The sequence below is a fragment of the Porites lutea genome, chromosome 5, assembly GCF_958299795.1.
Source record: "Porites lutea chromosome 5, jaPorLute2.1, whole genome shotgun sequence".
Classification (NCBI taxonomy): Eukaryota; Metazoa; Cnidaria; class Anthozoa; order Scleractinia; family Poritidae; genus Porites; species Porites lutea.
Window position 1 is genome coordinate 38,615,570 of NC_133205.1, and position 71,139 is coordinate 38,686,708.

Consider the following 71,139-nt stretch of genomic DNA (forward strand, 5'->3'; position numbering starts at 1 on the left):
ATCAACTTTTCCTTAACAAAACGAATCTGTATGTAAGGCGAGTTATCATCTAGAGCGGAGCACCAGGCCCTCGGTCCGTCCAATCTTGCGTTAGAAGGAGCGTGATTCGAGCTTAACTTGGATGATGACGTAATACTCTCATCCGGGATTCTCTTGTCTGATTCACTCATTCCGAGGGGGTGGTTGCAATCATCTGACATCAAATCAAACTTTCAAAATAAGAGGAATGACCATTGCAGTATGCAAAAAAACCTAATTTCTTATAAATGATAAACTTGCATTATCAAAAGGTTAACTTCAACTCACAAATTAAAAAGTTAGTAAAGACTGCAGTGAATGAGCTAAGCCTAATGTTAAATGACTTTGAAACTCTTTACATGGAAAGAGGAAGTCCTAGCATTAGAAAATATCATAAAAGGAAGCGGAAGAGATTTTCGTTTGGTTTACGTGGTTAGTTGGTGGGAGGCTGGTAAAATGTGCCAAGCCCAGTCATCTTGCTTCCGGCGGTTGTCTCTCGCCTCATAATGATGAATTGATTTTTCTAGAATCTACCAAAGGCCACCCTCAACATGGTGACACCTCGAACTTCTTAGCGCCTGAATCTTTCATCTCTCTCAGCTAGCATTTAACAGATTGAAAACCGCAAACATGTGACTCTTGAACGATTTGCCTTCCTAGATCGTTGTAGTTCTAAGATTTTGTCCCTATAAGTTAACAGCTCCTTTAACAAAGATTGGTCTCAGTTACTTTTCCTTTTCATCAATTAATCCCCTTCACCGGGTGCGAGGTTTAATGTTTATTTCTTCTCTTGTGGAAACCGAAACTCATTACATGAGGGTAGGGTAGCGCAGTTAATAGCCTCCCCGCAGATGTCCCTTTGGGTTCGTTCGTCACGCATTCATTCCCAATGAATGCGTGACGAATGAACCCCAAAGGACGTCTGCGGCCGGGGAAGCTACGCAGTTAAACATTTAATTTTATTTGATTTTATTCCGGATTTTATTCTGTTTCATTTTATTTGTTCCAAAGTTCCGGGCACGTGTCACCATCAACATTTGTCACAACAAATTGAGTCCCAATCTCTAAAGTAGACCTATCAAAGGCCCCTCGTAACTTCGTAATTCCTAGAGTATATTAAATCTTATGACGTACTTCAGCATGTGCGCGCCAGACAGCGTGACATTTTAGCACGTTCACCGCATGCAAGCTACTGCTCTGGAGGAAGTCCAAGACAAATTCATTTTCACAAAAAATTTTAATTAAACCATGATGGGAATCGTGTAACTCAAATCTTCAAGCTTCTTGAAAATATATTATGCGTTGATAATTGAACGACTCCGATAAATGTCGACGACGCAAACTACTGATAGGAAAATTCAACGAAGAGAAGCCCGCTTAACACTTATCCCTGACATCCCATGTTTCCCTACTTAAATCAGATCCCACGGCAATGCGCATTCTATCTTTGAAGCTTTAGTTAAATGTAGACTTCTCAATTCATTCCCGTTGAATGAATTAAAGAGGGATTAAAAACATGATAACAGGAGCTTTATTTTGAAATTATGAGCTACTAAGACATAAATGAACCACTTACCTTTTGACCACGTGTGATGAAATGATAGAATGGTGTAAAATACGATACGAAAAAAGCCGCCCATGTTATTCTCTGTAAGTCGAAGTAACGAAAGTACAATACACTCAATGATTTTAACGACACGCAATAGTCTGTTTTGATGTTTCAGCTTAGTAGTATTACGTTTCAACTTACCTGATGACAACAGCCATGACGTGTAAAGTCGGGTATGTTGTACTTTCTACAGTAACGCCGATCCCATAGCCTGCGTAGCATGCTGGCGCTAAGAATAAATGGGTATGCATGACATGCATGGCAGGCGACACAAGGAAAGGGAAAAGAAGGGGAAAAGGGAGAAAAAACCAAATCAAATCAGATCAAATCAATTTTATTTAAGCTCGATAGCGTGAGGAGTGGTTGCCCAATCTCCCGAGCCAGGGGCTCATGTATCGAAACGCTCGAGCATTCCGGATCGAATTGGAATTTAGAAATGTTGGTTTTTGCGGAGAGGGGAAAACCGGAGTACCCGAAGAAAAACCTCTCGGAGCAGAAAAGAGAACCAACAACAAACTCAACCCACATATGACGTCGAGTCCGGGCATCGAACCCGGGCCACATTGGTGGAAGGCGAGTGCTCTCACCACTGCGCCATCCCTGCTCCCCTCGAGCGGAGATCGAGAGTGGCTTTTCCTGCAGTCAAGTGTCCTGGTAAAAGAATTTCCCCGTGGGATATTCCCCCCCACCTGATATACTGTGTGGTACAATTTCAGGATTTTGTATTTTAGTTGGCGGATCACTGTTTTCTTGATAATAAATTATTTATTCAAGTTTAATCTTTGCGATGGTAAGAAACTGGTCGCGTTCAACTGAGAACTAGTAACCTTCGGTGGGTGTAAGAGACTTCATGGGCGCTTTTCGGTTCTGTCAAGTCTTAATATCGTGCAGTGACCCACGTGGAGATCTTCGGAGTTCGGCCGACACCAAAAATTCCCGCCGCACGCGAGGAAAAAACCGCCGGTGCTCAGGGTGATAACTGGGTTCAAGTGAAACACCACTCCTACCCAACCCCAGACCCAACCCATTTTTTTTCTCAGAAAATGGTGAGAGGGACAGCAATAGTCTGCGTAGCATGGCGGTTTTGGTCGGACGCGCAAACAAGCCAAGGTGGACGAGGGCAGTGAAACTGCGAGAAGATATGGGAGGGATGAGTTGACAGTACAAAGTATGTTTAATTTATGAATCTTTGGTAGTCAAGAACGTAGATTATCGTTAGCAAATTTTAAAATTGGAGCAGTAGGCTGATCGTTAGGGCACGAATAGTGACAGGACTGAAATAAAGAAAGAAAACAAAAATAAAATGGTGAATTATCTAATTCACCATCTTGGCCGTATTAACGGGATAGACGTGTAACGAGGGTAAGTACAAGAAAATGTATGGTGGTTTTTGCCAGGCGGCCAAAACAAAGTGGCCCTAATAACGAGCTGACCGTACTTACCGAGGTGGACGTAAGGTGGGGTTCCGCTGTATTTATAAATAGGGACCTTTAGCATCAGGTTTTTCGTGGGAAACGGCAAACCGCAAACCGCAAAATGTCACGTGACCACGGCCTTGCGGTCACGTTTGCAGTTTGCAGTTCACGTTTGAACCGCAGGGAGGGCTTCCAGCGGTAAGTGATTTACGGCAAGGTTTTTTGCCACAAAAAATTGTACAGCCTCGCGTTTAAAGGTATGAACTAGCTTTTTGTATCCGTTTGCGATGTGTTTGTTGGATTTTTATCTCGAATCAATGAATTATTGCTGAGTTTTGGGCGATTAAAGTGATGCACTTCGACTTGATGAAAACAACATGGCGGCCCTAAACAATGAACGCGTAGTTCAAATCAATTTTATATTCCTTTCTGCCGTACTAACAAAGGAAAGTATTCTGTTCCAATCCAGAGTTAATTTGTTTTTTTTCTATCTTGTTTCTGAATTCATAACTTAACTCAGTCTCTGTTTGGTTCCTATTTTTAACGTATCACTCCGCGAATATCATTTTATTTTGCTTATCTCTTTTAGACTGGGGAGTCCAGGCTTCATAAAGCCTTCTGGTTTCTTCTGGGCTCCCTTGCAACCTTACAATTCCTATGTGTATTCTTGTATTGTATTGTATTTTGGCTAAATAAAAATGAACTGAACTGAACTGAACTGAACGCCTTGCTAAAGTTTGAAATCTCGGCAACGCGAAACTGCAAACGCGTAACTGGGGTTTGCAGTCTGCGGTTTGCGGTTTACCTGGGGTGCTTACCATTTGACAGAAAATTTCGGAAATTCCGGATGGAAGGTAAATGGTAAGACCACGTTTCGGAAATTCCAACCGAAAATTGAGGAGTACGTTTTGAGGTAGTCCTTTCATTCCGGTTGGTACGAACCAAACGGAATGTTGCTTGCCATTAACTAATTTCTCGGTTCCTTCTCGGTTCCAGACTCACGCTACACAAATTCGCCCTTTTTTGGATTCAAACCGTAACGCATGTGACATTTCTACGGTAAACTGGTAAATCGCTTACCATTATGCTTTCGACCCCTCAACCGGATTTTTCTGTCAAATGGTAAGCACCCCTGATGCTAAAGGTCTCTAATAGAGTACTAAAGTGATGACGTCATAAAAATGAAATTTCTGAAATTATGGGATTTGTCAGGATATTCTGAAAGAACAATGTCCAAGAGGCCTACTTGCCAAAAATGAGCATTTTGGGGCAAATTGTCGCTGAGATCGTAGCCCAGTTATGCTTAGAAAACTCCATACAAACCCTTCTAAAATTTTTTTGGGTCGACCCCAAAAAAATTTAGAAGGGTTTGTATGGAGTTTTCTAAGCATAACTGGGCTACGATCTCAGCGACAATTTGCCCCCAAATGCTCATTTTTGGCAAGTAGGCCTCTTGGACATTGTTCTTTCAGAATATCCTGACAAATCCCATAATTTCAGAAATTTTACTTTTATGACGTCACACTTTAGTACTCTATACCACACAACTGACGTGACAGTATTACATTACTAAGCTCTTTGCGAAATAACAACAGAGTCACTGTTAAAAAGAATTGCAGTAACTGAATATTACATAAGTTTTAAAAACTTTTAAAATTCACATTTAATATGGATTTTTGGCACATAGAGCCGCAGATAGCCATAACCTGCCATTAGAGGCCTGCTTTTAGGACTGCCAGATCGCAGGTTATACAGATAGCCGGCCCTGGCACTGGATGCATGCGGTCAACTCTTTGAAAGGATCTGGTTGATGCAGCACGGTTAGCCTGCAGGCATTCAGTTCTGTAATGTCAAGGCTTCTTATTGAAGGAAGTTAATTTTTGCGGCGTTTTATTTTGAGGGTTTTTTTTTTCTGCGGGAACAAATTTTTGCGGATCGAGGTCAATCCGCAAAATTCGCAAAAATTAGAACCCGCAAAATTTTCATGCTACACGGTATTACGGCTCCTCTGGTGAAAAGATTATGGTTGAAAGTCAGTGGCACAACAATGCACTAATCCGCTAAGACAAGAGCCATAATGGCTCTTGACTAAGACCAAAAGACGTATTGTCGAAAGTAATCAGGTGCAGGCAAACAACAAATAACGATAAGCACGATAAATAAGCATTTATTTCTCATTTCATGGCAATTTCTTTAAACGCATAGTCAACATTCAACATCGAGAAGGATACTGGGAATGAACAGAATGAAATTATATGTTTGACAGTAAAACTGGTCAGCAGTCGTCACATACGCATTTACCAAAATGGCGGCTTTTGTGGATCTCAATGTTACAGGGGCACCCAACGACAATATAGTTCAAAACCACTTAAACATAGCATTGTTGAACGTATTTTAATATTTAAACGGTAGATATAGGCATATTTGTATCCCCTAAAAAGTTTCCATCTGTTCGGATTTCCTAGCTGAAAGTCCAGTGATCCGAAAATTATAGGGATCAAAACTTACCTTTTCGAATATTTCAGCCAGAAAAAAGGCTTCCGAAAAGTCTAGGTGACCTTTTTAAGGTGAAAATCCGTTAAAAACGGGCAATTATACAATTTTTTAGATGTTCAAAAATCCTAAGAGAGGCAGGCAAGGAAGAAGTTTTACAACAAATGTTCCGAAAATTCTAGAATTCAAATCGTCTTCCGAACAGATATTTTCCGAAAATCGACTTTGGGTGCCCCTGATGTTACTTGCTTGAACAACCCACGTGAAACAGAGAAACTTGTTTCTAAGGCTGTCAAACTTGGTTTAGAAACAATCGCTATTTGTCAAACCTTTCGCCTTGAAACTGAAAAAAGAAAGAAAGAGCGCCGCGAAACTGACCCCAGTCAACTTGGATAATTACCCAGCGATACAGGATATGAAGAAAATCAACCCACGATTGAAAGTTTATACACGGTTAACTGTACAGCTAGACGACCAAAGCCAGGTGCATCAACTGTCCAGTGATCCCGTACAATCCCATGATATCTTAGCAGTTCAACCGGCTACAGAGAGGCTTTTCCAGCAAGCTTGTAAAACGCTAGATGTTGATATAATTTCACTCGACATGACAGAACGCCTTCCATTCTACTTGAAATTCGCTACAGTAAATGCAGCAATTGAACGAGGAATACATTTTGAGATTGTTTATTCGCCTGCAATAAGAGACTCATCCCAGAGAAAAAATCTAATTTCTACTGCTTTGGACTTGGTTGTTTTTGCAAAAGGAAAGAACATTATTATTTCAAGTGGGGCAGTAAACGAGCTTGACTTTCGCGGGCCTTATGATATCATTAATCTCGGGTTATTGTTTAATTTGAAGGAGGAACAATCAAAAGCAACCATCTCAAAGAACTGTAGGGATGTTTTATTCCATGCTGATGCTAGAAAAGGCACAGAAAGATCAGTTATTTCAGGAAAACTACTGAAGGAACCAGCTGATAAAGAAGAGGGAGACATTAGTGAGGGTTGTACTGGCCACAGCAAGGAGCAAAATGTTGATGACAATGACGAGGGTGACAATTATGAACCAAAAGAAAAGAAATCAAAAGTTGAATGATGAGTTTACTTCATACATTGCTTAACACTTATGCTACATAATGACATGTTATTTGTGTATTGCAAAGCAATCTTAATAGTAGTGTTGGGAATAAGTTGAGATTTCATAATCGATCTTCAAAGATAATTGGATTCACCCACCTGATTGATCATCGATTATAATCAGAAAAACCTCTCTGGATTCCATTTTTTTTTTACCTTTGCAAAAGTCAAAGAACATAACATTTTGACTGTGGAGTAGTAGCTCGCAGTTTTTTCACTGCCTGCTTGAATTTGCCAACAAAAATCTTTTCCCTTGATAATTGATTGAACCTTCCCCACAATCATCACTTTGTGTGAAGATTTCGATCAATGATCATTATAGTGAATGATTGGCACACCACTACTTAATAAGCTTTTTTCTCAAAAATTATACTGTAACTCATTTTATTTTTATTAGTGGATTGACACTTGTATCATTTGTCCATATACTGAAGGACGTAGACAAAAAAAATCGCTGCTTTGATTCTGCTCGATTTTCAAAAGCTTTTGACAGCATTGTTCATGATAGATTGCTTTACAAGATCTCCGCTTTGGGCGCAGCATCTGCTACATTAAAGTGGTTCAAGAGCTATTTGTCAGGCTACTCTTAAGCAGTTCGTATTGGATCTACAGCTATTTTGAGAAAGGTTGTCGGAAAAAGTACACGCGACAATCCCGAAAGGTATTGTGGGTGGCTTTGAGGGCTCTGTTCTGCAAAGAAATTTGAAAGAATGGTACGCGAAGCCACTGACATATGTTTGTTAGTACTAAAGGAAAGCAACAAAAGTAGGTTCAACAGCTTCAGGCGTTACAAACAGTGTATTGGTCATATCCCATATTACCTTTCGGGATTGTCGTATGCGCATTTCTTCTGACAACCTTTCTTGAAACAGCTGTATACTGTGCATACAGTATACAAGTACAGTATACTGTACCGCATACAGCTGTATGCGCTACCAATCGCCCACGGGGTACCGTAGGGTGCCATTTGATCACCTTTACTCTTCTGCATTTACTTGAACGACCCAACTAATGCACCACAATAATGTTGTCTGGAGTCGTACGTTGATGACTCTAAGTTATTTCTATCATTTCCATTGGGAAGCACTAACATCGCATTAACCACTTGGTGTTGTGAAAACCACCTGATAATCCACCCAGACAAAACGAAGTTTATGCTTCTTGGAACTAAGCAACTCATGGGCAGACAGCTTACTAGCCCAATGGTGTTATTCCTTGGTATGACGTTGACTCCCTTAACCTAAGCTAAGGACCTGGGTGTGATATTAGACTCACATCTCACTTATGATAATCATATCTCTCAGTTTGTCTCATCTTGCTTAGCTAAGTTAGTTTAAATCAATTGAGTTAAAAACATTGTCAATAAGGAAACACTTTCAATAATGATCACAACAGTAGTGTTCGGTAAGATGTTTTATTGTTCCTCAGTCTCTAACTTACAGAAATTTCAGTCAATTCAGAACTTTGTTTCTAAGATAATCACTGGATCGAGAAAATTTGACCATGTAAACCCGCTTCAATGTCAGCTCCACTGGCTCCCTGTTAAACAGCAGTTATACCTTCGAGACGCTGTTATGCCTTTCAAATGTTCTGATAATCTTGCACCTGGTTACCTTTGCTCCAACTTATTACAGAGAACAAATATTCACGACAGGTTGACGTGGAACCGTAGCAACCCCGAAATCCCACTTTTCAAAACAGCTTCGGGACAATGATCTTTCGCCTATAAGGCAGTGAAGATTTGGATTTACTTGGATGACTCATTTAAATTGCAACCATCAATTTCTGCTTTGAAGAGTGCAATGATGGGCACCTCTTTAATGTGGACACATGGGTCTGTTCTGTTTATGGGGCATCAAATTGCACCTAATACTACCGTTCAATTCATCTAATTTTCCTACAGGAGCGGTGGAGTCCCAAAAGTTGGTTAGCAAACTGAGAACTAGAATTCCTCACTGTCATCATTATAACGTTACTGGAACATAGGGCAGTCATTAATAGGTGGGGGCAGGGCATTTCCTCCGGCTTCTGTGAATGTGGCCCCCGGCTAATTTCATAGGTCGAAAATAGAAGAAATATAGCGCCCAAAGAAATCCCCAGCTGTTTTCCCCCCACCTAATTGTTGTTTTTACCCAGCAACTAAAATGTTAGTGACATCCCTGGAAACACCTAATGAGTATTGAAAATGAATCGAGACAAATTTGTAGCAAAAGCAAGCATTCCAACATCCTTGTTTTTGTCACAAAAATGGCACAAATTATGTCTCTAGAAACCATCTTGGATTATGCTGTTATGTACATATCTTGTATGGTTCCTTCTAGTATGTACTTACAGGGATGGCGAAACATTTTTTCAAGTGGGGAGGGGTGAGGGCTGGGTGGTGATTGGAAGAGAGTAGGCTGAGTTGTTTAATCCTTTCAGTCCTATCAAGAGAAAAGGTTAAATTATTTTCGCGGATTGGATGTAAGTTACGCTTACAGAATTTGTAGTTTCTTTAATTCCTTTTGGCTCTTACACGGAGCAGTATTGTTTCAATCAATCTTTCTGTATTTCACACTATGTGAGGCATTTACACAAGTGTACGTAAGCAGGAGAACAAATTAGCTGATAAATAATCATTAAACTGAAAGACATTAAGTTTTTTTGTGTACAGTTTCTAAAGTAGTAGCAAGGGCTTTCTTGTTGGACACCGTCATGCTCCGATAATCGGCAGCAGTAGGTTTCCTTTCTTATAACCAAGAAATCACTTATTTTCCTCTTTGTTTTCACCACAAGTGCTATAAAGTAAATATTCGGACTGTCTCTTGGTATTCACTGAGGTTGACCTGGGGAACTGGGGCTCCAGTGTCTATTGTCCCGAATCCACTCGACTTTGAGAACAACGCGACAGCATTTACATCTAAACAGGTTTATGACATGTTCTCTAAACCGTGCACTGGTGAAGCTGTAAACCACTGGATTAACACTGGAGTTGAACATGGCCAGAAGTATGGTGACTTTGTGTTGGTAGCTAAGTAACATCAAGTGTGGTGACAATTGTATCAAGCAGTACATCACACAGACTGGCACCCAACAAATAGTGTAGATTATACTAACCGTTATCACCGCTATAGTAGCTTTCTTTTTGGCCAATGTGGCTTTTCTCTGCAAAAGAGGGATTTGGATCAGTGTCTAATGTCACGCATCCAGCCGACTTTATGAACAACCCGACAGCATTTACATCTGATTTATGACCAATGTTTGTGCTATATTCCCCCAGGGTGAGAAGGAGCTAATTCTTAAAGCATCACTGACATCGGTACAATCAGTTCATGATCTGACATTTGAAGAGGCTTTTTCACGGCTTTGTAGCTCAGATTATTTATATCATTACGTTTTCTTATTTGTTAAATAGAAATAACTGTTAAACGACGGAAAAATCCCAGCTTTTTGTCCAACGAATATGCTTCCCCAGCCGTACATCAAACGTTAAAAAGAACAAAGATGAACTTAAAAAACTTTTTAGGCTGACAGGTTTTCAAAACTCTTAGATGAACTAGAATCCTTTTTAATCTCCCTCAAGTTTGGTCATTCGTGCCGTCTTTTGTATTTGCCTTTTTGTTTATACCTTCTTTTCATGTTCTGAACGGCCTTTTTTATGTTCAAGTTAGATAGATAGAGATAGATAGTTTATTTGTAAAAAGCTTGCAGCTACTAAGCTGAATTGTGTATTAACAATATAATATATAATATAATATAACAGAATCTTACAATAGTGAGTCCTAAATAAATAATAACATCCTATAAATATAAAAAAGCTTAAAACTGTTAAAATATATACAACGTCATCGATCTCATTTACAAGACTCATCGAGCGCTAAAATTCGTTATCAATACATGATCTTACTAAAAAACTATTTCAACTCAACTCAATTTGGTGACAGATCCTACTGTTAGAATTATGATAAATTTGGCAGTTTCTTTAATGTTTGGTGCGCTGTTACCGTCTCGTGCTGGGGGAGCTTGCGTGCCGTAATGGCACTGCTGTAATACAGGCGAGGCCTAAGCTCCAGGCAGGTCCAACCAAGACGGGCTGGTTACAAAAGACTGAAAGGACAAACTAAAAGCAGCGCCTGGTCCTAACAGGTTAGGGGTGGTGTATGGGCCTAGATAACCCACCCAACAAAACAGCAACTTGTTACCAAAACTGCAACAACACTATCCACAGAAACGCTGGGTCCAGGAAACTAGCTAGCAAACTCTAACGAAAAAAGTGGCTCCATGACAATTCTGAATAAAAGCCCAACTCAGGAAGTCCGGAATTTGAATTAGAGCTTTTTGGGAACCCGAACTACCATCTGCATTGGAGCATGGAATGTGCGCACCATGTTCGCGATGGACTTGGTCTGGAGGTATAGAGTGACACGCAATGGCTCAACTATCCTTTTTCTCAGGGAAAGATAACGCACATTCAAGTGGTGTGGAGGAGCTAGCTAGTGAAGCAAGGAAGGCTGCAGCTAAGGGAGGCCTCAACACTGTGTACGGGATCGCTACTCAGTTTCGTGGACAAAGTAACACCTGCACCAAGCCAGTTAAAGATAAGGAAGGGAAAGTGATAACATCTGAAAGGGGAAAAGGCTGAAAGACTGATTCAGCATTTCAAAGAAGTGCGTAACCTGTCAGAGCCTGATGACCCTTAAAACGATCTCAACATTAACACTGACCAACCCTCTCTGGCCCAAGTGGAATTGCTTCAGAATTGATTCGCTTCAAGCAGAATAACTAAAGGAAGATACCATCACTGCATCCTTGGTGCTTACCGAGCTCTTTGCTAAGATCTGGAATCGTGAAGTGTTTTTTAAAGACTGGTTCATTGGGCTTATATTTAAGATCCCAAAGAGGGAGGATCTCAGTAATTGTGGCAACTGGCAGGGCATGACATCTCAGTCCATCCCCAGCAAGGTCTTCTGTAGAGTACTTCTCAAAATGATTGACAGTGCCATAGATCCTGAGTTGAGGCAGTAATAGACTAGATTTCGCAAAGGCCGAGGCTGCATAGATCGAGTTTTTGCTATCCGGAACATTGTTAAGCAATGCACTGAGTAGAATGTTTCCTTTTTTATCAACGTCATTGATTTTGAGAAAGATTTCGAAAGTACGTGTTCAATGTGAGAGTCTTTGAAGGATCCTGAGGGAATGCGGATGACCACCTAACATTGTTTCTATCATAGGGAAATTATGTACACTATGAATGTAGTGTCATCTTGAAGAATGCTCCGACAGAGTCATTCACCGTCAAGTCTGGAGAAAGACAGGTTTGTATTCTTTCTCAATCTTTTTTCAAGTAGCCATCAACTGGCTGATGCTTGAAGCAACCTCAGATCGTCTCCATGGACTCCAGGAAAGATGTGACGAACTAAGCAATTTTTCAAGGCAAACCGGTCTGTTTATCAACCTTAGAAAGACCTAGGTTGATGTACGCGCATGCCCCTACATCACTCCCAATCACCATCAGTGGGGAGGAACTGGAGTGCATTGAAAATTTTACCTATATTGGAAGCCTTTTAAGTAGGAAAAAGGGTGCCCATAAAGACGTGAAGTCCCGCCAAAAACCATAATCATGGCCTTATTATGGCTTTTGGTCTCGCCTAACAAATCCAGAGGTGCAACATCTGGGCGTCTAAGCAAAACAGCCCCAAAACTATAAGATCAGGCTTTACAACAGCAATGTTAAGGTTGTCTTTTAGTATCGCTCTGAGCGCTGGAGAGAAACGAAAGGAGATATGAAAAAGGTCGATTTCTCTCATGACCACTGCCTCTGTAATATCCAAAGGACCAACAAGATTACTAATGAGAAAATGCATAAGAAGACAGATCAAGAATCAAGAATCACAGTCGTTGGCTGCGGTGGCTTGGTCTTGTCATAAAGATGCCCAGTGACAGGGTACCCAAAGTTGCTTTGGGATGGACTCCAACTAGAAAAAGGAAAATAGGCCGGTGAAAAACAACTTGGCAGAGAACAGTGATGAAAGAGCCGGAGGAGTTCGATCTAACACTCGGAAAAACGCTGGCCAGCAAATGACAGGACAGGTTTCATTGGCGACGTTTTATTGCGGCTGCATGTCTTAGACGGGATGAAGAGGTCGAGTAAGTAAGAAAAGGATAGGGATTAACCAGCTAAGGAAACACACTTTTGGTAACACCAGCGTAAATCATTTTCAGCTTTTGTTTTGTTATGAAAGGTTTTCGTTTGTCTCGTTATGGTCTTATTTGTTAGTAAAGGCCATGGTTTGACCTTTTACCGCAGGTCTTCACTAAGCAACCATGACGTTTTCTAGTGGCTGAATTGGCTTATTAGTATTACCAATGCATTTAGAAATTGATTCAGTGAATTTCGGTCTTCCCTTATAGCTGGACTTAGATATAATTCACAAAGGAAATCGTTTCCTCACTCAGTGATCATCACTGAAGCCATAGCGTCGGCTACTTTAGTCTGTTCCCTTGTTTTTTTTTGTTAAGAAAATGTCTTGCGTTGAATGCCTTGTTTACGTAACGATAGTACCAGTGTGGGTCAAATCCACTTGCTGATCTCTTGCATACTCAAAAACAACCAAGGTCAAATTTCGAAAAAGTCGTTTTTCCCATTGATGATCATTTTTGATAAAACTTTCATGAATGAATCTTCTTTTCCGTACAGCTATAACTTGCCGCATTCAGTTACTATTATAAACAATTTGGTGTTGTATTTACAAGTAGTTCGATTTGTTATTTTTTGAGCAAAGACGAAGAATTTCAGAAAGCCTTAGCGAGACCCGTGTGGTTGCTGAAAGTTTCATTGTGCTCTAAGGAATTACCCACCAGCTATACTAAGGTTACGTCAGAACATTTTGTTGTTCAGTAGTGCATACCAGTGGTGTAGATGGTACAGCTGGCGTCACTTCACACCACAGCTTGTAAACCACTCTTGAGTACAGATAGCTCATTAAACTAATGGGTACGATTCCAGCCACTACACTCCACCCAAAAGTGTAAACTATTGGAAAGATCTGACCAGGCCACTGCTCACCGCAGGTCCCTAGATCCGCCCTATAAGTCTTGACAGCAAAATTAGGAATATTCCAAAAGAACCCAAATAACCAGCAACCGGTGATGATGAGCTTCAGCTTGGTTTTCGTGAGTGTTGAACGGCTAGCCAGCGGCTTTACTACTGCGTTATATCTTAAACAAAAGAATAAAAGAAAAAGAACGGAGAAGTATCATCAGTGTGGAAGTGGAACAAATTATGTCTTGTTAATTTGAAAAACAAATAAATAACTAGATAAATCCAGACACTGAGTGAAAATTAGACAATTGCACGGGCTATTTACATAACGACGCCATTTGACTAGTACGAACAGAATCCTACAGTTTTTTGCTTTCTTGTGCAAATTAGGGCTTTTGTTATTTTAACCTCTCTGGGATTACCAAATTTAAACATGAAAAGAAAATCGAAAAGGATTCTGGTCGTAGTAGTAAAGTGACGCCATAGTGCAAATGGCCTATATGCCTTATTCGCACGGCGGCCATATTGTCCCGAGAGACTGAAAAAGCTTTGTTTTACCACCCTCGACCTCGCAGTGAAAAACTTGGGTGCTTGGCTGGACAGGTAAAAGAAAGCTACTTTAGTCTCTCGGGACAAAATGGCCGCCGTGTGACAAAGGCCCATTGCACGATCGTAATTTGAGTATTTAAGTTTGTTGTTCTGCAAGTTATGGTTATTGACTTTTATAAGCCAGTTGAGTTAGTCATAAATTTAAATAGCATAATGATGCAATAATGAAGTGAAGTCATCGATATTTTTATCTAGGAGGAGAAGAATTGGACTGGTAGAATTAAAACAGTTTTATCAAGGAACGGAAGTTTAATCCTGAAGCGGCTTTGTTTTGCCTTAGTGACTCAAATACTCGCTCGCTGTAGATTTGAGTAACCTCACTGCTTATAAGCTTGTGTGACCCTTCCTGCAAATTAAATAATAGATTTTGATATCATTTCCAAAGAGGAACAGGCTTTTATGATGTAAACTTAAATCTGGAAATATGAAGTTTTTCAGTGGAGCAATTAAAACGTATGTGGTCTAATGTGGAAATGACCTGAATTAATCATTACTACAAGCCTACAATCTTAATTTAGCTGAATTATGTTTGTTCCTGTTTTAATACATGTTCAAGTCCTTTTTCTTGGTACGTTAGTAACCGTTGTCAAATATATAGTATAGAGGCATTACAGTTGGATTAAGATTGATAAGGGTGTAAATCTTTAGCGCGTCTAAAAGATTTCGCCGCGTTGGTGTAGCACTGTATCTATTTTGCCAACTCATATTTAGTTGGAAAACAAACAAAATTCACCTTTCGATGGAAATTACAACCAGGGTAAACACAGATACTGCAGCTGCTGACCAAGACATCGGTCCTCCTGTAATGAACTTGCAAAGCAACAAGCCTGTTGTTCCAGATGGGTGTTCGAATGTTGGCCCAATGACGAACCGTATTGTGACAAACACTGCTACCACCATATCAGCAACGGCCAAGTTAAGCAAAAGCGTATTCATAGGCGTTCTCATGGACTTGTTTAAACGAATCACTAGAACCACCAGGGTGTTTCCAACAAGGTCCATAATAGCCATAATCACGAATGCCACGATGAGACAAATATTCTCCACGGATTTCATTTTTATGAATCTTTCGACTAAAAGACAATACTGCTATCACTATACAAAACCGTCTATGTTCTTGGAAACGTTGAAGGTCATGTCCAATTTTCATGCTCTTTAAGGTGACTCGACCCAGTTTTTTTGAGGGGGTACCATCCTACTTTGAAGCTCTCTGGTATCCCCACCTTTACTTTTATCATAAGTCTAACACATAGAATGGATAACATATAGATCAATCTACAATATAACATAAAATTTTTGGCGATCGGAGTAAATGTCACGTGGTTATAATGCCACGCCCCTTTGAGGTCTGAGTCGAAAATCTTCTGTTGCCGGCATTTTTTCGTAAAAATCTCTCGGCTACACATAGTGCGCATTAGTGCCTTGCGCTGAACAGAGTTTCACCAAAATCGCAAAGACCCAATTCGAGCAATTCAGCGGTTTCCAAATTTAGGTCATAATTTATGCGAAAACGATAAGCAAACTTTACACGGATTATGTCTAATAAACTATGAGATTCATCTCTTTATTTTGGGCATCGTTATAACAGATGGGTCCTTGCAAGTCAGCAAAACGCTTTAGGGCCTTGTAAATGCGCGCGATTTCGAGCAAAGCAAACATATAGAAATTATAGTTTTCGCTATTTGTTGACGTTTGTCAGCGTTTAAGAGTCCTTCTCACGAAAAAAGCATTTTCTTAAAAATTCGTAGTTTTTTTTCCTTCAAATTTTTTCAGGGCCACAATTGATTAACTAACTACCCGGACTCTGAATTTCATGGTCATTGAAAAACTGTGACATTATCTTCTATAAGCCCAAACTTGAGTAAACATTGAATATTTTTAGCGTTTTGGCTGAGTTTGTGCTTTGGGAGTTGTCTATTGTTTCTAGTCTGTCATTATACAAAATTCTTGTTCAGCACGCGTTCAATGACCGCGCTTGGCTGACTTCCGAATGCTCGGCGAGATATGATTAATTTTGGTACAGTGAGACAGGCCATCGCGTGATACATAGAGGTTTAATTCACAATTTTCAATCAATTCTTGTGCTTCTTGTGCCTTTGCAAAAAAATCAAGAAGTGCTACACACTAAATCTACTTATTATTAAAAAAATGTCATTTTTTCGTAGGTTTAATGCAAGCCAATAATTAAACTAATTCGTGACGGGAATATCTCGGTGAGCATTCGGAAGTCAGCCAAGCGTGGTCATTGCACGCGTGCTGAACAAGAATGCTGTATAATGACAGACTAGAAACAATAGACAACTCCCAAAGCACAAACTCAGCCAAAACGCTAAAAATATTCAATGTTTACTCAAGTTTGGGCTCATAGAAGATAATGTCACAGTTTTTCAATGACCATGAAATTCAGAGTCCGGGTAGTTAGTTAATCAATTGTGGCCCTGAAAAAATTTGAAGGAAAAAAAACTACGAATTTTTAAGAAAATGCTTTTTTCGTGAGAAGGACTCTTAAACGCTGACAAACGTCAACAAATAGCGAAAACTATAATTTCTATATGTTTGCTTTGCTCGAAATCGCGCGCATTTACAAGGCCCTAAAGCGTTTTGCTGACTTGCAAGGACCCATCTGTTATAACGATGCCCAAACTAAAGAGATGAATCTCATAGTTTATTAGATATAATCAGTGTAAAGTTTGCTTATCATTTTCACATAAATTATGACCTAAATTTGGAAACCGCTGAATTTCTCGAATTGGGTCTTTGCGATTTTGGTGAAACTCTGTTCAGCGCAAGGCACTAATGCGCACTATGTGTAGCCGAGAGATTTTCACGAAAAAATGCCGGCAACAGAAGATTTTCGACTCAGACCTCAAAGGGGCGTGGCATTATAACCACGTGACATTTACCTCGATCGCCAAAAATTTTATGTTATATTGTAGATTGATCTATATGTTATCCATTTTATGTGTTAGACTTACGATAAAAGTAAAGGTGGGGATACCAGAGAGCTTCAAACTAGCCTGGTACCCCCCCCAAAAAAACTGGGTCGAGTCACCTTAAGGCAAATTAAACCCAATGCAACCCCATGCCTGCGTAGCAGGCGCTTGGAAGTATTGGGCGTAAGAAATAACGGGCGCGTCTCCCTCTTATGCGCCCGTTCTTTCTTGCGCCCACTACGCTCAAGCGCCTGTTACGCAGGCTAAAATAAACTTGAAGGTAGCAATTTTTGAGCCAGCTACCTGCGATTTTTTTTTATTCAGCTTTTGTGTGATTATTAGGGAAGTTTCTAGGGATAGCTACTTGGGGCTGCGGTCTTGGTATAAAATTAAAGTATAAATACGGTCCATGTTGTGTTATTTGTTATTTGGGGGTTGTAAGAATGGATGTAGTGGATCCTCTTACCTTTCAAAACACTGTTTCTGTTCTGAATGTCCCTCAGTTGAGAAGATGCTTAGACGGTCAGACTTACCGAGTTCGACTACTTGATTTTATTTTTTGAACTGACCGTGACTTAATTGAAAAAAACATTGGTGCAAGCGTTTTACCTGAGAAAAATCAATATTTATCGGCTTAATGAAATGGATAATGTTCTGACAGTCACGCTTACGGTCGCTTATTAGTTCTGTCCCTTGATCTCTTTAGGGGTAATTTCATATATTCTTTAATGCAGCTCTGATTTTCCTAGCCTGTATGCAATGCTCTATACGTTTTTCCACATTTTGTTTGTGATGGAAATAAAAAGACGCAGGCTATACCGAGCATGGGAGGAATGGCCTGAACTGCAAAGTCATAGTTTTCCAAGTATAATCAGCTTGAGGGACCGTCCCCTTTTTCTGACATATCTAATGCAATAATCCGTATCAATTAACGGCATTAGCGTCCTTGAAAGGACTAAAGTCATACCATAACGTGATGAACGTCATTATCTGTTGACCAGAATTTAAACAGAAGGCAGCTGTTGAAACGGAAAATTCGTCAGATGACATTTCGAAGCGAGCATAACAAAGGGTCTACTCCGTTGACAAGCCTTTTGAAATTAAAATGCTTCAGTATCATTTCACATCAGACAACCTTTTGTTTACAGATCATTTCTACTTTATACCATTTTTAGGTAGAAGCAAAAAATAACATGTCGCCAGTTTTTTTTCACCATCATCTCTTAGAGGCAAGGGTAATGAAGGAGACAAGGTGAAATTAAAGGCTTGCCGTCACCGCTTAATGTCTCGATCATCTGAATTGAAACAAGGCCTTAATCAGGATATAAACCTGATTGACATTTTTGGCCAAATGAATTAATTTCTGCTTCAACCTCTTGCTAAATATTCATATGTAAGATACATTCGCAAGTCTCACTCCGTTGTAGAAAAATAACAAAACTTAAAACAAAATGGGCAGTAAAACTTTCAAGCGATTAAAAACCATCACGTATAAGATTCGAGGTTCAGCTGTACAAAAATATACCGAGAATACACTAATAACGGTCTAGTGCTTCTTATGCAACAAAAGGAGATTTTTAAGTGATCAGATTTTCACCTCATTCGTATAATTACGCTTATAATTCTGTGGTCAAGATATGAAAATAACATCACTGAACTTAAATTAATGATGGAAATCTCTGAAAAGGAAGAAACAACCGACTGTTTAATAGAGGGTCACGTAAAACGAACGCTAGATGAGGTTGAGTTTTAAATTTCCTTAAATCATAACTAAAAAAAATGAACTATAAAGTTATAAAAGGTCAGGGTAAACAAAAAACACGATTCGTCGCTAATTGTGTTTGGTATAAGATACTGTAATTCCCTCAATTAAAACAAATATTGAATTTTTGAAACGCGACAATCAAATCTTAAGAAACATTTACAACGAAAAAGAAGATCCGCGCGCTCGGCTAGTCGATCGAGCGTGGATCGTAGCGGCTGACAAACCCGGCTGGCCCACAAATATCTCTATATATCTGTTACCGTCCGCAATGTTGTCATTAAAAATAAGACCGTAATGTTGGTCCGTTGTTTTAACTGGTTTTTGCGGCCGATTTGGCGGTCATGAATACTTTTGGCGATACATTTCGACTGCAGTAGTATTTACAGAGAGTACAGAAACAATTTCGACCAGAAGCTTCAAAATAAGAGCGAAAAATTAGTTAAAACATTTGTCAGTGCATCCCACCTCTCAGACGAGTTTGTTTGGGTCGCGAGTTATGTTTGTCGAAAGCTTTTCAGTTCGGGTTTTTACCGTGAAAACCTTGCTTTTTTTCCCCGCTGAAATCCACTTTTGAATTCCTGTTCCACTGAGGCAAAGTCAGAATGAACTTTTTTTCTCGGCCTTGGATCAAACTGGTTTCAGCTCCGCGCCAGCATCGATCGGCCTTTGAACCCGAGTTGAATTTGCAGGAAAACGTGCCTTTTTTTTCAGCTCGGTGACCGAAATCAGGGCCATAGTTACCAGTACGCACGTGCATATCTGAAAAAGTCGTGCACAAAAAAAAAGATATATAATGAATAATTAATAAAGAATAAAAAGTTCATTCTAAAAGGAAAGCAAAATATCTTAAGATAATTATTTTGAGAGCACAGTTTGCCTACATTCATCAACCCTGGTTGTTTCTTTGAAATCTACTTTTTTTCTAAACAACTCCCAAATGTCGGTTTCCAGAGAAACGAAGAAATTTATTAATGTACCGAATCTTGAATAACGTATACCTGTGCATCTAGTGAAAAGATATATGGCAGGCGTTTTTGCTACTGAACATCAATAAATCAATAAATCCTGGGAGTAACGACAAAGGCGACGGTGACGGCGACGGCAATGAGCCCAATAAGCAAATGAAAAACAACAAATTTTGCACTTCCAGTGCGCTTTTCTGTACAAACTGTGCGAACACAACCGTAAATTTCCTTTTGCGACGTTGTTTGGAGGGCGTAAACACAGGGGCAAATTAAATTTCTTCTCTGAGTCCGAACTTGGGTGCGATCCCCAAGACTCCATACGAAGTTGACCTATATTTGCCATTTTAAGAGAGTTGAAATGAAAGTTAAAAAAAACGCGCATTCATTTTGATAGCTAGGGACGTTTTCGTTGCCCTCGCCGTCATCGTTGCTAAGGCACCCTATATTCATAAAAGTGACAGTTCCATTTTGGTTTTACTGCAAACTCGTATGATCAAATGCGGAAAAGTGTCCGCGGATAAGTTGGACAAATTGTTTACAATACAAAACAGTGCGAATTTACAAGGCATCGGATTTACTTTGGATTTCGGATTCAAAATCTATAGAGACTTGACCAAATCGGTACCTTTTCAGCTCGGATTCACGCGCAACATCTGCTTAAAAACGACAAAACGAACCCAGTAACAAAAGAAAGTAGAGATCAGTGAGATCAGATCAGTGTTTTTTTTGGAGAGGGGGGCGGGGGGGGGGGGGGGGGGGTGGGTGGGGTGGGGATAAGTGCAAAGCGATTTGGAGAATTGTGCGTACCTCTGAAAAATCCTGACTACGCCCCTGGAAATCATACTAAATACGCTAAGGACAATGAAACTAGAAAGATCTATAGACATGTATTTATATTCTGTATTTAAATTTGTTTTTAGTTATTTCTTAATTTCTTCCACAGTGTTACTCATGAGTCCGCGGCAGATGTCCTCCTTCGATGACGTCACAACAACATTCGTACCCAGCTCCCACGAACCTCGGTAATGGGACACAAGAGACCTAACTTTAAACAGCCATGGAAACGCGAGGATTTTGTCAATCACGATAATTTTTTCGCAAAAGTAATCAGAAAAATAAGGAGATTTCATTTAGCGAAAAACATTTTGGGGGTTAGTTGCACTTTAATGTAATTTATATATAACTTATAACGGGGTTCAAGGGCATAAGTTTTTCAAAACACCAGAAAGCTTCGAAAATAATTCCGAGCTTCAGGTGAGACTTGAACTCATGACCCTCCGAGTTCCAGTTAGATCGGATGCTCTAACTACTTCTGGAGGCTCTATGATGAGAAGGGTCGAAATTTAATGATAATAGCATTTAATTTAGCAAAAGGGGACTGTATCGGGGACTAGCTCGAAATCGGCCGTCCACCAACCTACAAGACTAAGGCTGTAAAATATAATCCGGAAGAAAGAGGATATTTGATTCAAAAGTATTTTGACGCTGCTTGATATCTTGACAAGTTATGTATGGTAAGTATCCCATAATGTACACCCTTTCCCATCACAGGCGACTTCATAAGCCACATACAGTGATTAAGGGAGTTTCATGCAGGCGCCTGAAAATGTTATTTCTGACGAATGAGCCCGCGAAGAAGACAGAAATAAATATTTTGACGGCACGAGATGCAACAGGGCCTGGGTACTAGGCCGGGTGCACCATGGGTAGCCATATCGGGGGTATATAAGGCTGCGTATATCACGTGTACGTCATCTAGGCTTACGAACCACCCTCTCTTTGGTTTTTCTTAACGTTCTTATCGGCTCTTTCTTGCGTTATATCCGTCAGCAAAGACGAAGTGTCCGATCTCATTTAGGAGAATAACAAACAGTTAATGGACTCGTTTATAGATTTGTTAACAGACACCGTTTGCCAAATCAAGCGCGCTAACGAATATTTTGCCGAGCAGCAGATGAAAGAAATTAAGAAACTAAAGTATAACGAACCACGTAAGTTCAAGAAGAAGGCCAACGAAGACCAGTTTCAAAGGATCCACAGTGCAGAATTTTGCGGCCATGTAGCGTACTAGGCCGGTAAGAAGAAGAAGACCACTCTTTCAACTCTCAGCAACAGATCCTCGCCAGTGGGAACGCCGGCGTCCACCTCAAGTTCACAGATGCAACCCAAGCCTCTTATGTCAAACGTTCCTGTTTTTCGCCTTCTCGTCGACCCAGCGTCGGTACCTGTTTTGCCTGTGGAAAGCGCTCCTGTTACCCGACGATGGACAAGCCAAACATCCCAAACGGCTTCATGAAGGACAACAATCAGGTGCAGTCTATTCTAATTTAGTACTGAATTTTTTAAGCGGCAAGGCGTAATATGGATCAGGATTGTCTCGATGTTATACCAGTTTCTTCTGACTTTCACCCCGCTAGTTTTAGGCGCGGTTTAGAGCTCTGAGTGTACCGTTGATATTTCTATTCTACCTTCAGTTTGGGGAATATTTTTCATAGTGATCTATTTCTGGCATACTTTGCTAGTTTCTCTGTTCATTTTGAATGTTTTTAGTCTAGTTACAAAATTCCCTTCTTCCAGCTTTTTATGTTTTTTTTTACTATCCTACAATGCCTCTGCACGTGTTTACAGTTCTTTTTGTCCGTAGCTGTTAATGAGCTTCCCAGTCTCAACCTCCTTTCAGAAATTTTTTGCATTCCAATATCATTTACCCGTTTTCTGTTTGACCCGCCGCTCCGTTTAACAAAGGTTAATCCTGGATTTTAGGCACGTTTGCACCTTTTTCTACGAACAGAAATTCAAGTGCGAAGACTTGTCCATGGCCACTTAAATTTTTGAGATGGGGTTTTCTTTATTTATATTTTATCTCTAGTGCGGTTATCGTAATTTTCCCCGATCACCGTTATTTCCTTGCGTTCACCTGGGATCTCGGCACCTGGATTTTAGGTATTTTCTACTTTGCGCGCTTCCCTTTGGGTTCTTGTCAGCCTCCCTCAAACCGCTTCAGAAATCAAGAAGAAGCCAAGGTATCCCTATTGCCATTTTTCTTTACTATGGTCTAGCTATAGGAGGAGGAGCCTATCGCGTTCAGGCCAAAATTTACAGTTTGCGGGCTGTCCATGCCGATTTGCCTTAGTCTCGTTTTGTTCGAATTCCTAATGAGGAAAAGTCGCTGTGGGAGCCCGTTCAAATTTTCTCGTGGCTTCGTGTTCATAACACTCTCGTTGGAAGTATTAGTGCCACGGATGAACGCATTGCTAAATTGTCTCACGACCTGGTGGCTTTGTCTGCATATTAGTCTTCCTCCACAGTCCATGTTCTACGCGTCCCGTGTGTAGCTGGCCAAAGTATTTCCCTCTCGAGTTGCGTGGGATCCGTCGCGTGTATCATGGCCTGATTTCTTTTCTCAGTTGTTTACTCAGTTGTTTCCTGGGATAGGATTAAATTAACTGCAAAAACCGTGGACGAAGATCCTGCTAGTTGTAAACGTTGGATCTCTAGAAAAGAGATCAAATCAGCCACAATATAAAGAACAAGAACGAGAAGTCCGAAGACTACAGCAAAGCTGATTTAAAACAACGTGTATTGTTTTTTTTATAACAATATTTCGGCTGGCCATACCAGCCTTCTTCAGGTTTACAGATGTTACTGAACTTATGTAGCAATCACAATATTATATAGTTGGAGAATGTAGCAATAAAAGGGAGAGGCGGAAATGACGTACAACATAAAAACTGGAAAGGAAAAATACTAAGGATATGGATTACAATTATTCATCACGGCGGTTTAGGCCATGATATTCTGGGATAGCTAGGTTTTCCTGTCCGTTGATTCTTTGTATGAATTTGATTTTTGGTCGAACAATGTTAGCCTCTCAACGGCAAAATTTATTGAGGGGTTCCAGTTCGCTTCCAGTGAGAGTAAGCTCCGGCTTCTCCGATGCTTCCTATTCAGCCTGCGGCGCTTAAGAGGAGCCGGAACCTGAACTGATTTTTCATCAGGATTGGTCGGAAAGTGTGCGTAGATCGACTTGGAGAGAACTCAAAGCGGTTTGTCTTGCCTTACTAGCCTTCGGGAGCCCTTTACATAATCAGTCTTAGGTTTTTTGGTATTCTGACAACCATAACGTCTAATCCATTCTTCGCGACGGCAGCAGGAAACGCGACCTCCTGGATTTAGCCCCAGTTGTTTTTCAAATTTGCTCCCATCATTGTATTTCGTTCGAGGTCAAGTGGATCCCTAGGGACGTGAACGCCAGTGCGGACTGTATCTGCAAACTCGTTGACTTCGATGGTTACGGCCTCAACGATTCCGTTTTTTTTCAAGGGCTAAATCACCTCTTAGGTCCTTACACTATTTACAGGTTCGCCTGTAGCTTCAACGGCGAGTTGCCTAGGCTTAACTCTCGATTTTTTCAGCCAGGCTGTTAGGCTGTTTATGCCTTCGCTCTAAATTGGAGTTAGGACGACAACTGGCTTGGCCCACAGGTTTGCCTCATTGTCAGAGTCATCAGACACATTGGGCTCTGCCGCGCTTACGGGAACCCTTGTTCCTCCCCTATGGAAGTCAGCTATTTTCTGGAATGTTTCTACTAGAGATGGAGTGCATTGGAATAGTTTTGTTGTCGACTGGGTTTTATTGCCTAAGTTCCAGGGGTTATTTGTTCCAGGGAAGGCCCGTAATTCCCTTTTCAGATCCAGGCCTTTATTTTTTGGCGTCATAGCGCTTCGAGTTTATTTTCGGCGCCCCAGACCTCCCTCGTCCCTGGCGGGCTTCTGCTCTACGCCGCCTGACGGAAAGTGTTACCTGTGCCTCTACACGCGTGTTATGCGTACCTTTAGGTTTGGACCCATTGGGTTTTTGACCCCCCCCCCCCCCCCCCTTCCGCCCACTCTCCTCTCACTTCCCTTTTCCGGTGTTTTAAGCTCGTTTTTTTTAAAAAATTCTTTTTTATTTCGTGCTCCTCACATTTTCTTCTTGTATTTTCGATTATTTTTCAGATATGTTCCGCTCTGGTTTCTAGCGCGGGCCCAGAATTTCCCACCAGTGGGTTGAATACTGAGGCTGACAGACAGTCTACAATGCAATCGACGGTTGTGGTTGTGGTTGTGGTTGTGGTGTACCTTCGTGCTTCTCGCAAGTAAAAATGTTTTGCTGCCAGTAAGCTTCATTCCTGGGCCTGTCCTGCCAGTCCCTGCCATGTTGCCTTGTATTTGCAACACCTCATTGAAGAGTCGCACTCCCCGTGCGTCTTAGGCTCGGCTGTTTACGGTAGTAAATGGGCTCATACCATGGCGGGTATCCCCTCTCCCACGGATAAACCGATTATTGAAGGGGTTAGATGTGCTTCCAAAAGGTTTTTTGGTTTGATGAGGTCTCCATAATTAGGGGGAATTATATTTTCATGAGGGTTTCATGATCATTAAGGTTCTCAAAAGCAAGAACGACCAACTTTGTAAGGGCGATTAATCGGAGTGATTTTTTCGGAAATTTATGGCCCTGCTTGTACCTTGCCCATTTTTCCATCCCTCTAGCTCCAGGGATCTCATTTTTAGGCCCATGTCTCGCGGGAACAGCTCCTTTAAGTTAGTTTCCCAGGACGAGCCTATCAGCCATACCACAATTTGAGAGGCTTTTCGCAAGGACCTGAGAAGTTTCGGGGGTTGACCCTTCCACTTTTGGTTTTTTATTCCTTGCCTTCGAGAGGGGCCACTTCCGCTGCTTATAGTGGGGTTAGTGACAGTGTGTTTCAGTGGCTCGGCCGCTGGAAGTCCGTTCTAGCCAAGGACGTCTACCGATGATGACCTAGAAAAAAGGCTTTCAGTTTCTTGGGCTCTAGGAGCTTTCATTTGTCATTTCGCCCAATACTTTGTCACTCTACGTACTTTGTAGGGTTGGTTCTCGCCAAGCCGTCCCAAAATAAACTTATTTGCCATTACGTTTTGTCTGTTAATGTTGTGTAGTGGAGTCAAAATATGTTATTTCTGACGAATGAGCCCGCGAAGAAGACAGAAATAAATATTTTGACGGCACGAGATACAACAGGGCCTGGGTACTAGGCCGGGTGCACCATGGGTAGCCATATCGGGGGTATATAAGGCTGTGTATATCACGTGTACGTCATCTAGGCTTACGAACCACCCTCTCTTTGGTTTTTCTTTATTTTTGTTTTATTTATTTTTAGGAGCAACATATTCTCGATGACATTGTAAAGTCCCGTAGGAAGGGCTTTGAGCTTGAGCCTTGGTTCCTACCCAGATTTCCTGCCCGCATTTTTTCCCTTCGGGGTTTTTTTGGGCAGGTTTTTTCTGGCCTCCGTCTGACCGCATTTACTTCAGTTTGTAAGCGGTAGCTCAGCTCTGCTAGTTTTCAGTTTTTTCCCGTTTCTTATTTTATGTACTTGTACAGTTATCTCAGTTTTTGCACCTGCTCCTTTACTTGATATATTTAGTTTCTATGTATAGAAACTAGATCAGCTGTCCAGGAACCGCTCTTTAGGAGGTGACATAAGTCTCGTTTGATGCAGTTAGGTTGCAGGCAATGTTACAGACTTCTAGCCTGGGTCGTTATCCATTTGTTTACTTTCAATGTCCTGCCCTAGCCTTTTATGGCAGCCTTACGGGTTATTGGGCTACGTGCCTTGTTGGGTACATTAGTGGAGATAATTCCCAGTTTTCCTGGCACTCAGCCTCTGTGCTCCTGAAGTGTTCCCGGTCCCAGTTATCCGTTGATCAGAGTTTTATTAAATTTCCCCAGCCTAACTGGCAGCCTAACTGGCACTAAGCCTGCGTGCTTCTTTGGGGGACTCAGGTCGAGATCGACCAGTTGTAGCAAATCTCTCTTTTGCTTATAGCCTCTGTGCTCCTGCCGTGTTCCCTGTGCCAGTTATGCGTTGTCAGAGTTTTATTTATTAGTTTCCCCAGCCTAACTGGCACTAAGCCTGCGTGCTTAACTGGGTGATTCAGGTCAAGAGCGACCATTTGTAGCACGAGTTTTTTCTTTTTGTGAAAGCTAGTTTACGAGTGTTGTACATTAGGTATTCACCTGTAATCACCTATTATTGTATTTACATAAGTACTTTGTAGGGTTGGTTCTTGCCAAGCCGTCCCAAAATAAACTTATTTGCCATTACGTTTTGTCTGTTAATGTTGTGTAGTGGAGTCAAAATCTTGTTTTTCCACCCTGGTTGTTCACATGCCGTCAGATGCAGTCGGCTGTGACCTCTGCGCCAATGGTTTCAACTGCTTCTCCTAGTTTTTCGAACAGCATTTGCATCTCAGCAGTTTTACAAGGTGTTTTCTAAAGCACGCACTGGTAAAACTATAAACAACTGGATTAATGCTGGAGTTGAACATGGCCAGAAGTATGGTGACTTTATGTTGGTGGCTGAGTACCATCATGTTTGGTAATGATTGTGCCAAGCAGTACATCACAAGAACTGGCACCCAACAAATGGCATAGATTAAACTGACTGTTATCACCACTATAGTAGCTTTCTTTTTGCACAGTAAGGCCTTCTTCTGAAAAGAGAGATTTAGAGCAGTAAGTTGTTGTTTTTTGACCGATGCCATTTTACAATCGGCCACAAAATTGGTGAGGATAGGTGGCTCTAAAGGGCCTCTCCAACGTTTTGCTAACTTAAAAAGAGAAAATATAATAAGCTTTCCCTCCCCTACCCCTTCCATGCAATGTTGTGCCGCTGTTCGGTGTTCGAGCTACCTGTAGAAAAAAACAAACACCTGACAAGAGGGGAGGGGGAGGGGGCGTAAACCAGCCTCATTTTGGTCGGAAAACATGACAGTCGCCGTCATTCTACTATGAGTTTTAGCGAGAACGTCGTAGTGGCGAAAAAAAGTTATCAAATCTTAGAAGTTTTATCATTTTGTGATCGGGAGAGGGCTTAACTTCCTTCAATAAGGATAACAGTGTTAACCTTTCTGGTTAAAAAAGGTAAAATGAACCTTTCTAGGGTGTCTCACTACTTTTTTAGAATACGTGAGAAAACTTTAAGTCAAGTCTCTTCTACGATCGGTTGCCTAGTGTTTACTGATGGTGGCATACTTTGTTCCTTGTTTACATTGTCATTTTAAGAAAAGTATTGGATTGATGGCTCTTTCACTTTACGGGAGTAACAATATTGATCACATCGTTAAAGTGGAAGCGCCCGGGCCATAAGGGAGAGTACAGTTGGTCTGTAATTATGCACCCTATTGAAATTAAAGTGTTCATTCATTTATTCGTTCATTCATTCATTCACTCATTCATTCATTCATTCATTCATTCATTCATTCATTCATTCATTCATTCATTCATTCATTCATTCATTCATTCATTCATTCATTCATTCATTCATTCATTCATTCATTCATTCATTCATTCATTCATTCATTTATTCATTCATTCATTCATTCATTCGTTCGTTCGTCCGTCCGTCCGTCCGTCCGTCCGTCCGTCCGTCCGTTCGTTCGTTCGTTCGTTCGTTCGTTCATCCATCTTATTTGCGTGCTCAGAAAAGGCCGAGGTCTGGTTTCGAGAAAGTCATATTTCCTCTTTTAGAGCATAATTTTCCCGTTTTGTACATTTATGCCTTGCCGCATTCGCAAGGTATTTTATGAACTGCCCCACTGTCTTAATGTTGGCTAATAACTTACTGAGGTCGCACTAAGTGCTATAAAAAAATTGCTGTCGCATTTGAAAGCGGGTCGGTTGTCTTGTTGTACGCGAAGACATGACTTTCAGATATCTTTAGGCAGAGCAAAGTTAGTAGAGGGGACTGGTTAGGAAAGCCGGCAAACATCAAAGTTGAAAACAATGGTGCTGTAGTTTATGTTGGAAGCTCCCTAACCGTGCACAATCCTTTGTTTTTTGTTCACATAAATTAACTCACTTCTGACAGCCCTTGTGAAAATAGGAAAATGTGGCCCTATGATAATTGCGTTATTTCCGGTCGCCACCAAATTTGGCCCACAGGAAGTAGACAGTTGAAACCAATTACAGGGCTAGTTTCAGTCCCCAACCGTTGATATGCTTCACGCAACGATGTTTTGAAAATCACACAAAAATGTAGTGATTACTCACAGAAAAAGTCTGTTATCTTCCTGTTTTCATCCATAAATCAAGCTAAAGCACACAAAAATGAATTCGAACACTTTATTTATGAAAAAAAGCAAGGCTTTGACGATATAAACCCAAACTAAGAAGCATTTTATCGAATTTGATGAACATGTCGTGTTGCAGAATGAACTAACGGCGAAGAGCACGCTACGGTTATAAACCTTTTCTTACCTCGACTTTTGCATCTTTTTACCGGTTTATGATCCAAAAAGTTTTTAAATTCATTGTGAAGGACATATTTGGTTGAAATTCATCGCCAAAAGTATTTCTTGATGGTTAAAGCAGCCACAAATTCTTTACCGCGTTACCCTCAACACGTGGTGACGCTGAAGTATGCAAATTAGGCAAAAACCCTAATTTGCATAATGAGGTACCAACAGGAAAACATTAATAAAACATTCTGCATCCTTCAATATTTTTAGCTGATAGAGTACTAAAGTGATGACGTCATAAAAATGAAATTTCTGAAATTATGGGATTTGTCAGGATATTCTGAAAGAACAATGTCCAAGAGGCCTACTTGCCAAAAATGAGCATTTCGCGGTAAATTGTCTCTGAGATCGTAGCCCAGTTATACTCAGAAAACTCCATACAAACCCTTCTAATTTTTTTTGGGGTCGACCCAAAAAAAATTTAGAAGGGTTTGTATGGAGTTTTGTAAGCATAACTGGGCTACGATCTCAGAGACAATTTGCCCCCAAATGCTCATTTTCGGCAAGTAGGCCTCTTTGACATTGTTCTTTCAGAATATCCTGACAAATCCCATAATTTCAGAAATTTCATTTTTATGACGTCACACTTTAGTACTCTATTGGTGGTCTGTTTTGCTAGAACTTTAATCTCAATCCAAGTATTATTATTGCAAAATCACATTTTGTATTTGAATTATTGCATAAATAATGAGAAAATGTATCTTGTAAATTTTAGCAGTAAAGTATAATGGGCTTTCAGAGGGTAAAAAATTTTTTTGGAAAGTTTATTGTATGCCCTTTCAAGTGAGGTATAGCTTTTTAAGCTATGGTAAATAACAGCGGAGATATATTTTCTTTAAAATGTGTGGTCAAATTTGCTGTTTACGCGCCTGTCATAAATGAGTTAAGAGGGTCTGAATGGGGGGGGGGGGGGGGGGGGGTCCACTTGTCGGTTGTCGGTTAAAATTCAGTAATTTTGTCGGTAGTCGGTTAAAATTTTTGACCTTTGTCGGTAGTCGGTTAAACTTTTCGATTTTCGCCGGTTGTCCGAAAATTTCAGTTAATAAGTAAAAGCGCTTGTTAATTATTAATATTTTTTATGTATTTCACCCACTTTTCAAGACTTTGATCCCTAAGGAAAGAGTAAAACTTGCAAGAATGCATCATTTGATTGCGCCTAAACCGTTCATTAACTCTTGTTTTTTATGCAACATGAACGTTTATTTCATCATTGTTTGCCATTAAATGAATAATTAGTACTGATAAAATCACCCAAGCTTTTATTGTAAATGCGAACTTGGTTTCCCTGTCGACTTCAGGGCACAGTAAAAAGTAATTAATTAATTACTTACTGGGCTCTAGCCTTTTGGATACTTAAATTATCTTTATTGAAAAATTGCAAGGGATGACAGGCTGCACATCTATCCCTCTCATGTTTTGGTTCCAACAAGCATGTCCTTTGCCATGATTTTCCTTTCTCAAAGAAATAGCACTTTAGGTGGCTCTTTAAAATTTTGGCAAGATAGTGGTTGGTTTTGTATGTGATTCCACTTTTTCATTAATGCTTCTTTTTTATAGACACTAACGGCTGGTATTGTGTCACGAAAGGCGATATTTCAGTCTTTTTCTTCCTGGTTGTTTTTTTTTTCAGGAGCGCTGCCTTCCTTTCTGTGAGTTTTACTTCTAATAGCAATTTTTCTTTCAAAATTGTGTGGCTAGCCTCTGTCCATCAAGCGCTTTTGAAATCTGAAATACTTCCTCAGAGGAGTTTGTTCGTAGGATTCTCAAGGCTTCTCGTTTGTCAAACAGGCGCTTTAACAATTGGTGGGTGATAAGAGGTGAAAATGGATATACTTTAAGGTTTCCGTTTCAAATGCGTCTTTACGTCAAGGATAGCTTTTTCTCATTTTTTCGCTGAATGTTGTACCTTGGTGTACAACCGTTTCTAAAAAGATGTCTCATTTTCAGATCTTTCGGCGGTGAATTTCATAGTAGGGCATGTAAGTTTACTTGTTCCGCGAAGAAAGCTACGATGTCTGGTTTACTTATGTCCCATAGGGAAAAAATGTCATTTATGTAGCGTTTTCAAACAGTTGGTTTAAAGACGGGACGGTTTTGCTTAAACTTTGTGTTTCGATATGTGCCATGAAAATGTTGGAAAGGAAACTGCTGTCTTTGTGCTCATCGCGGTAACGTGGGTTTGTACTGATAGTTCTTTACATTAAACCGGAACGAATTCTCTTTGAGGATTAATCTAAGCAAAAAACGTTCGGTTTTTTCACCTTTGACTCTTCAATAACATTTATAAAGTCGGTAGCATCTTTAAGGTGTGACTTTGTGATTTTGATATTGGCTGTAGCAATGTACCTGTATCAACACCAAAAAAAGGAAATTCTTTCCCTTAGGCCATCTGATGAGTCATAAATTTAAAGAGGTTACATACTTCCTCGAGGTAACGGTTAGATTAAATACAAAATGCTCTTTTTTCTGGAAACAAATATTGATAATATCAGCCCATGTCGGTAGTCGGTTAATATTTTTCCTGTCGGTAGTCGGTAATTTTTTACTCATTTTGTCGGTAGTCAGTAATATTTTTCGCCCTTTGTCGCTAGTCGGTTAACCCCATTCACACCCTCAGTTAATGCGATGTTTCTATTGGTCAGTAAATTCAAAATGATAGGAATGCTATTGAACGTTGTGAACGGTCAGGTCCAAAAAAGCACACAAAATCATATAAAAAAGAGTCAAACGCGTTTCATAACCATTCCACTTTAATAACTATGTGCAGAGATAGCCTTTGTAGCTGGTGGTAGTCGAGCTCCAAAGAATTACGCGCCAGCTAAAATGAGGTCATGCCAGAGTGGGTTGTTATTAATAACACTTACCGCTGCTGTGGACGGTAGAGCTGGGGTTACCTCAAACCACAGCTTGTAAACCACTCTTGAGTACAGATAGCTCATTAAACTGATGGGTACGATTCCAGCCACTACACTCCACCCAATACTATAAACTATTGGAAAGATCTGACCAGGCCATTGCTCACCGCAGGTCTCTAGATCCGCCCTGTAAGTCAAGACAGCAAAAAGAGGAACATTCCAAAAGAAGCCGAATAACCAGCAACCCGTGATGATGAGCTTCAGCTTAGTTTTCGTGAGTGTTGAGCGAGTGGCCAGCGGCTGTACCACTGCTTGATATCTGTAACAAAAGAGCAAAAAGAAAAAGGAAATTAAGAGCATATAGTAAAACCCCGCGACTAAGAACCCGCATTTTCCAAAGTTAGCCTAAACAGGTTCTTATATGCATGGTAATTAGCACAAATTTAGGCTATTTAGGTTCTTAAATAGGTTCTTATTTTCTGAAGAAAATAACTACATTGAAGCTAAAAATATTCAGTGGTATTCAAATTTCTTATGGGAGCTCAAGAAAATGAATGTCAAATTTCACAAAGTTACATCTTACACATGTAATTTCAGAATTTTAGCTGTGTAATCACAATTCTTGTAAAATTTGACATTCACTTTCTCTGACTTCCATGAGAAATTTTCTTTGGTGTTACTACAGATGATTTATGACATCTTTAGCCCTTGAAAAATGTAAAAAAGAATGTAATATTATTTAAATTATTCTGGTACAAGGTTTTTGTCCACTGTAAATTAAAATTACTTAATTTCCTGGTGGATTCCGTCTTACCCCTTTTTTTTACCATGAGTTTTTGGGCTTCCTGGGACTGGGGAATATTCGGAAGCTGTCCTTTATAACTTGAAAACTGCTCATGAGAAGGCTGCGTTACCTGCGTGTTTTGCTAACTTATATTTAGATGGAAACATAAACAATTCACCTTTCAATGGAAATTGCAACCAGGTTACCCACGGATACTGCAGCCGCTGACCATGTCATTGTTCCTCCAGTTATAAACTTGCAAAGCCACATTCCTGTTGTCCCAGACGGGTGCTGGAATGTTGGCCCAATGACGAACTGTATTGCGACAAACACTGCTACTACCATATCAGCTACGGCCAAGTTAAGCAAAAGCATGTTCATAGGAGTTCTCATGGACTTGTTCAAACGGATCACTAGAACCACTAGGGTGTTGCCAGCAAGGTCCATTAAAACCATGATACAAAATGCTACGTTGAGACAACTGTATTCCATTTTATACCCTGATAAAAGAAAAAGCATATATTTTGAAGCAAGACAGAAAAAAATCCCGCAAAAAAAAAAAAAAAAAAAAAGGCGCGGGGAGTGGGGGGGTTATTAGCAGCTTCCTGCTGGTCCAATTGGGTGAGGATTCTTTCTTGTGAAGACACCTCTTATTATATCAATCAAGAGATCGTAGTTTTCTTAAAAAAAATTATTCAATAATTTTGTCTGGATCCCATAATTTATATATATTTTCGATTTGATTAGAAGAGGCAATTTATATTCACAAGAGCCATAATCGGTCTTGATATTCATCGTTGTATTTTCAAGATAAGAACCTATTTGAACTTCAAAGCTCAATTCTTACGTTTAAGCCTACACGTTCTTAATCGGGAGGTTATCAAAGGTGGGATTTTAATTTATTGCCAAGAATAAGTTAATCAAAAAGAGCAATAATACAAACACCACTTCTAGTCAACGCTCGTTTTGTGGCACAATTAAACAGCACGATAGGTTATCGTGTTTACAAAAATACACTAGGGGACATTTGTGTAAAGGTGCTTTGCAATGACTATTCAATAAAACAAACACAAAACAAACAAAAAGACCCAGTGGAACAGAAATAAAGATATTCTTGAACAATTGCTATCAAAAAGTTGACAAAATCAATTCCAGGGGGGTGAAAAAAAAAACGACAACAAACTAATAGACTAATAACAGGAATAAGGATAATATTGAAAGGGGAAAACAAAATGGCACTGAAGTGCCATTTGGGTGGTGTGCTGTTTATTCGTGGTCACAACAGGTGTTGTTGTTAGAGCGGACTCCATATGCGATTTTACGTCTCTGTTATTGAGTTTAAGATATATATTGAGAAACGTGGTTCCTCAATAGCTTTGTAGTTGTTAAAAGTTGATTTTAGTTTTCAAAATCATACAGTTGGCCCGGCAAAAAATAAATGCATTTCAGACGTACTTATTATTTGATATAAGTGTGATATGCTAGCATTAACGATCAGAATCAAGCTACTTTAGAGCTACAGCTATCTGTCTTTCTGATCCTTTTTTGTGAGTATCAGGGAGTTGTAGAAATAGATACCTGGAACGATTGTTGTTGGAATAGATATGGGTACTAATTACAGTTTCAATTTTTTTGGTTTACCGTTTCGTTGATCAAATTGCCTTCAATACTATGATTTCAATGACAGTCATGACGAGATTCATACGACTTTGAAATTCACTACAGGGAGGAAGTTTCGTTTTCCGGTGTCTCTGTAAAAAACATAATTACGATTCAATCATAGCCATCAGGCCTGAATTGCTGCTTTTCAGGGTCACGCCATTCAAAATAGATCAAATTAAAAATCAAAACCGTTCACGAGATAAAGTCCAGAATCTGGGAAATGAAAGGAGGTACATATACAAAGACCCTCGCCAAGATTCAGGTCAGAGGAATATTTCGTATACGACATATCCGAAGAAATGTTTTACCCAAACTTATAGAGATTTGTATGGAGACGCCATGCCGGTGCTCACCTGGATGAGCTCGAACATGGCGGACGGAAACCAACAGAAACATCTGTTACCGAGTTTTGCTACAAACGTGAATTTATTTTTCGAGAAACTCGTAAACATTAAAGTAATACTTTTTCTAATACATGAACTGTTTAGATAGCAAAATTTCCTGAAATAAGTCATTTTTTTTAACCCAGGTGACAGCTCTCTAGACTGCCATGTAAATGGCGCGTCAAACAAAAGCTTAAAAATTTAAGCGTACTCTATCACAAAACCAAGAACCTTTTTGAAGCGAAAATTTGTATAAAAATTAGTTTTCAGCTGCTCTAATGCATCGTGAAAGTAAAATCTCGGTAGGATCGATAGTTTTTTAGTTTGAATTTTGATGGCGTCATGTGAAAACCAACAATAACCATTAATCTGTCATGACTTGTGTGCTTTGCGTCACCGATGGAAGACGAGCTGAGACCAAAGACAGATGCTATTTGTATCACTAGTAATAATTGACACTACAGCTGCCCCCGCTGTGTATATTCTCGGTCAATAGTATTCTTGGTCGCTGTGTAGCTCTTTGAAATATACCGATTTTCACACATATTCCATATAATAGGTGAGATAAAAACAGGAAACGCAAGGTTCCATGCACATTTTCAGTTCGATTTACACAGCTTTTTTCAAACCATAAGAAAAAATTCAGCCAAATCAGGAATATGCTACAAATACGTAAATCGCAGAACCTCGCGAAGGATTTCGGGGGAACGGCAATTAACGGCAATAGAAAATTTATAAATCTAAAAATTTTAATCTAGATAAAGAAACAAAACAAACCTGCAATAACTAAAAAGGAAAGTAAACAAAAAGAAAAAAAAAATAAATGAAAAGAAGCGAAGAGAAAAAGCTTCTGCCCGGAATCGAACTAGGGACCTACGACGCGCCGGGCCATACCATGGCCACTAGGCCACGTGGAACACGATGAGGAAATCGTCGAAAATATATTATTAAAACCCTTTCCCCTAGAACTTTCGCCAGCACGACCTGTATAAAGTTGATCGAGCCCTATTAAACAAGAATCCAAGATATTTTTTTAGAAAAATGACTGCTAATTAGACAGTGAAAACCCAACGTAAACGCATTTCATCGCACTGTAAAGAACGGGGCGGGTTGTTCAAAGCTGGGTTAAGATAACCCAGGGTTAGTGCGAAATTTGAATTCAGATATGAAAGCTTAAAAAGCAAATTCAGTTTAATGTTTTTTGTCTGCAATTTGATGATTGACTACTCTAAAAAGATTAGAGAAAATTATCGAAGAAAATGCTTTTGAACAAGAGAAAAAGAAACTCGGGTTAAATCTAACCCTGGGTTAGCACTAATCGGCCCTCGAACAACTGGGCCCTGAAGCCCAACTAAGCCGATACGATATAAACTCGTCTCCGAGCAAAACGTGTTTTGTTACCGCGACTTACATATGAGCTTCTGGGACCGAAAACGCGAACTTACCCTTATATGGCTATGTGGAAGAGAAGCTCAGAACACTAGCCTAATCACCAATTAACCGACTGCTGCTTCTGCCACGAACACTGAGATACAGTTTAGAAAATAGAAGTAATTGATTATGTAACTGAAAAGGAAGCAGCGTACTTACCATGGAAACTGCGAGGTACTGTTCTCTTTGACGCAACCAGCAGTCAAATGAAAGTTATGCTGCTTGTTAGCTCTAATCAATGGTCAATTTTCTGTAAGAGTCATAGAACCGTGAAGTCTCGACATTTTGACACTTTTCCAATCGTGGGGTAATGAACCGTTTACCCACTACATCATTCTTTCTGTTGACATTTGCATGAAAAAACGATCTTTGATCCTAGCGCACTTGCAAAATGGATTTAAAATAAGAAGGCAGTCTTTGCCAAATCATTGTTATTTTATCAGAAGATTATAGTTTTTGTTCGATATTAGTCAAAAGTAAATCAACTGCGGTAAAGATACAGTCCAGTTCAGAACATCAGGCTAAATTTCAAAGATACTCCCGGCGTTGTTTAGCATTGGTCACTCAGTGACGACCCTTACATAATGGAGACCGCAAGAAAAGGATAGGGCGATTTTGAGTATTTTTAGAGTCGGGGGTATTCATTTTTAGTGCCTATTAAAAGCCATCTGTGCATGGTTTAAAAAAAAAGCCATCGTTTATGATTTTTTCAAAAAACTGTTATGAATCATTAAAATAGTTTGGAAATGAATTAACTGACGATGAATGGCGAGATTTAGAATTTTAGACCAGACGTCACATTTCCATGTTCAGTTTAGAAAAAGACGCGTTATTCATGTTCACTGAACTGGGAATGGACCCGAATGACGTAGGTGTTTTGTTGGAATAAACTTCCTTCGTGGAAACTGCGAGGTACTTGTTGTGGAGTATTTAGAAAGTTATTTTTAAGACAGATCTATCTTATCTTTTAAGTTTAGTTTCGATTTAGTTTTTGTTTCATTAAGTCTTGTTTTTATCTACGTACTGTTTTCCTGCTTTGATCTTTTGTTTTTACTTGTACTTGATTTTATGCTTAGCTCGCGAATTTACTTGTTGCGGGGGACATGGGGGTTTACGGTATAAGGGTTTTTTTCATGCGGTATTTCGGTAATATTAATTTTAACGTGCGGTATTGCGGTATCATCTAGCTCTGCGGTATGCGGTTTTTCATCATTTTGGCTGACGAGAAACTCGCGCCTGCCCGTTCTCTCTTTCGCCCACTCCTTCCAAGCGCCTGCTACGCAAGCTACTTAAAAGGGGGACGGTACTGCGGTACTGGGTACCCCCCAATATTCCCCTTTATTAGCTGGATAAGTGGGTTGTAAAACAAAGTTCTCAGCTTAGATCAGTCACAGAAATTATCTGTTCTTTTCAAAAGGCCAAGTCGCTTTCCTATATTCGATACGGTTGTTTAAAAATAGTAGTCTATCTTTATGCCACGTAGTTTAGTATCGGCTACAGAATCAAGTTAAACCTCAACTATTCTACATTAAGATTTCTCCCGTTCAGGCAGTTAGTCCCAAACTTATGCTGTAGACAATCGCTTGCATGCAGGGACGAGAATCATCAGCAAACGCAAACGCAACTTACATATGAGCTTCTGGGACCGAAAACCCGAACTTACCCCATGGCTATGTGGAAGAAAAGCTCAGAGCACTAGCCTAATCACCAATCAACCGACTGCTGCTTCTGCCACGAACACTGAGATACAGTTTAGAAAATAGAAGTAATTGATTATGTAACTGAAAAGGAAGCAGCGTACTTACCACGGAAACTGCGAGGTACTGTTCTCTTTGACGCAACCAGCAGTCAAATGAAAGTTATGCTGCTTGTTAGCTCTAATCAATGGTCAATTTTCTGTAAGAGTCATAGAACCGTGAAGTCTCGACATTTTGACACTTTTCCAATCGTGGGGTAATGAACCGTTTACCCACTACATCATTCTTTCTGTTGACATTTGCATGAAAAAACGATCTTTGATCCTAGCGCACTTGCAAAATGGATTAAAAATAAGAAGGCAGTCTTCGCCAAATCATTGATATCGTTTCAGAAGATTATAGTTTTTGTTCGATATTAGTCAAAAGTAAATCAACTGCGGTAAAGATACAGTCCAGTTCAGAACATCAGGATAAATTTGCAAAGATACTTCCGGCGTTGTTTAGCATTGGTCACCCAGTGAAGGCCCTTACATAATGGTGACCGCAAGAAAAGGATAGGGCGATTTTGAGTATTTTTAGAGTCGGGGGTATTCATTTTTAGTGCCTATTAAAAGCCATCTGTGCATGGTTTAAAAAAAAGCCATCGTTTATGATTTTTTCAAAAAACTGTTATGAATCATTAAAATATTTTGGAAATGAATTCACTGACGGTGAATGGCGAGATTTAGAACTTTAAACCAGACGTCACATTCCCATGTTCAGTTTAGAAAAAGACGCGTCATTCATGTTCACTGAACTGGGAATGGACCCGAATGACGCAGGTGTTTTGTAGGAATAAACTTCCTTCGTGGAAAAAATCATATCGTTAGGCCGAAAAGTCCCAAGTACATGTTTACAGAACGACTTTCCATTTCATTGGCTTATTCTAGTTTTGGCTTTAAACTAGAGGTTTTTCCTACTTATTATTCCGAATAGATTGGCATTTCTGCGGTAACAGACACCTGATTTTGACTTTTGGTTGCCAGTTGCATAAATCTCTTCTCCCACTACAGAATCAACATTCCTGAAAATTTTCAGGCGTTCACGATTTCCTCCGTCTTTGAGGTACTGATGATGGTATTTAGTTAGGAGATGATAACTGAAATCTTTAGGAGGATAAACCTCTAATAGATAAAGGTCCCCTTTCGCAAAATACCGAATGGCCACCATAAACACCAAATGACCCTCAAGTTTTATGATTAGGGTTAAGAACTGAGTGAATCAAGTTTCAGTTAGGGTTGTTATACAGAAAGAACTCAACTGGAATTTGATTCACTCAGTTTTCTAGTCCATGAAAGTGTAAGAGACTTTCTCAGATATCTATCACCCCCTCCAGTAAGCTGTCACTTCTCCTGGACAAAGTTTGTACTGTTTTTTACCCTGTTTGGGACAGCAAAATGGTTAATATTGATTTGTTTTGACATACCCTTTCGGTTGTCTTGACTCGAGTTGTACAGAAAAGTTCATGGGCAAAATTAAAACCCACCATTCGACACCTTGAAAGGAAATAAACATAGGAGAAAACACAACTAGGTAGAGTGAAACGAATATATATATTTTATTATCCTGTCCACTTTAATAATACAACACGAGAATTGCTTTGCTTGAAAGGCGTTTTGAAATAAGATAGCATTTGCAGGACATGGAACAAGACACCTTCTTAGACTGACTTTCGATCTCCGCGATCTTGCTTTCTCAGTGTTTGTTTTGGTCAAACGTGAACTCACGTATTAAACTCAGACGATAATCTGCCGATTAATTGTCTCAGTTCTGCCCACCCAACGGTGTGTTCAGCTGGTTTTTGTTAATGTCTTCTCCTTTTGACTCTAAATTATCAATGAATCCTTGTTGAGTGAAGTCTGTGTTTTCAAAACAGCCAAAGAAGCCACACTCTGGAGAGAGCTCAGGAAGTAAAATTTTGTCCCCAGTGGAGCGGTGAGGGACAAAAATCTGCTTTGAGCATGAGCAGTGATATTTGTAACTTCTGCACATGCGTGACCGGATGTCGAAATTTTCGGACATCCGGTAACGGCTGCCTCCGGAGCCCCTCGTTTCTCTCTTGTCTCGGAATGAAATAAGCTATTCTTTTGAAAAATTTTAACATTTGATGCTAGATTATTCTTTTTATAAAGTATTCCACTTCTAATATTATTTTACACATAGAAAAAAAATAGTTAATTTAAAAATAATCTTTGTGAAAAAGCAAAAGCAGACACTCGAACGCCCAACTCAAGGCCGGGGCGCGACATTCATTATAACAGAAATGGCCGTAATCAGACTCGAATAAGTGTCGCCCTCAAATAAGCGCCTCATTTAGGGGGGGGGGGAGAGTTAATTAGTATTCGTGTAAATACGGTACTAAGCAATTTTACTATGGTATTAAGCACCGCTCTCAAATAAGCGCCGCATTTTTGGAAAAAAGTTAATAAGCGCCGCGGCGCTAATTCGCGTAAATTCGGTTCATTTCCTTACGCACTGTGAAACTTAACGTTTACAAATAAATTGCTTGTAAACGACAAAGTAACAGCATTTTTCTAAAAAAAACAATATTTATTTCGAGACAGTTATGCAAACCCTTGACTTCGCCTCGGGTTTGCATAACTGTCAAGAATTCTCCCAACCCCTTGAGTGTTTATATCAGGCTATGCAAAAACACAGGAAAAGTTTTTCTATTGCTATTATAAAATAACTTTCCCGAGAAAAAGGAAAAACTCTTTGTTTAGGTTACTGATTAAAAGAGAAATTCTTACCAGTCGCGAAGTCTTGTACACGAAGCTCAACCCCGTCCCTAGGGTCTTCTCGCTTTCCAATATGGCGGCGGCAGGAGAGAAGACCCGTGACACAGCAGAAATCACGTGACGGAGAGTGGAAATTTATTCAAAATGGCGGCCAAGATAAAGAGTGAGAGGATCTGGGTACGAGGTCTTGAGACTGGTGAAAAACAAACAAAATGGCGGCAAAGGAATACGCAAGAGAAGCTAAAAATATGAAAGAATGCACTTACAAGCCACAAGAATACGGTAGAATGATATAGCGATCTTATTTTCTGTTCAATGACCTTCATTTGTTTTATGCCTGAACGTTCTAGCGTACACGGCACTTAACAACTGTCTACAACTTAATTTCTCGATACCGGCCTTTTTTCACTGTTTTCTTTTTTTGCCTACCCTGAGTGTCACAGGTTCAGTTTTCTTCTTTCGTGAAAGGGGGAGCTTTTTCTAACCGTGAGCGCAATTTATTTCATCTTAGGAATTTCGAGAATAGACCTCTGAAGCCAGGAAATTTTTGTTATGACGCTCTAAAACCTCTTCCGCTCTGAAATTCATTGAGTCGCAGACACTTTAAGCCGATAAGTTATCGTGAGTTTTGCTACAGATCTTCGTGAGGTTTTTGACTATTGTATTTCTATCTGCACACATTTTAACTGAACTCTGATATGTAAAAAAACAATTTTTTTTTCTGAAAAGAAGAACCAGAGAACACTATTTTGTTAACATTATTTGATGAAACTTTGGTTGAAAATTAAACAGTTCCTTGTTCAGTTTGGATATTTTGTCACTTGATCTGGTACAGGAAATAGAATTATTGTCAATCTTCATCTACTTCGCAGTTTTTAGACTTTCTTATTAGCTTTTGATATCTAACCCTGTTCACAATGCTTGCGGGCAATAGAGATAGGGGCCTTATTTAATCTAGAAAAGATGCTGGTATTAGTTCCCCACGAAAAAAAAAATGCCAAGTGAAAAAGCCCAAGTACAAGAAGGTTGGAGGTTAAGCAGCTGAGGATCAAAAACAAATCCGAACTTCCAGTTGGTGAATAAACCATCCTGGATCGGTCCACACAACGTTTTACAGTTGCCATCGATTGATACAGTCTTTCATTTAATAAGAAAAGGGGGGGGGGGGGGGGGAGGTGTGATGGGGGTTAAAAGAGAGGGAGGCTTCTTGTTAAAACTTTCATCCACTGAAAAGGAGGGCTTATTTGAGAGAGGGGGCCTTACTGCGCTTTTCACAAACATTCGAACTCTAAAGTTCAAAAACCGCCTTCACAATTGCGTTTTTCGCTGCCGTCAATCATAATTACGATCACAAGCAACGAACCTTGAAACACAGAAGCCACACGAAACGGATCGAAATCCACCAAGTACAAATCTAAAACCTTAACCTTTTGAACCCGTTAAAGTAGAGTTTTGTTTCCTAAGAGGTCCGTTAAGATGATTGACGGCAGCAAAAAACGCAATCGTCAGTTGGCTTTTGAACTTCAGAATTCGCATGTTTGTGAAAAGCGCAGTAATAGAGGATTTAAGATGTTGTTTTTATTCTTCTTTTTTGCCTCTCAGAGGAAAAAAAAAGCATTAATCCTGCTTTAATAACTAGTAAACTAATAAATAGCAAAAGGTGAAGTTAAGAGTGTTTCCATTGTTTGTAATATAGCCATCCAAAATGTGTTCTCCACTTTGAAGTAGATTTGATTTTTAGAGCAAAAACTTTCTTAATCCCTGACTTTGGTTTACTTTACATATTTCTAAATTGGGGCTGCACTTTGCCATTGCAATGCTGCTCAGCTCCAGCTGTTCAAAAATTTGATAGTCCTATCTGAGTCATGTGCACTGTAAAAGTTCTTATCTCATTAGGAGATAATAGATCCTTTAAGTCAAACACGCTTTGCTCGTCTGATGGACCCTTTCGTACTCTAACTGAGAGATGACTTGGTAGTGGTGTGCTGATTATCGGTCATAATCTATCATTGATCAGAAACCTAAAGCAGAGTGAGTATTGCTGTGACAAATGTTCAATTGATTGTTGTGGGAAATTCACAAAAACATTGTTAACAAACAATGCATCAGTCAATTCCACCTGAGCCCAGCCCCCCCCCCAGGCAACTGCGGGGCATTTGCCCGCCTTGTCTGTCCCGGGGGTGGGGCATTCGCAAATGTTGCACTGCCCGGGGGCCGTGCATTTGCCAACCCCCGGGCCAATCCCGAGCTTTTGACACGCACGCGGTTTCCTATCAGAATGTAACTACCAAAGAAGGTTTTACTGGAAGAAAAGCAGATTGGCTCATTTGTCAAGGACAGGAATAAATTGTAGAGGCTTGTAACGGCATGTTCTCGATTTTACATGTATGCATGCATTTCTTCATTGCTTACCAAGCCAGATTTACGAAGCGAAATTGGAGCTACCGTTGTGAATCAACGTTTTTTTGGTTATTGAATAAAATTTCTGTTGATATTATTTGAAGAACATCCTTTCATATTTATAAAACTATTCATAACATATAACTTTACAGCCCTCTATTAATTTTAATGTCAATAATTTTATACGAATACTAAAACCATAAAGTGGTGCATGTCGTCGCGACGTGAAGTCTTAATTAGAATCCTCGCGCTATTACAAAGAAGGACGTTAATTAAACCAAAAAATCACACATCAAAATGATTAATACGGCACCGTTTGACTGTGCGATCAATGAAAAATTTTGCAGTGTTGACGGAGAAAGGGGCATTTGGGCTGGGCGCAGGTTGAATTGACTGATGCACAAGGACATTAATACACCTATGTTGTCTTTTTGATGGGCTTTTAATGTAGTTTATATGATGTTTAGTTGGTTTAACTATGTGACAGATAAGCATGATCTGCTTGCAGGGTAGGTTTTTTGTTTTGTTCACTAAACAAAATTATTTTCAGTGTTGAAAGTGGCAAACAGGGGTCACAAAACTATAATCTACTATAATCTATTATCAGTTTAATAGTTGGGTTAATCTGATTATTTCTGATGATTTGATTATGATACAGACACTATGACTAAGACTAACCAACACCTTAAAGTTGACTTTGGAAGTATTTAAGCCAGCACATCTAACAGCTACAACCTCACACCTAAACAAGCTAAAAGCCTTGCCTTGTCCCTGTGTGGCATTTTCCAAGGCCTTCTTGGTCAATTCATTTCAGTGACGTATCTTAGGCAAGCTGGAGGGGAACTGTTTCACTGTTTCACTTGGGACCACGTCACCCGAAACTCATTGGCCATGACTAGGCAACTAAAAGCTCACTATATGCTAATGGCGACTCTGGCGCAAAACACTTCAAAAGCCTTGGCATCCCTACATGAAAAATCCCATGATCAAGACGCTGCGGGCCCCTTCCACTGTTGTTTATTCAGTGGATAGTGGTATATGCACCCTTTGAAGCAGTTTATTTTTTTAAATCCAAGTCTTAGAACTGAATTATAGCTGCTTCATAATCATACCCAGCTGGTTTTGGAATACTACAATGCCAGCCACTATTTCACCTGGTGCACAAACCCCCTTTTCAAGCATATAGTGACAAGAACAACATGTACACTTAGCCTAGAGTAATTAGAAGCTCAATTAACAGGTTTCGGTTTGACAGAAACCGTATTTATCTTAGGATCACTGTCACCCCATGTAAGGGAATCCGGAATCTGGGAAATTTTTCTCTTGGAATCTGGAATAAAGGTCAAGTACTCTAGATCCCACTCATAATTGGAATCCTGAATCCAAGTTCTAGCAAAGAATCCAGAATGCAGTATCCATGGTGCAGAATTGAGAATCCAAGACTGTCAGATTTCCTTGCATGGACTGATCACTGTTTTCAGCTTGACAAAATAAAAGACATCATGTGCTTTCATTATTTTTTTTTTCAACTAGAAAGAAACGCTACAAGCTTCAATACATTAATATGCAAGTTTTTCATTTCTGAGAAAAGGAAACTTTTTATTTTCCCGATGTCTCTGTATTTAGCGGTATTTTACTGCCAATGAAATGAGCAAATAATAATAAATTATCATTATGGTGACACTAAAAACTGAATAAATGAGATGATTAAAAATATCAAAGGATAGCGACACTATGTTTGGCTTCAATTTTAAGTTTTGTTTCGACATCTGCATCTCTCGCTCCTCATCCCCTTTCAAAATCACAGTGGAAAACATTAAAAGAACACCAGGTCACCAGGTCACGATCAAATAAAAAAAAAAATGTTCCACTAGACCAAAACTGCTGGGACAAAGCACAGATTATGCAAGATTTCCGTATAACCCCATACATTAATAATATTATGCATACAGCTATTATTCAAAGAAAACAAAAGGCAGAACAATACTAAACCTTTGCAAATGGACAGCTAAATTTATTGATAAGCTGAAGCCGAGTGTAGCTAAATGTCGTGGATCGTGGGTAGTGGGTAGGGGTCGTGGGTCGTGGGTGTGGGTCGTGGGTCGTGGGTGTGGGTGTGGGTAAATGTCGTGTGTAAAAAAATATCTTCCAAAAAAGAAAAAATTAAAAAGCAAAAAGTTGTAAAAATCTCCGGGTACATACCAGTCCTATTCCCCTTCCCCGCGGTCAGCAAAACAAATTATCGAATCCTCTAGTACAAACTGGCACTAAAAAGGCATTTAGGTGAAAAATAAAAGAAACTGTGTACACTATGTAGACCCGAAGCAGGGTAAAGAAAAACTGGAGACGGAACTGCTCTTTGTCAAAGATGTCAACATTCGTGACTGAAACGTCCTTTCAGTTTAAGGAATGATATTTCGAATCGTTACAGCCAAGATTTTGTAAACAAAACAAAACAAAAAGAATCGAGAAAATTGTATTTCCGCACGGCAATAAAATTTACATATTACAGTCTCGCCTTAACTTGAAATGTTGGGAATGAAGATGGTTCCTTCGTAACGTAAGAGACCTAAAACTTCTTTAAGAAAGACTTCTATCCAAAAATGTGAAATACCTCAAAATTGTCCTTTTCCCCTCCCCTTTCTCACGATGATCGCATTCCATCGTGTTAAAAAATCTCCGCTGATCACTGGAATTGTAGATCGAATAAAGATTAATAGTGAGCAGCCATTTCCATTCAGCGAGTCAGAGCTGTCCCATACTTTCTGCCAATTGCAGGTATAATTTACGTCTGTTTCGTTTATTTTGCGGCGATAGCTCTGGTATGGATAAATCTTCATCGGCAACATGTCTTTTATACAGTGATGTTGTGAAAGGGGAGCAAAGTCCCACGTAGCTTAGGAAATATCAGGAAGTGGACGAAGAAGAGGCCGTGACGAACAAGGCAAATGAGGAGTTGGAGATTTTCGTTTCATAAATATTTGACAATTTTTTCTATTATTTCCTTTTTTCTATTACTTTACTTTATCATTTTTTTTCAATATTTTTTTTTTACCCACGACATTTACCCACACCCACACCCACACCCACGACCCACGACCCACGACCCACGACCTCTACCCACTACCCACGACCCACGACATTGTAGCTAAATGTCGTGGGTCGTGGGTCGTGGGTCTTGAGTGTGGGTCGTGGGTGTGGGTCGTGGGTGTGGGTGTGGGTAAATGTCGTGGGTAAAAAAAGTGTAGAAAAAAATGATAAAGTAAAGTATTTGAAGGGAAAAAAAAAAGGAAAAACATTGTAAAATATTTATGAAACGATAATCTCAAACTCCTTAATTGCCTTTTTTGTCACGGCTTCTTCGTACTCTTCCTGATATTTCTTTAGCTACGTGGGACTTGGTTACCCTTTCACAACATCACTGTATAAAAGGCATGTTGCCGATGAAGATTTATCCATACCTGAGCTATCGCCGCGAAATAAACGAAACAGACGTAAATAACACCTGCAATTTGCAGAAAGTATGAGACAACTCTGAATCGCTGAATGGAAATAACTGCTCTTTATCAATCTTTATTCGCTCTACAATTCAGTGAACAGCTAAGATTTTTTAACACGATGGAATGCGATCAACGTGAGAAAGGGGAGGGAAAAAGGACAGATTTGAGGTATTTCATATCTTTGGATAGAAGTCTTTCTTAAAGAAGTTTTAGGTCTCTTACCTTACGAAGGAACCACCATCATTCCCAACCTTTCAGGTTAAGGCGAAACTGTATTTAAATTTCATTGCCGTACGGAAATACAATTTTCTCGTTTTGTTTTTTGTTTTGTTTTGCGTACAAAATCTTTGCTGTAACGATTCGACATATCATTCCTTAAACTGAAAGGACGTTTCAGTCAAGAATGTTGGCATCTTTGAGAAAAGCAGTTCAGTCTCCAGTTTTTCTATAGCCTGCTCCAGGTTTACATGGTGTAAAGGGTTTCTTTCGGTGATTTTTCACCTAAATGCCTTTTGGTGTTCGTTTGTACTAAAGGATTAGCTTATTAGCTTTACTGATCGCGGGGAAGGGGAATATGACTGGTATGTACGCGGAGATTTTCGTTTCATGAATTTTACAACTTTTTGCTATTTAATTTTTCAATTTTTTACTTTGTTTGAGAGACCTTCTTTTTACCCACGACATTTACCCACACCCACACCCACGACCCACTACCCACGACCCACGACCTCTACCCACTACCTACGACCCACGACATTTAGTTACACTCCACGATGATTGGATTGCAAACCGGAAAAGTGCTGCCTAGCCTGCGAACGGCAGAAGTTTCTCCTCGCTCATCGCCGCTGAGCGACGTTTCGCGAGGAGGAACGTCTGCGGCTCAGCGACAGAAATTCCATACTGATGACGTAAAATCTCTCCGGAATCCGGCCAGAAGCGCTAATTGGTCGACAGAGTAGTTTCATTGTTTTAGCTATTGTTTACGAATGACAGACAAAAGACAAAAGGCCGCAAAGGTCAAATGTAAACACGATGAATTTCTAACAAAACAGCCAATATTTGTGGAGTACAGTCTTCTCTAGAAGCATTTGAGTTTTGCTGGAGCTCATTCGCAGATGAACACAACACTTTTACCAAAATCGACCAGGAGAAACGGAAAATTAAACAAATTTGCATTTGGAGCCCCATGACTACCAGATTTACTATGTTAACATTGATTTACGTCATTAGTATAGAATGGGTTGTACCCTGAATTTTCAATCCATTTTAACACGTAGAAATAGCCATGTACTTGTTGTAAACATACACTTAAAAGGCTAGCAAGACATCTATGAAAAAAAAAAAAAAAAAAATATATATATATATATAATTTGCACGGGCTCTCTTGCCAAGAGAAGGTGTCTAGGTTCAGTGCTTCTCTCCGTTACGGAACCTCCCTTGCGGTTTCGCACTGGAAATTAAGGATGGTACTTATGGTTGAGTACCGATCCAGCCGTCTCGACCAAAACAAGCCATTTTCCGGACCGGTTTCGACTTTACTGTCTTCTTCAGCGGATTTTACAGTTTCAGCTTGTCCGGTCGCTTACGCGCCGTTGGACTTATTGCATTAACTATGTGTCACAACTCTTTATATACCATTAATTGACAATTACGTGTATGACGTGGGTATGGCATCAATAGATTGATTTATGGATTGTACTTATTTTCGTGCACAATTCTTTGGCGTTTTTTGTGTTAACGCGGAAAACTTTAAATCTAAATGTCTCTCTATCCTTACAATTTGAGGCTAGCTTGTGCTACTTTTGAAGTTTTAACTTAATTGCCACTAAAGAACCGTTTTTCTCTGATGATATAAGCGGTGATGTCTCTGCTTTTGCGCGCAATAAAATCAGAAACGAACAATTCTCTACTGAGTGACAGACAAGTTTGCAGAAGGACACGTGCAGCACAAGTAAACCTCAAAATGTGGGGTTAGAAAGACAATAAGAGTCATAGTTTTCCGCGTTATGCACAAAAACGCCAAACTATTGCTCACGAAAAACAACTAATCATTAATTAATTAATTGACGACATACCCACGTCATATACGTAATAAAATTCGCGCAAGAGCAGAGACATCAAATGGCTTGTTTTGGTCGAGCCGGCTGGATCGGTACTCAACCATAAGTGCCATCCTTAATTTCCAGTGCGAAACCGCAAGGGAGGTTCCGTAACGGAGAGAAGCATGCTGAACCTAGACACCTTCTCTTGGCAAGAGAGCCCGTGCAAATTATATATATATATATATATATATATATATATATATATATATATATATATATATATATATATATATATATATATATATATATATATATATATATATCTGTCTGATTTTGGAAAAAGGTACCCTACAACTTAAGAGGCTCTGTAAAAAATGGATGTCTTCTCTATGGTCTCCAAATTGACTTAACTTCTGAATTACCAAAAAGACCTTAGAGTGGCTAAGGTTCGTTCAAGTGTGGTAGAGGTTGGCCAGCGAATCACGCCCCTTTCCCCTGAAACCCCCCCCCCCCCCACCTGCTTCTGAGGCCCTTGTCCCAACAACTAATATGGGAGGAGTATAACAAACAAAAAGTATGCACTGACTTCAATGCTTGCGTGCGTCACCACTACTGTATGGCGGTAAGTTAGATAGCTACACTAGCCAACGGCTGGAATTCTTAGCTAGGTACCTTTTTTAGCATCTATCAACAGGCCCTAACTATCTGGGTGACCTGTGCTGCACCCATAATTCAGTTGTGTCTAAAATCAAATATGGCGATCTCCAGGATCTCAGTCGCAGAGGGATCGAGCAAGGAATATTCCAAGATTCAGGGTTTCTTTGTACATCGTTATAATCGGTAAGCAAACAGTTACAGTGTTACATTCATTGGACACTGCAGTACAAATTGTATTGCGAAATCCGTTCTCGTCTCTCATGGCAGCTGTGCTTACAAGCTTGTGTTGTTTATTCTTATAACACTAATGAAACTCAAGACAATATGAATAAAATACGGTAGTATCGAACCTGCGTGCTAAAACCGGACCACAACACCTGTCTGAATATAATTTGCAGAATGTAGTAAAAACAAACAACAACAACCAAAAAAAATATGTATTTTAAAATTGTTTTGAAGATCATCGAGGAACATAGCCAAAGCATACACACAGAATTCTCTTACGGTCGAACCTCGACTTAAATAGTAAATAGTCCGGATAATCGAACGTATGAATATCAACGAGGCAATAATGTAAAAACAGGGAGTAGAGAAAACAAAATTTCGTTACCAGTGAGGTCCTACTTGCATTTTTGTACAGTCTGTATGTTATGTATTTTCAAATAAAAAAAAGGTCCTGTTTCACATGTTCGTGCATTTACAGCACTCTAAAATGTTCAAGCATACTAGTTTGTTTTAACGAACAACGTGGTGGCATAGCAAACAGCTGAGCAAAGTCCATCATTTTTTCGAAGCTGCATTATTTGGATAGGGTCGATGTTGTCAATATTTCTCTAGCATTTCTTTTCAATTATCCTTCGCTTATCTCGATGCTGTCGGTGAATTTCAGGACCTTCGCATTGTTTTTGCGTATACCTGAGATCTGCTGCTTGCTGATTTTAAACGCGAGTGCTAAATTTGTTGTTCCTTTCTCGCCTTTCTCTAAAGGTGAAATAATGGTTTGCATGTCCTTTGTTAAGAGAACAGACCGCTTTCGTTTCGTAATGGTAATAAATTGCTTTATTTGCATGACCGCATCATTTTACAGTATGCAAAAAGCATGCATATGACAATCAAAATATAAAACAAACAGCACTAATAAAAATCTAGAAAAATTCAGTTACATTACTAACAGTGAATCACGTATTTTTATACTGGAGGAAACAAACGTCATAACTAGCATGATGTTCCTTCGAATTCATTATCAGTTTTATGCTTTCTGGAGATGATTTCTTGTCAAAGTCAGGTATTATTCGATTGATTTGATTAATAAATGCCTGTCTCTGTACTGAGTATTTGTCACATTGAAAGAGGCAATGAATCTCATCTTCTACCTGATTTGAGTTACATAAGGGACGTAATCTATTTTCTCTTGGCAAATGATCGATTTGATATCGACCATGTTCAATCATAAGTTTGTGATTACTTATTTTAAATTTAACAAAATTCTGTCGTTCGTCATAATGTCTTAGCTGGTAGAGATAATCAGATGTAGAATATTCATCTTTAAAAGTTTTATAAAATTCTAGTTTTTTTGAATTTTCAAGGCTGTGCCGCCAAAAAGATAGATATTTCTCTCTCATTTCTGTGGTATATCGTCTAATTTTATCATTACCTAGAGACTGAGCATCTAAACTGGTTAGATTGTATTGTTCAAACATGTTTATGAAATTGGAAAAATATCCTGAATGTAGATTTTTTGACATAAGGAAAGACTGTTTGACTATAGAGTCATTATCTTTGTTGTTGAGGTAAACAAAATATTTCATAATTTTCTGATTTATCGGGATAAGCAGCGGCAATCTATCAAGTTCAGCTCTGCAAGCTATGTTAGAGGCCTTATTGTTTACCTCTAAGTAACGTTTACAGAATTTGAGGTGGATTTTTTCTATTGGGGAGCTATCCCATTTTTTAAAATCTTGCTTGGTGTACACTCCCCATACCTCACTGTTGTAACTTAAGATTGGGAATACCATGGTGTCAAAAATATGGGATGCGGTATTAGGATTAAGTTTGTTAAGAATTGTCCGCTTCTGAATACTAGAAAATGCGTGAAGGGCCTTTTCTTTTAAGCGTTCGAGTGCAAGTGTAAAGTTTCCCGTTAGAGTTAAACGTGTACCTAAATAAGTGTATTCTTGGACAATTTCAATTGACTCACTGCCTATGTTGAATTTGATGTCAATAGATTTTTTTGCACCTTTCTGGAATATCATAATTTTTGTTTTCTTCGGATTAATTTTTAGCTTCCATTTGTCACAATACAAGGAAAGCGCATTTAAACTTAAACAGTTCTGTAATCCAGTTTTCGATCTTGATAGAATAACTAAATCATCTGCGTACAAAAGTGAATTTATTTTTTCCCCATTTGGAAGAACAAAATTCATTCTCCAGAAGTCTAATCGTGCCACGAGTCAAAACAAGCACGCCACACATACCTTATGACATAACTCGTTCTTAAAAGCATGAGTCGAAACAAGCACGCTACACTGGGTCAGGTAAGGTGTTTTCAAATAAAATGTGGTAGATTGTTTAAATAGAGGTTAAATAAAAGAGGGCTTAAAATACAGCCTTGGAGTACACCTCTGGAATATGAAAAAGGCTGTGTTTTGTTTTCACCGATTTTGATGGAACATGTCGAGTTGCAATAAAGGCTTTTCATGAGGTTGTACAAGTTTCCTCCTATATTCGTTTCGTAGACATGGCAATTGGTCTTGTGTTTACATAACCCACACGGAATCAAGCATGACATTCCCTTAGCAACATAACAATTCAGCCATTCAGAATTCAGCTGAATGCATCAGAATAATTGTTCATCTTGTGCTGCTCACACTTGTTCAAAGCAAAACAGATTAAAAACACTGTGTTAAACTCACGTTTGGGGGGAGTAATGAAATGTGAAATGGAATAATAAATGTCGGCATCTATCAGAAACAAAGTGTGAGTCATCGAGACACTGTTGCATTGCAAAGCAAAGATAATCACAGGAGTACACTGGAACAAAAAACCATTGACCCTCCATACTTGTTTGTATAGCCCAAAGATTGTTAATTGCTGCAGTTTATGTTGGCCTTTTCTGTCTATTCCACATATTGAAATAAAGGATTCCGTATTATAAGCAAGTGATTAATCCTTCAATCTCCACAGCATGGTACTAATGTTGTTGGAGATGTAAACTTTATTATTCTCCTAGTTGATCAGAGAATTAAACTGTTGGACATACACAACAAGGTTTTAAGATTCATCACAGGTCTTTTCCTCCGATTGTCAAGCAGACAGTCTTTTTGAACATATAGACAACCTCAAGATTGCCTCATTCAAGTTTAGGTTTCAGTGTTGATTTTCCTTCTTGAATTCCAGGGGGACCACTACTTATGCCACATTCTGACAGACCACATAAACAATCACCTGCAGCATCTTCTGGGGAAAGGAAGTGGAAACATTATTTTTACTTGTGGTATGTAAATGCTTACAGTAGTCTATTATTTTGTGTACTTGATATGGGGTGTGCTGAAGTATAAGCTGTTCACATAATTATATGCCTGAATTGAAACCCATCCCTAATCTTAAAAGAAGAGCCAAAGGACCTTTTAGCATTGCAGCTGGATCTCAAAGGTGAAAACCACCTCAAGATCTCACTGACCCTTAAGAGAATTATGGGGACTGGTCAAAAAGCCCATGCCAGACACCGCCTCGGTTACAATAAACAGGGTCAATAAAGGAATGAACGGTATCAAATCACAGAATGTAGTCCCTGCATGATTTCTGCTCTGTAAAAGGTTGGTAATGGCGAGAAAAGGTAGAAAATTCTTCGGCTGGTGTTTTTGTAAGTTCTTAATCTCACCGAGACTGGTCGGTTGTACCAGATCAGTATTGATTTTATGTCCTGGATTTTTTTTCACACAAATGGGGAGAAAATCGCAATGTCTAGTTTTTTCTGGCTGCCTAATCTGCACACACTGCTAATTACCAGCCCAGATGATACATTCTAATGGCTAAGGCAGAGACTTAAGATTAAACCATTTCATGCCGGAAATCAATCTTTTCTCAGTGTAATGATTCCATTCATGTTTAGTCAAAAGCCTAGAGGACTAGACATCCTACTAGTACATTCACTGTACTAGTGTTATTTTTGGTAATTGAAACCATTCCTTCAAGAAGGAAGTTGGATTCAAGTTTTGCTTGCACAAATAGCCAGCTCCAGCTTTTGAAGAGCAGTATAAAAGAATTTTTATTGTATTCATTTTATCCACACAGCAACTGTGTACACTGCTAGAGACTTTGCAGAAGAAACCAGTGCCACCCTCCAGTTAGCCATGACAAGCTTAAGACAGGTTGGAAATGGGCCAGTGTTTTGCTGTACTAGTTGAGGAGTCAAACACAGTAGATAGCCCCTAAATATACGTGGCTAGCCAAATTCACTCCTTAATCCTCTTGGATGGAGATGTACATGTATCACTTCCTACAGCACAAGAATGTTGGGGGTGGCTTCTTCTGACTGGAGTTGGGTTAGACAGTCAATGGGTAGAAAAGCAACACTGCCTCGTCCCGGTCACCATGGTCACCTTCAAAAAACAAAGGCGGATGCCATCATTTCAACACAAGCAAGAGATCCATTCACCAGGCATTCATGAACTAATGGTAAGCCAGCGTGCAAAGAAAGTGGTGTCCGATAGCCTGGGGCTAGTGGATTTTGCTATTGGGCTAGTGAATTCTGTTTTTGCCCGATGGGCAAGTGATATTTTTTTAGAAATTTGAAAAACAGAAGAACTGTAATCAATCCTGCTCATCAAATTTTTTTTCGGGCTAATTGAAATGACTTTTAGGCTAGTACATGCTAGCTACAGCTTGCCTGAATGGCAAGCTGTAAAACTGACTTTCTTTGCACCCTGTGGTAAGCAAGTGCAGTAGAGAAACTTTGTTTACACTTAACATTCACCTTGTGCACAATTTATGAAACTCAGCTCGTTCTGAGCAGGAAGCAGGAATATTGCACATCTTTTATAACTGCCAAAGACTTTTCTAAATTGACTGTCTTGATAATTTTTGCCAGTAACACATAGATATACCATAAACGTGCGGTTGGAGAATTGTGCTTCAATTTTGAGAGTTCCAGTCTCTCTCTTTATCAGCTAGCCTGTGTGCACTACCCCCCCCCCTCCCTTCTCCGATTTTTTCCTGCAGGGAGGGAGGGGGTCTGTATACAGGCTATTTATTAGCATAAAATTGGCTGTGTTGGTGGTTTGGGGGCGTGGCAGGGGGTGTTGTAGCTCAAAACGAAATTTCTTTTAATTTTTTTCACATTTTGTCTTTCAGCCTGCCCTGGTTCCAGATCAGATGGGATCAAGTTGCCACTAAACTATTTACGGTCAAATTCAGTCAAGACTGCCATTTGAACAATAAAATAAACAAATGGGAAGTTTTGTGCCATTGTCATCCATAAGAATTACTTTGTACAGTATAACTTTCAGCCAAGATTGAATTAATTGAACCACAGGGTTAGTTAAGTTTGACAATGCTACATGCAAGTACCATAATTGTCAACGTAATAGTTTGCTGGAACGATGAGGAAAAAGGGAAATTCTTATCAGGAATAACACCAAAAGTTGTGCTATTTTCTCGTCTTGTGGGGTTTATTTGATCCACTGGGATCGATAGCGGTATTAAGTTTGACACTAACTTGCGTTTTCAATAAAGTGACCATATTGGAAAATAACAATAATCAAAGAAGGGTTTACTATTGCAGCCCCCTTTTCCTTAACACCTCTCCTTACAAAATATACAGTATACAGTACGTGGATCTCCAATAAATTTATGTATTATAACAAGTGCTGTATAAGAAGGAGGGAAGCCCGGTGCCTTTCTCTCACCTCCCCCCTCCCCCCCACCGCCCTTCATTCTCCAGAAATTCACAAAAAATAAATAAGTGCTCCACTAGCCTGTTCCAAGCGTTCAGACAGTAGAGCGTGTTAACTGACTCCCCCACCATTTGAACACTGTACTCTACTATCTGAACACCTGGAACAGGCTAGTGCTCCGGGCTCTGGGTTTATCCATAGCCATGATCGGGCCGCAAGTGCATTCATTGCAAGATATGGCAGAATTATAATATCATATTAAAAGATGCCAGGAAAATGGTATGATCTATTTAAGCCAATAGACAGTTGTAGAACATGAAGATGTTACATTTCTAAGGAAGATGCAAATACACACCGACCAAGGATTCGCTACTTAGAGACCAGACATTGTCATCTAAGATCACGAAAACATGACGTGCAAACTACGTTACAAAGCGTTTAGACAAGAACACCTCTGTTAAGGTCACTGAAAAACTCTCAGAATACGAAGACCTAGAAACTGAAGTCAATACCTTAGTACTAAGGGTTAGTCTCAGTCTTTGTGAAGCTTTTCTTAAGGAAAGCACAATGCAAAGGCTCAGATGTTGATGATAGTAATAATGACAATAATAAAAATAATAACGACAACAACAACAATAAATCAAGAAACTGCAGAGCCCTCATCAGGGATGTGAAATATGGTGTCTTTTTCAATTGTGGCGATTGCAATTCTAACGACGACAAAAACTTACGATAATTACGTGTGCTTTCGTGGAACAATCAATCTGACTTTTTCACGTGTACATTACTTTCCCTGGGTAGCAGTGGATGCGGACGACAGCTAAAAATAGCCACGTCTCTGGGTACAAATACTCACCCGTCCCTGTACTTCTCGTCTCTCTCAGCGCAGCCTTGCCAGAACTACTGACTTTGCTGTCCTTCAGCGAAAAAACAACGATTTTCACTGACCTGAAACCCCTTCCATCGCGTAGTTTATGTTCCATATTTATATATGCACAGTTTTTCTCTCTTGCAAAATTCACCCCCTCCGAGAAATAAGCCTTCAAAAAAAGCTTACTCTCTGCCTCAAAGCGAGGCGCGCTAAAAGAACCAGTCACGCGATCTACCATACTCTCCAATCTTAAAACGGCTGCAAGCGCAAAACCTAACTAGTTAATCCCCCTGTGTAAAAAAGAAAAAATAAATAAATAAACGATTTTTCAGTCGTTTTTTGTGCCAGTTCTAAACTTTGCACGAGCAGTGGAACCGTGGCGTCTCCCTTTTTACGTAACAGGTGAATGCGCGTTTTTGTACATCTTGAAGTAGAACTGAAGATTCGAACAAAGCTTGTCGCTCCTGCTTGTCTGTAGTTTTTTTAAAAAATGGCTTATGCTGCAGCTTCCAACAGTGAAGCAGAGTCAGCTCCCGACCTATCCCGATTTTTGTATGACTTTGACGTGGACAATCAATGGAGCCATTTCCGTCATGGACCACCAACAGCCTCCTCGGTTGAACGGGGAAGAAGAAAAACTAGATTCAAAATGGATAAAAGGTAATCTTCAAGGAAGCAAATACCGTCAAGGAGAAAAAATGCCGCCTATCGCGACGTTGACACGGTCAATTTGGTCTGCTGCAACGGTGGATGTCTTTTAAAGAATGGCATAGAGACTGCGAGGCAGGTTATTCGACAGGAACGAGGTAGAGCTTTCTATAGATCTAGAAACTACAATGAACAAAATTACGTGATATCGAAACTTATGCAAGTGGAACTATTTCCTAGCGGACGCAGAAAAATAACCTACAGTACTGCCCTGTGTGCAAAATCGCCTTCATGAAATGCTACGGAGTGTCGCCTAAAAAAAATTAAAGTCCTTTTAGAGAAAATGGATTGTGACTGTTTATCTATTGACCCCGATAAACGGGGTAGGCACAGTAACAGACCGCGCAAATTGACGGAAGATGCGAGGAGACAAGTAACAGAGTTTATCTGTTCCCATTCGGCAAACCACTCGCACTACAGAAGGGCGCGAACGGAAAAACAATTTTTTGATACGCCGACAACTATGCGTCGAATGTGGGGACAGTTTACTAGACAACACCCGAATTTCACCTCGACACGTTTGGGAAAGAAAAACAAAGGTCCTGTTATAAGTTTTACAACCTTCAGGAACGTGTTCAACGAAGATCTCGGCAGCAGGTTGGGTTTTCGAAAACCACGAGAAGACACATGTCAGGTTTGTGACAAGACCTTAAACACGATAGGACGAATGACAAACGGCGCAGCCGAGGACGGCGCCAGTAATGAAGAAGAACTTCAAAGAATAAGAAAAGAACGTCAAAATCATTTAATTGAGGGCGAAAGGAGATATGCTGCCTTAAAGTATGACATGTTTGTTCTGTCTAAGAAACGGGTCAATGGGTGTACAGATGAAAGTTAGCAGATGAATTGTCGACGCTGATTTCCTCTTTGCTTTAGCTTGAAGGTAAAGAAAATGTCGGAAGAGTTTAAAACTCAGTATAGTTAAGGTGAATAAAGTGTTGAAAGAAGTTGTACTTGCTGAGTTCGAGTTGATTTGAGAGAAGGTGGGTAACTTTGTAGTTTGCGATTTGATGGCACTAGTAATAGGCCCTCTGCAGCTAGCCATTCATGTGGTACAAAACGGCCATGCTGGAGAGCAAAAGTCGCACTGGGACAAGACAAACAAAAGACATACCGGCATAATTTTAAATGGTAATTTTCTTTGTTAGTCTTGTCCCAGTGCGACTTTCGCTCTCCAGCACGGCGGTTTTGTACCACGTGAATGACTAGCTGCAAAGGGCCTATTACCTTAGCCTACCAAAGCTAATCGCATGTCTCAGATCAAGGCTTTGTTAACTTGAGGAAAGTACAACCTTCCTATGCCTTATGATAGGTGGGTAGCCCTCCCTCCTACCATGAAACATGGGCCTGAATCCGGAAAAGGGTTGCGTATTTGTTATATACCTGTTTTAAAAAAATCGCCCTCCTCGAATTGTCATCCCTTTCAATTAATTATTACATAAAAAAGTCCCCGTACTGATACAAAATACACACCGCATCACGGAAAAAGATTCACTAAAACACATACAATTTCAGTTCAAAGAAGTACAGGAAACCGTGAGCCATGGCAGACTGAACAGAGATATTTAGAGTCTCCTTTACGGAAAAGAACAAACGTCAGATTCAAGTTGAGAATTTCACAACAAGAAACAGGGAACACTTGGTCACGTGGTACAAGTTCACGTTTGCCGTTTGCCGCAAACGTGACTCTTGGCTCCAATAGGGAGCTTAAGCAACAGCGTTTTTGAGCGACGGACGTCAACCGGAAGTGGGCTTTTTGCATTATTGGGCAGTGGATGGGTTCAAAATCCCGGGCAAATCGTCTTTATAAGAGAAAAGAAACTTAGCAATACAAATTTTTTAGCGTCAAGGCATATAAAAGAAGAGAAGGCCTCACTTCCGGTTGACGTGTATCGCTCAAAGTCGTCTTTGCTTAGGGTCCCTAATGTGAAGACAACTGTGTGCAAGGTCAACGGACCTGCGCGCGCTCTCTTAAGTTCCTCTTCCAATGACTGTCGCAAACTTAAGTGATAACGGTAGTTTTTTTTTTTTGAATATCGAGCCACTAGCGCAAGCTGTAAATAACTGAAGACATAATTTTCAAAGTAAACTGAGTGCTGCGTTAAAGAGGGCACGATGTGTTAAGCTTCACGTAGTCAGGCCCGTTTGCATGGACTAAAATGGCCTCGAAAACGCTTACTTTGCATATGGATTTTCACAAAAGCTTACCTACACCAAAGGTGTCTTCTCAAGACTGGTATTACTCAAAAAAGCTCAGGACAAGCCTAATGGGTATATACTGCGCAAACCAGGAGGTCATACACTGTTTTATGTACGACGAGTCTATTGCTGGTGCAGGCCCAAATGAAGTGATCTCAATCTTGTACTATTTTCTCAAAAAACTTCAGACGGAGCAGGGCCGAGACAGGTATGACCATCTTATAGTGTGGTGTGACAATTCTCCGCCTCAGTTTAAGCAAAACTTTCTATTTTTTTATATGGATTACCTGGTCACAAGAGGAGACTTCCTACGAACAGAATTAAAATTTTTGTTGGAGGGCCACTCGTATAGTGTGTGCGATAGATATTTTGGAAACACTCAAAAAGTTTTTAACGCCCAAGAGAAAATTGAAACACCCAAAGACTGGGAAAACGTTCTAGTCAGCAGCAGTTTATCAAGCGTCAAGGTCTATTGGGTAGGTCTTGACATGATAAAGGACTACAAGTCATTTTTAAAGTTAAAATACGTCAGTAGAAACGAAGATTTACAGCACGAGAAATTTGAGGTCAAAGAAATCGCGTGGATTAATGTTGGAATTGGGGAACAGCCTGATGACAGGGGCAATCTGAAAGTTGTAGATCATCCCGACTGCGCCTTCGTGCGTTTCACTATTGACCCAAAACAGCAACCCAGGCTAGTTTCGTACACAAAGAAAAGGCAAGCAACTCCACTGCGAATAGACCTACTGACCACACTGAGGCAGGAACTAAGGCCAATTCGTGAAGATGTAAAGCAGCAGTGTCTAAATCTAGCTAGAAAATATTTAAGTGAACGTGCCGAACGTTTTTATGCTGCCCTACCATGTATCCAAGAGGGGAGCGAGATTGAGGACGATTGAAGGTTATCATTATATACCTTTCACTTGAACATTAATCGTGTGTCCTAATTAGCTTCCTCTTTAACGCAGCACCTCAGTTTCCTTCGCCTTGCCTTTGTCTTACAGTAAAATGTACCAAGAGACTAAGAACCTGGATTTTTCAAAGTTATCCTAAACAGGTTATTCTTTTTAATATACAAATGGTAGTTAGTACAGGTTAAGGCTATTTAGGTTCTTACTTAGGTTATGTTCTGAATAAGAAAAATACAATATAGCCAAGAGAATTTAGTGGTTCAGCTTATTCCTCATATAAAATCTGCACACCAAATAAGACGTTATGTAAAAACGACCATATAAAGAAAACCTAAAGCATTGACCTCATTGGCATTTAAACCGTCCACTTATAGCGATAATGCAAGTATGTCTTCAAAGAGGATTCTGAATAGTGACTGATCTAACTTTTGCCCAAGAGTACAGGCAAATTTTTTCAAAGATTTTAGAAACTAAGAAATTGTTTCAATTTCTAGACTAAACAGGTTCTTAAAATATAGGTTCTTAGGCAAGGGGTTTCACTGTATAGCACAATTTTATCATTCGCTAATAAAAAAAATGTTGTTGTTGTTGAAAACTACTATTTGCTGCTTGACCATTCCCGTACGACAGTGAATTAGAAAACTACACTAGCCAATGGTTGGGATTCTGAGATAGGTACCTTTTTCTAAAATCAGACAGATATATATCTATCTATCTATATATATATATATATACAATGCAGTGTTGAAGGTTTAAGTAAGTCCAGTTTACAGGCTAAAATGTGTAAATTCTTAGCTGCATTTGTTGCCTCCCATAGCACTAATTGAACCTTTGTAGTAAATCTCCCTTCTATTTGAAAACTGAACCTGTCAAAGAATGATTAATATCATAATTAGCAGGTGAAAATTTGCTCTAAATTGGAGATTCTGCAAATAAGACGTAGGTTCACTATTTCAGTAAGACCGAGTGGAGTCCAATTAAGTCTGCAATCATGCATGTACAAGTGTTTAACAAAATCAGACAACTGTGTAGCGGGAGTCCAATTTGTTTAATCACGAGTACAGCTGTACACCACTGTATGATTACTGACTGAATTAGAGGACATGAAGTTCTGTTAGACTAATGATTAATAATAAAAAGTTATTAATCATAACTTTTGCAAAAGAAAAGAAAAGGGAAAAGGGAAAAGGTCTACACATGGACAGTTGTATATATGAGCCAGTGCTTTTGTATAAATTGTGACTACATAAACTCATTCTATACTGTCTGATGCACTACCAATCACCCATGGAGTACAACAGGGTGCCATTTTATCACCTTTGCTCTTCTGTATTTACTTGAACGACCTAACTAATTCGCCACAATAATGTTGTCTGGAGTCGTACGTTGATGACTCTAATCTATTTCTATCATTTCCACTGGCAAGCACTAACATCGCATTAACCACTTGGTGTTGTGAAAACCACCTGTTAATCAACCCAGACAAAACGAAGTTTATGCTTCTTGGAACTAAGCAACTCATGGGTAGACAGCTTACTAGCCCAATTGTGTCATTCCTTGGTATGACGTTGACTCCCTTAACCTCAGCTAAGGACCTGGGTGTGATATTAGACTCACATCTCACTTATGATCATCATATCTCTCAGTTTGTCTCATCTTGCTCAGCTAAGTTAGTTCAATTGAGTTGTTCAATTGTTGATTGTTAGTTCAATTGAGTTAAAAACATTGTCAATAAGGAAACACTTTCAATAATGATCACAACACTAGTGTTCAGTAAGATGTTTTATTGTTCCACAGTCTGGTAGAATACATCCACCTCTAACTTAAAGAAATTTCAGTCAATTCAGAACTTTGTTTCTAAGATAATTACTGGATCGAGAAAATTTGACCATGTAAACCCGCTTCAATGTCAGCTTTACTTGGCTCCCTGTTAAACAGCAGTTATACCTTAGAGATGCTGTTATGACTTTCAAATGCTCTTATAATCTTGCACCTGGTTACCTTTGCTCCAACTTATTACAGAGAACAAATATCCACGACAGGTTGATGCGCAACCGTAGCAGCCCCGAAATCCCACTTTTCAAAACAGCTTCGGGGCAACGAGCTTTCGCCTATAGAGCAGTGAAGATTTGGATTTACTTAGATGACTCATTTAAATTGCAGCCATCAATTTCTGCTTTGAAGAGTGCAATGATGGGCACCTCTTTAATGTGGACACATGGGTATGTTCTGTTTATGGGGCATCAAATTGCACCTAATACTAGCGTTCAATTCATCTAATGTTCCTACAGGAGCAGTGGAGTCCCAAAAGTTGGTTGGCAAACTGAGAACTAGAACTCCTCACTGTCATCATTATAACCTTACTGGAACATAGGGCAGTCATTAATAGGTGGGGACAGGGGATTTCCTCCGGCGTCTATGAATGTGGCCCCCGGCTAATTTCATAGGTCGAAAATAGCAGAAACATAGAGCCCAAAGAAATCCCCAGCTGTTTTTTTCCCCACCTAATTGTTGTTTTTACACAGCAACTAAAATGTTAGTGACATTCCTTGAAACACCTTAGGGACCGGTCATTATTTATCGCCTGGGGGGGGTCGGAGGATTTTCGGCTAAACACGATGAAATTTAGCCGATCCCCCCTTTAAATGTTATTTTATTGAAGTGATCCCCCCTCATAACTATATATAACTTTCGTGATCCCCCCCTCATGTCTTTGTACCCATATTCACCTTTCGACGTGTATATTTAGTGTTTTAAACTTTCATATACAGGTAGTATTTCTAACTATGATGTACTTACAGCATAATAAAGCCGTTATCGCGCAGTCTTTTTTTAAAAGGGTCTCTTGATCCGTGTCTTTTTCTAGTCTGGATCCAGACATCTGAATTCAGTTGACATACAAGCAATCTTGCTTAAAACTGCAAAGTGCTTGAAACTGCAATCAGTGCTTGAAACTGCAAAGTTGCTTTTTTTAGAGTGCCAAATAGCAGTCCGCCAAGTCCCTATCAGCAGGTCATATTTAGCGACAATTCGGCCATCTGGAAGGGCTAGGATCGGCCACTGTTCCTGTCTCCTTTTTTATTTTCATTTATAGTGTAATAGATCAGCCTTTGTAGCTTTGCTCACATTTTTATAATTTTTTTTTGTTCGTTTTTTTGTTTGTTTTCTTTTTGTTTTCCTTTTTTTTTTCATCCAGTGTTTGCTTGTACAGTAACTCCAGCTATTTGGTCATCTGGTACAAAAGTTAAAACTGGCATACGAACAGTTGACTGTTCATCGAGATCAGCAATGACAAGATCATCTTCGCTATCCTCGTCATCATCTAACTCCGTATCTGATTCTTCACTCTCTTCCTCACTGCTGGACAACTCATTCCCGTTGCCTGGACTTCTCTGTCGATAGTAATGGTAGCGAATTGCCTTTATCTTGTCCAGCTTTATACCAACAGTGGTCAGGCCATGTTCCTTAAGGTACAGGTCGAGCTGTCTCACCTTCAGCTTTTCAACTTTGCCATTCTCAATAAGTATGCCCCACTGGTAGTCCTTGTATGTTAGTTCCTCTTCTAACCTTTTTTTCTCCTTAGCCTCTCTTGTTCTAATATCCTTCCTGATGTTGATATCATTTAGATGGCCTAGGTATTCAATGACATGCTTTTCTTCGACACTATAGGTTGCACAGAAAGCAGCGATGGTATTTGGATTGCCCGCAGAGATGGCGTTTTGTTCGTACAAGTCCTTCAGACATTTCCTCAGTTGATAATCGTCTGGAGCACGACCTGTTGTCGGCGTTTCGTACACATCCATAAAGTGCCCGGGATTTTGCTTGTCTGGCACAGGCTGAGGGATTCTTTCTGTTACTGGTCCCACCCATCTGTTGTTGATACACCAGGAACAGAGTGTGGAGCTTGCATCGCTTTGCTTATTGCAGGCATCCCGACAAAATTCAAAAAAGAGCTCTCCTCGGACGTAGTGGTCCTCAATAAAACTCTCTATTTTACTAAGATATGCCGCACCGGGTATTTCGGCCTTACTGTTTTCTGAAGCATTTCGGTACGTATTTAACTCAGAAAAAACAAACAAACACGCTTTTTACAATGTTTCAGTTATCAGAAGTTTATATAGTTCACAATTTAGAATTCACCTGTCATGTTTAAAGATGAATATTAGCTAAGTCATGAGCACGTTATAAAAGGAAAAATATAAAAGCGTTAAAACAAAGCTTTCTCGATATAAATTGAAATGCACACATTCGCCAGTGTGACAGACTTCCGTTTTTTAAATAAAGTTGTGTTAGAACAAATTGAGATTGCAAATGCTATCATCTCCCAGCAGAATGGGCACATTTGTGTTGTATGCTTTCAAACTGGCATTGTTCAAGCAGATTTGAGTGGTCCCCCCTCTGAATCCTTCCAAAATTTTCAGTGATCCCCCCCTTTTGGGCTCTCAGTTACGACTGATCCCCCCCTCTGTTCTCCTAAAAATCAAGTGATCCCCCCCAAAATCCTCCGACCCCCCCAGGTGATAAATAATGACCGGTCCCTTATGAGTATTGAAAATGAATCGAGATGAATTTGTTGCAAAAGCAAGCATTCCAACATCCTTGTTTGTGTCACAAAAATGGCACAAATTCTGTCTCTAGAACCCATCTTGGATTATGCTGTTATGTAGATATCTTGTATGGTTCCTTGTAGTATGTACTTACAGGGATGGCAGAACATTTTTTTCAAGTGGGGAGGGGTGAGGGCTGAGTGGTGATTGGAAGAGATTAGGCTGAGTGGTTTAATCGTTCAAGTCCTATCAAGAGAAAAGGTTACGAAAATCACTGAAATGATCAACAAAGGCAAAATACTATGAAATTTTATGAAATTCTTTCCACTAATTCTTTTTGGAAATACACAGAGATCACTGTGGAGTAGCAGGTTCACTCTTGGGAATTCGGGGAAAATTATTTCCGCGGATTGGATGTAGGTTACGCTTACAAAATTTGTAGTTTCTTTAATTCCTTTTCTCTGACACGGGGCAGTATTGTTTCAATCAATATTTTAATCGTCTTTTTTTTGACACTATATGAGGCATTTACACAAGTGTACGTAAGTAGGAGAACAAAGTAGCTGATAAATAATCATTAAACTAAAAGACATTAACTGAAGTTCATTTGTGTACAGTGTCCAAAGTAGTAAGGGCTTTCTTGTTGGACACCGTCATGTCCTGATAATCGGCAGCAGTAGTTTTCCTTTCTTATAACAAAGAAATCACTCATTTTCCTCTTTGTTTTTACCACAAGTACTATAAAGTAAAGATTCAGACTGTCTCTTGGTATTCACTGAGGTTGACCTGGGGAACTGGGGCTCCAGTGTCTAATGTCACGCATCCAGTCGACTTTGGGAACAACGCGACAGCATTTACATCTAAACAGTTTTTTGACATGTTGTCTAAACTGTGCACTGGTGAAGCTGTAAACCACTGGATTTACACTGGAGTTGAACATGGCCATAAGTATGGTGACTTTGTGTTGGTAGCTAAGTACCATCAAGTTTGGTGACAATTGTATCAAGCAGTACATCACACAGACTGGCACCCAACAAATGGTGTAGATTATGCTAACCGTTATCACCGCTATAGTTGCTTTCTTTTTGCTTAATGTGCCTTTTCTCTGCAAAAGAGGGATTTGGATCAGTGTCTAATGTCACGCATCCAGTGGACTTTAAGAACAACCCGACAGCATTTACATCTGAACTATAACCAATGTTTGTGCTACATTCCCCCAGGTTGGTGAGCAGTACCAAACAGATAGCTTTGGTTACAATCAGTTCATGATCCTACATCATGTTTGAAGAGGCTTTTTAACGGCTTTGTGGCTCAGTTTATTGATATTGTTACGTTTTCTTATTTGTTAAATAGAAATAACTGGTAAACGACGAAAAAAACCCAGCTTTTTCTCCAACACTATGCTTCCCCAGCTGTATATCAAACGTTTAAAATTACAAAAATTGATTTAAGAAACTTTTTAGGCTGACAGGTTTTCAAAACTCTTAATTGCACTAGAATTCTTTTTAATCTCCCTCAAGTTCGGTCATTCGTGCCTTTTTTGTATTTGCCTTTTTATTTATACCTTCTTTTCATGTTCTGAACGGCCTATTTTATGTTAAACTCAATTTGCTAACAGTTCCTACTGTCAGAATTATAATAACTTTGGCAGTTTCTTTAATGTCCGGTGCGCTGTTACCTTCTCGTGCTGGGGGAGCTTCCGTGCCGTAATGGCCCTCCTATAATACAGGCGGGGCCTAAGCTCCAGACAGGTCCAACCAAGACGGGCTGGTTACACAAGACTGAAAGGACAAACTGAAAGCAGCGCCTGGTCCTAACAAGTAGGGGGTTATGCATGGGCCTGGAGGCACCCAACAAAACAACAACTTGTTACCAAAACTGCAACAACACCATCCACAGAAACGCTGGGTCCAGGAAACTAGCCAGCAAACTCTAATGAAAACAGTGGTCTCACGACAATTCTGGACAAAAGCCCAACTCAGGAAGTCCGAAATTTGAATCATAGCTTTTTGGGACCCCGAACTACCATCTGCATTGGAGCATGGAATGTGCACACTATGTTCGCGCTGGACTTGGTCTGGAGGTAGAGTGACACGCGATGGCTCTACTATCCTTTTTCTCAGAGAAAGATAACGCACACTCCAGTGGTGTGGAGGAGCTAGCTATTGAAGCAAGGAAGGCTGCAGCTAAGGGAGGCCTCAACACTGTGTACGAGATGACTACTTAGTTAAGTGGACAGAGTAACACCTGCACCAAGCCAATTAAAGATAAGGAAGGGAAAGCGATAAGATCTGAAGGGAAAGGCGGAAGGATTGATTCAGCATTTCAAAGAAGTGCGTAACCTGTCAGAGCCTGATGACCCTTAAAATGATCTCAATATTAACACTGACCCACCCTCTCCGGCTGAAGTGGAGACTTCAAGTGGAATTGCTTCAGAAATTGATTCGCTTCAAGCAGAATAACTAAAGGAAGACACCATCACTGCATCCTTGGTGCTTACCGAGACTGGTTCATTGGCCTTATGTTCAAGATCCCCAAGAGGGAGGACCTTAGTAATTGTGGCAACTGGCAGGGCATGCGCTTGAGATCTCTGTCCATCCCCAGCAAGGTCTTCTGTAGAATACTTCTCAAAATGATTGACAGTGTCATAGATCCAGAGTTGAGGCAGTAATAGGCTAGATTTCGCAAAGGCCGAAGCTGGATAGATCGAGTTTTTGCTATCCGGAACATTGTTGAGCAATGCACTGAGTAGAATGTTTCCTTTTTTATCAACTTCATTGATTTTGAGAAAGATTTCGACAGTACGTGTTCAATGTGAGAGTCTTTGAAGGATCCTGAGGAATGCGGATGACCACCTAACATTGTTACCATCATAGGGAAATTATGAACACTATGAATGTACTGTCATCTTGGAGAATGCTCCGACAGAGTCATTCACCGTCAAATCTGGAGAAAGACAGGGTAGTAATCTTTCTCAATCTTGTTTCAAGAAGCCATCAACTGGCTGATGCTTGAAGCAACCTCAGACGCTCTCTGTAGATTCCAGTGGACAGAAGACGGATCAAGAATCAAGAATCACAGTCGTAGGCTGCAATGGCTTGGTCTTGTCATAAAGATGCCTCGTGAACGGGTACCCAAAGTTGCTTTGAGATGGCCTCCAACTGGAAGGAGGAAAATAGGCTGGTGAAAAACCACTTGGCAGAGAACAGTGATGAAAGAGCCAGAGGAGTTCGATCTAACACTGGGCAAAACGGTGGCCAACACTGACAGGACAGGTTTGATTGGCAACGTTTCATTGCGGCTGCATGTCTTTAGACGGGATGAGGAAATCGAAAAGGATAGGGATAGAACCAGCTAAAGGAAACACGCTTTTGGTAACACCAGCGTAAATCATTTTCAGATTTTGTTTTGTTATGAAAGGTTTTCGTTTGTCTTATTATGTTCTTATTTCAGTAAAGGCGATGTTTTGATCTATAATTACTGTAGGTCTTCACTAGGCAATGTTTTCTATAGTGGCTGAATTGGCTTATTTGCCAGAACAGTTTGTTGTTCAGTAGTGCATACCAGTGATGTTGATGGTACAGCTGGGGTTACCTCAAACCACAGCTTGGAAACCACTCTTGAGTAAAGATAGCTCATTAAACTGATGGGTGCGATTCCTGCCACTACACTCCACCCAAAACTGTAAACTATTGGAAAGATCTCACCAGGCCAGTGCTCACCGCAGGTCTCTAGATCCGCCCTGTAAGTCCTGCTAGCAAAATTAGAAATATTCCAAAAGAAACCAAAGAACCGGCAACCAAAGATAATGAGCTTCAGCTTGGTTTTCGTGAGTGTTGAACGGCTAGCCAGCGGCTTTACTACTGCGTGATATCAATTTTTTGAACTGACGACTTGAAAAAAGGAAAATCCATAGTCTGTAGCTCTACGTTGGTGCAAGCGTTTTACCTAAGAAAAATGGTAATGTTCTCACAGTCACGTTTACGGTCGCTTAATTAGTTCTGTCTCTTGATCTCTGTGGCAGCAATTTCATATATTCTTCAATGCAGCTCTGATTTTCCTAGCCTGTATGCAATGCTCTATACGTTTTCCACATTTTGTTTTCGATGGAAATAGAAAGATGCAGGTTATACCGAGCATGGGAGGAATGGCCTGAACTGCATAGTCATAATTTTCCAAGTATAATCAGCTTGAGATAACGTCCCCTTTTTCTGACATATCTTATGCAATAATCCTTATCAATTAACGCCATTAGCGTCCTTGAAAGGATTTAAGTCAAACCATAACGTGGTTAACGTCAATATCTGTTGACCAGAATTTAAACAGAAGACAGCTGTTGAAACGGAAAATTCGTCAGATGACATTTCGAAGCGAGCATAACAAAGGGTCTACTCCGTTGACAAGTCCTTTTGAAATTAAAATGCTTCAGTTTCATTTCACATCAGACGACCTTTTGTTTACAGATCATTTCTATTTTATAATAAAATAACATGTCGCCAGCTTTTTTTGCACCATCATCACTTACAGGCAAGGGTAATAAAGGAGACCATTTCATATTAAAGGCTTGCCGTCACCGCCTAATGTCTCGATCATCTGAATTAAAACAAGGGCTTAATCAGGATATAAACCTGATTGACATGTTTAGCCAAATGAATTAATTTCTTCTACAACCTCTTGCTAAATATTCATATGTAAGATACTTTCGCAGGTGTCACTCCGTTGTAGAAGAATAATAAAACTAAAAACAAAATGGGCAGTAAAACTTTCAAGCGATTAAAAACCATCACGTACAACACTCGAGGTTTAGCTGTACAGAAATACACCAAGAATACACTAATAATAGTCTAGTGCTCCTTATATAATAAAAGGAGATTTTTAAGTGATCACATTTTCACCTCATTAGTATAGTTACGCTTATTATTCTGTGATCATCGAGATATAAAAATAGCGTTACTGAACTTAAAAGATGGAAATCTCTGAAAAGGAAGAAACAACCGGCTGTTTAATAAAGGGTCACATAAAAAGAATGCTAGATGAGGTTGAGTTTTAAATTTTCTTTCTAAAAATGAACTAAGTTATCAAAGGTCAGGGTAAACAAAAACACGATTCTTCGCTAATAAGATATTGTAATTCCCTCAAATAAAACAAGTATTGAATTTCTGAAATGCGACTATCAAACCTTGAGAAACATTTACAACGAAAAAGACGATCCCTGCGCTCAGCTAGTGGATCAAGCGTGGATCGAAGCGGCTGGCAAACTCGGCTGGCCCACAAATATTTCTATATATCTGTTACTTTCCGCAATGTCGTCATTAAAAATAAGAGCGAAAATTAAAGTTGGTCCGTTGTTTTAACTGGTTTTTGCGGCCGATTTGGCGGTCATGAAATGCTTTTGGCGATACATTTCGACTGCAGTTGTATTTATAGAGAGTACAGAAACAATTTCGACCAGAAGCTTCAAAATAAGAGCGAAAAATTAATTAAAACATTTGTCAGTGCATCCCACCTCTCGGACGAGTTTGTTTGGGTCGCGAGTTATGTTTGTCGAAAGCCTTTCAGTTCGGGTGTTTACCGTGAAAACCTTGCTTCCCCCCCCTCCCCCCCTGAAATCTACTTTTGAATTCCTGTTCCACTGTGGCAAAGTCAGAATGAACTTTTTTTTCGGCCTTCGATGGATCAAAATGGTTTCAGCTCCGCGCCAGAATCGATCGGCCTTTGAACTCGAGTTGAATTTGCAGGAAAACGTGCCTTTTTTTCAGCTCGGTGACCGAAATCAGGGCCATAGTTACCAGTACGCACGTGCATATCTGAAAAAGTCGTGCACAAAAAAAAGACATATAATAAATAAATAATAAAGAATAAAAAGCTCATTCTAAAAAGAAAGCAAAATATCTTAAGATAATTATTTTAAGAGCACAGTTTGCCTCAATTCATCAACCCTGATTGTTTCTTTGAAATCTACTTTTTTTTCTGAACAACTGACTTTTTTTTCCCTCTCCTCCCAAATGTCGGTTTCCAGAGAAACGAAGAAATTTATCAATGTACCGAATCTTGAATAACGTATACCTGTCTAGTGAAAAGATATATGGCAGGCGTTTTTACTACTGAAAAACGTATTCTGATTCCTAACCATTTACGCACATCAATAAATCCTGGGTGCAACGACAAAGGCGACGGTGACGGCGACGGCAATGAGCCCAATAAGTAAATGAAAAACAACAAATTTTGCACTTCCAGTGCGTTTTTCTGTACAAACTGTGCAAACACAACCGTAAATTTCCTTTTGCGACGTTGTTTGGAGGGCGTAAACACAGGGGCAAACCAAGTCCGAACTTGGGTGCGATCCCCAAGACTCCATACGAAGTTGACCTATATTTGCCATTTTAAGAGAGTTGTAATGAAAGTTTAAAAAAACGCGCATTCATTTTGATAGCTAGGGACGTTTTCGTTGCCCTCGCCGTCATCGTTGCTAAGGCGCCCTATGTTCATGAAAGTGGCAGTTCCATTTGGTTTTACTGCAAGCTCGTAGATCA

At 39.8% G+C, this 71,139-nt stretch overlaps 5 protein-coding genes, 1 long non-coding RNA gene and 1 pseudogene across 8 annotated transcripts in view; 2 read left to right on the plus strand and 5 right to left on the minus strand.

Moving 5' to 3' along the window:
- LOC140937306 (CUB and sushi domain-containing protein 3-like) overlaps positions 1-1,756 on the minus strand; it is a 23,240-nt gene extending 21,484 nt beyond the window's left edge. For 2 of the 3 annotated variants that reach the window (XM_073386853.1, XM_073386854.1), the window contains exons 1-2: positions 1,595-1,755; positions 1-193 (exon numbers count right to left, since the gene is read on the minus strand). The exon at positions 1-193 is cut by the window's left edge and continues 100 nt beyond it. In XM_073386853.1, the coding sequence (XP_073242954.1) occupies positions 1-193; positions 1,595-1,658 (257 nt within the window). In that variant the 5' untranslated portion in view covers positions 1,659-1,755. Of the gene's footprint in view, positions 194-1,594 lie in introns of all 3 variants that reach the window. The other variant, XM_073386852.1, reaches the window with a different exon arrangement.
- Positions 1,757-5,347: 3,591 nt separating this feature from the next.
- On the plus strand, positions 5,348-6,735 carry LOC140939017 (ribonuclease P protein subunit p30-like; annotated as a pseudogene).
- A 6,788-nt stretch (positions 6,736-13,523) lies between these two features.
- On the minus strand, positions 13,524-15,358 carry LOC140938349 (QRFP-like peptide receptor). The gene is made up of 2 exons (XM_073387836.1): positions 15,036-15,358; positions 13,524-13,869 (listed from the first exon to the last, which is right to left on the minus strand). Exons 1-2 carry the CDS (start codon positions 15,356-15,358, stop codon positions 13,524-13,526), a joined length of 669 nt encoding a protein of 222 aa, XP_073243937.1.
- Positions 15,359-25,946: 10,588 nt separating this feature from the next.
- Positions 25,947-33,419, minus strand: LOC140937310 (QRFP-like peptide receptor). Its single transcript, XM_073386856.1, has 3 exons — positions 33,106-33,419; positions 32,153-32,462; positions 25,947-27,482 (listed from the first exon to the last, which is right to left on the minus strand). The coding sequence occupies exons 1-3, from the start codon at positions 33,417-33,419 to the stop codon at positions 27,213-27,215; spliced, it is 894 nt and encodes a 297-aa protein (XP_073242957.1). The 3' UTR covers positions 25,947-27,212.
- A 16,176-nt stretch (positions 33,420-49,595) lies between these two features.
- LOC140937311 (uncharacterized) lies at positions 49,596-55,064 on the plus strand. Its single transcript, XR_012165455.1, has 4 exons — positions 49,596-49,659; positions 52,873-52,969; positions 53,770-54,153; positions 54,829-55,064. It is a non-coding gene; the product is annotated as an uncharacterized lncRNA (long non-coding RNA).
- Positions 55,065-63,056: 7,992 nt separating this feature from the next.
- Positions 63,057-65,263, minus strand: LOC140938351 (uncharacterized). The gene is made up of 2 exons (XM_073387837.1): positions 65,222-65,263; positions 63,057-64,120 (listed from the first exon to the last, which is right to left on the minus strand). The coding sequence occupies exons 1-2, from the start codon at positions 65,261-65,263 to the stop codon at positions 63,248-63,250; spliced, it is 915 nt and encodes a 304-aa protein (XP_073243938.1). The 3' UTR covers positions 63,057-63,247.
- Positions 65,264-65,377: 114 nt separating this feature from the next.
- On the minus strand, positions 65,378-69,156 carry LOC140938352 (galanin receptor type 1-like). Its single transcript, XM_073387838.1, has 3 exons — positions 69,132-69,156; positions 68,171-68,469; positions 65,378-65,711 (listed from the first exon to the last, which is right to left on the minus strand). Exons 1-3 carry the CDS (start codon positions 69,154-69,156, stop codon positions 65,379-65,381), a joined length of 657 nt encoding a protein of 218 aa, XP_073243939.1. The 3' UTR covers position 65,378.
- Positions 69,157-71,139: the final 1,983 nt, after the last annotated feature.

Coding starts and splice junctions, on each gene's coding strand:
- LOC140937310 (XM_073386856.1), bottom strand. CDS start 33,419: ATGGAATACAGTTGTCTCAACGTAGCATTTTGTATCATGGTTTTAATG. Junction 32,463..33,105: donor GTTGCAATTTCCATTGAAAG/GTGAATTGTTTA, acceptor CTTTTGTTACAG/ATATCAAGCAGTGGTACAGC. Junction 27,483..32,152: donor CTCTACCGTCCACAGCAGCG/GTAAGTGTTATT, acceptor CTCTCTTTTCAG/AAGAAGGCCTTACTGTGCAA.
- LOC140938351 (XM_073387837.1), bottom strand. CDS start 65,263: ATGACGGTGTCCAACAAGAAAGCCCTTACTACTTTGGACACT. Junction 64,121..65,221: donor CCCTTACTACTTTGGACACT/GTACACAAATGA, acceptor GTTTTTTCTGAG/TTAAATACGTACCGAAATGC.
- LOC140938352 (XM_073387838.1), bottom strand. CDS start 69,156: ATGGTCTCCTTTATTACCCTTGCCT. Junction 68,470..69,131: donor CTCCTTTATTACCCTTGCCT/GTAAGTGATGAT, acceptor GATATCACGCAG/TAGTAAAGCCGCTGGCTAGC. Junction 65,712..68,170: donor CTGTACCATCAACATCACTG/GTATGCACTACT, acceptor CCTCTTTTGCAG/AGAAAAGGCACATTAAGCAA.
- LOC140938349 (XM_073387836.1), bottom strand. CDS start 15,358: ATGAAATCCGTGGAGAATATTTGTCTCATCGTGGCATTCGTGATTATG. Junction 13,870..15,035: donor GTTGTAATTTCCATCGAAAG/GTGAATTTTGTT, acceptor CTTTTGTTTAAG/ATATAACGCAGTAGTAAAGC.